Source organism: Rhinoraja longicauda, chromosome 35 (genome assembly GCF_053455715.1).
Source record: "Rhinoraja longicauda isolate Sanriku21f chromosome 35, sRhiLon1.1, whole genome shotgun sequence".
In the NCBI taxonomy this organism is placed as follows: Eukaryota; Metazoa; Chordata; class Chondrichthyes; order Rajiformes; family Arhynchobatidae; genus Rhinoraja; species Rhinoraja longicauda.
Window position 1 is genome coordinate 16736807 of NC_135987.1, and position 67089 is coordinate 16803895.

Here is a 67089-nt window from a genome sequence, read left to right on the forward strand (position 1 = left end):
CTGGACTTCAAAACCCATCACGAGTTTTAAAAAACCTCACTTTGAGTTAAAAAACACACCTCGATTAAAAATCCCACCAAGTTAAAATACATGCATCGAGTATTAAAAAAAACATACATCGGGTATAAAAAAACGAGTGAAAAGCCCGCCTCAAGTAAAAATGACACCTCGAATAAAAAACTCGCCGAGTTACAATATATACCTCGAGTAAAAAACACAAGGAAAAAAAACCGCCTCGACTAAAACACACATATCGAGTTAAAAAAAACGAGTAAAAAGCCCGCCTCGACTAAAAATCACATCTCCAATAAAAACACACACCTTGAGTAAAAAATTCTCACCGTTAAAAACCATACCTCGAGTAAAAAATCCTACAAGTAAAAAACTCACATCAACGGAAAAGCTACCTCGAGTAAAGAAAGAAAGACACATCGAGTAACCAACCACCTCGATTGAAAAATACTTGAATTTAAAAAAAAGTAAAATATAACTTCTACATTAAATCTCATCGTTGTTATTCAGAAATAAAATGTGCGCGTTTTAGAATGTTTATTGTTATGGGGCTTATATGTTGTCAATATATCTCACCTCAGTGATTTGTAAATTGAACATAATGATTTGATGACACAATGTCATGTATTCACGTAACATATTTTCTGTATGTATGTGTTTTATGTATACCATCTTTAAAAAAAAATTAATAAGCATATCTTACAGATTTGCACAGTATAGACGCCCAGCCTAATTCACGCTTGCTGACCAAGGTGCTGATCTTTAAGGGGTTATTAAGGGGTTGGACACGTTGGAGGCAGGAAGCATGTTCCCAATGTTGGGGAGTCCAGAACCAGGGGCCACAGTTTAAGAAAAAGGGGTAAGCCATTTAGAACGGAGATGAGGAAAAACTTGTTCAGTCAGAGAGTTGTAAATCTGTGGAATTCTCTGCCTCAGAAGGCAGTGGAGGCAAATTCTCTGAATGCATTCAAGAGAGAGCTAGATAGAGCTCTTAAGGATAGCGGAGTCAGTGGGTATGGGGAGAAGGCAGGAACGGGGTACTGATTGAGAATGATCAGCCATGATCACATTGAATGGTGGTGCTGGCTCGAAGGGCCGAATGGCCTACTCCTGCACCTATTGTCTATTGTCTAACCTTATCTCTTGAGCAACTCTTATCTCTTGAGCCCACACCCATCTAAACCTTTCCAATCTAAGAACATACCCCAAAAGCCTTTTGAAAGTTGTAATTCTACCCACCTCTACCACATCCTCTAGCATTTCATTCCATATACCCACCGCCTCCTATGTGGAAAAAATGGTCCCCCAGATCCCTTTTTTATCTTAACCAGTCCCCTCTAGTTGTTAAACTTCCTTCCCCTTGAAAAAAGCCCGCCCGATCAGATCATCACCTTTAGTGCACAGCTTCTGCCTCTCGTCAATGGCAGCTTGCACTTGAGTTGGCTGAGGTGCGGATGAGACAGTTGTCTTCCCTTTAATACCAACATTTAGAAGACATTTGGACAGGCGGATAGTTAGAAAAGCTTTGAAGGGTTTGGGCCAAATGAGACTCACTGAGAAAAGGCATCTTGGTCGTCCAGGTCGAATTGGGCTGAAAAGAGACTTTTCCATCTGTCACTGTTTACCAAGAAGGTCCAGCGAGGTATTTGGTTGTTGTTGTCACGGCACCGCACTCTGTGGAACAGGACTGCAACCCAGAATTCTACTGCCACAGGCTACCGAGGGACGGATCCTATGTAAGAGCCTATGAAAGGTACTCGAAGGTAGACACAAAATGCTGGAGTAACTCAGCGGGAGAGAAGGAATGGGTGACGTTTCGGGACAGTCTGAAGAAGGGTCTCGGCCCGAAACGTCATCCATTCCTTCTCTCCAGAGATGCTGCCTGTCCCGCTGAGTTACTCAGGCATTTTGTGTCTACCTTCCATTTAAACCAGCATCTGCAGTTCTTTCCACACACCGGAGAAATACTCTGTTGATATTTAAAGGTGAAACATTAGTGAAGTATTGCTACTATACAACATTGTTTCCACTCACCTAGACATTGAAAGTTAAGCAAGACATAACATTATAACTACAATTAGTCTGTAGGGCACTTTATCGATGTTACAAAAGTGTCGCCATAATTATATGTTGGAAAATACACCAGACTTAGAGATTGACAGGGTGTGAAGGGTCCTAATTCAAAATGTCGTCTGTCCATTCCCTCCACAAATGCTGCTGACGCAGTGTTCCACCAGCGCTTTGTGCAGAGTTGATTTGTGCTAGTTCAGGTGACAGAAGCTGTAATGGATTCTTTAAGCAATATAAGTGAACGATCTCCTGATGCAGAATCTTAGCCCAAAACATCGACTACCCGTTTGCCTCCAACAGATGCTGCCCGCTGAGTTCCCGCAACAACTTTTGCTTTGCTGCAGATTCCAGCATCTACAGTCTTTGAATTATCCTCTCAGAATTTCAGTCTTCCAGATATCCTTTTTGCTTGACGTCCTTTTCTTATTTCCATGCTTTGTTTTATCGTCGAACGAAACAATATTAAGCACATTATACATCAAGTTAAGCCTATTGCCATCTGTACCAATACGGAGAGGTACATACAATGAAAATCATATTTGCAAGTCTTGTTTTTTAAAAATAATCTTGAAGGGCAATGATAGTGATGAAAGCCGATTTGTATTTCTCATAATGGGCTGCTGAACAGTGCTTTGTGCATGTTCACCCTTCTGCTTCAGATTTTGCAATTGCTCTATTTTTTAAAAAGTTAACCCCTGCATGATTTAGTAAACCAGCATCTGCAGTTCCTTCCTTTGCTCAAAACGTGAACACAATGATGAAGAAACATCAATAGGAGCCGCAGATGCTGGTTTACGATTAAAAAATATATACAAATGCACACAGACATACATTGATACTCATTGTTCGACACACATTGCTGGAGTACCTCAATGGGACTGGCAGGATCTCTGGATGGAAGGAATGGATGACGTTTCAGGTCGAGACGTGGTCGGGTGTAAACCAGCACCTGCAGTTCCTTCTTTTCGCCAAAACATGAACAAAGTGATGAAGAAACATCAATAGGAACTACAGATGCTGGTTGAACCAACTCATTGAAACAACGAGTTTCAATGTACGCATGTGTGCATTGTCTGAACTTTGTGCCTTTTTATTTCATATTTATTTATTTTCATATTTCAGATACAGCGCGGAAACAGGCCTTTTCGGCCCACCAAGTCCGCACCGCCCAGTGATCCCCGCACACTAACACCATCCGACACACACTAGGGACAATTTTTACATCTTACCCAATCAATTAACCTACATACCAGTACGTCTTATCGTAAATCAGCATCTGCACTTCCTTCCTCTGGTCAAAACATGAACGAAATGATGAAGAAACATCAATAGGAACTGCAGATGATAGACACAAAAAAAGCTGGAGTAACTCAGCGGGCCAGGCAGCATCTCTGGAGAGAAGGAATGGGTGATGTTTCGGGTCGAGACCCTTCTTCAGACTCAGAGTTTCGGGTCGAGACCCTTCTTCAGACTCAGAGTTTCGGGTCGAGACCCTTCTTCAGACTCAGTTTCGGGTCGAGACCCATCTTCAGACTCAGAGTTTCGGGTCGAGACCCTTCTTCAGACAGAGTTTCGGGTCGAGACCCTTCTTCACAGTCTTAAGAAGGGTCTCGACACGAAACGTCACCCATTCCTTCTCGCCAGGGATGATACCTGTCCCGCTGAGTTGCTCCAACATTTTGCGTGTATATCTTCGATTTAAACCAGCATCTTCAGTTCCTTACTACACAAATAGGAACTACAGATGCGTTGGTTTGCGATTAAAACAAAAGATACAAAGTGCAGACAATGCACACTTCGAAACGCATTGTTACACTTAAGATGTACACTCAGTGTGAAGAAGGGTCACCCATTCCTTCTCTCCTGAGATGCTGCCTGACCTGCTGAGTTACTCCAGCATTTTGTGAATAAATACCTTCGATTTGTACCAGCATCTGCAGTTATTTTCTTACACTACTTGTTACACTTAGGGGTGAACGCGCAGGCGCATTTGTTTGGACTACGACTCCCAGCATAGCTGGAACGGGTGATGACCCAGGCGCAGTGGATGGCACTACAACTCCCAGCATGCCTGGGACGGGTAATGAGGCCGGCGCGGTGGACATGACTACAACTCCCAGCATGCCTGAGACGGGCGATGACGCACGCGCCGGTTGTGGACGGGATGCGCTGACGGCCGTTGGGTTTGCTCGCTCCGCCCGCGGGCACTTCAGCGCCGGGAGCAACGACGGCTCCCGCTCCCCCCCAAGGTAGGCCCGGCGGGCGCGACTGCGGCTGCCCGCTCCCACTCCTCCTCTCTCTGCTCCTCCCCACCGCCGGCGCTTACCTTCCTGCCGCGGCCGCCACCCGCGGCTACCAGGCCGATCCGCCAGGGTCCCGGGTTCCAATCCCAACCTGGGGGTGCTGTTTGTGTGGAGTTTGCATGTCCTCCTTCAGGCCGTAGGGTCCCGGGTTCAATCCCAACCTGGGGGTGCTGTTTGTGTGGAGTTTGCATGTCCTCCTTCAGGCCGATCCCTCAGGGTTCAATCCCAACACTCTTAACTAAAGCAAGTAACCCTGCCTTTCCAATTCCGTCCCTTCCCTCATGCTAATTTCCTAACTAGTCTCCCTGGTTAATTTTACTGATTGTTTCAGAAGGAACTGCAGATGCTGGTTCAAACTGAAGATGGACACATAAAGCTGGAGTAACTCAGCGAGACAGGCAGCACCTCTGGAGAGAAGGAATGGGTGACGTTTCGGTCAAGATCTCGACCTGAAACGTCTTTACTGATTGCCTGGTTGTCACCTTCCCCATAGCGAACAATGAACGATTCTACATTTCCTTGACCAGCATCTGTTTGTTTGTGTGTTTGTTTGTGTGTGTGTTTGTGTTTGTGTGTGTTTGTGTGTGTGTGTGTTTGTGTGTGTGTGTGTTTGTGTGTGTGTGTGTTTGTGTGTGTGTTTGTGTGTGTGTTTGTGTGTGTGTGTATGTTTGTGTGTGTGTTTGTTTGTGTGTGTGTGTGTGTTTGTGTGTGTGTTTGTTTGTGTGTGTGTGTTTGTGTGTGTGTTTGTGTGTGTGTGTGTGTTTGTGTGTGTGTGTGTGTTTGTTTGTGTGTGTTTGTTTGTGTGTGTTTGTGTTTGTTTGTGTGCGTGTGTGGTTTGTTGTTTGTGGTTTGCATATCCTCCTTCAGGCCTATCCGTCACTCTTCCGGCTTCAATCCCAACACTGTCCTCATTAATTTTACTGTTTGCATCCCTCGTTGCTACCTTCCCCTCAAACAACAATGAACTGTTCTACATTTCCTTGATCACCATCCCTTCCATATCTCTAGTTTCCCTTTCCCCTGACTCTCAGTCGGAAGAATAGACAATAGACAATAGGTGCAGGAGGAGGCCATTCGGCCCTTCGAGCCAGCACCGCCATTCAATGTGATCATGGCTGATCATTCTCAATCAGTAGTTGCGCGTCTGAAGCGTCTTGACCTGAAATGTCACCCATTCCTCCTCTCCAGAGATGCTGCCTATCCTGCTGAGTTTCTCCAGAATTTTGTGTGTTTTCCCGAACCAATCACCTCTTTCACACCCCCTTCCTGGTGCTGCTTCCACCCGCTCTTAACTCTACCTCATTCTGTTATTCTGTTATTGTACTTTGTATCAGTAAATAAATGGTGTGCAAAACAGCAGATACTTTTAAAAGGCAGACGATAGACACAAAAAGCTGGAGTAACTGAGCAGGTCAGAGAACATCTCTGGAAAAAATGAATATTTACCCGTTGAGTTACTCCAGCCTTTTCTGTCTATCTTCGGTTTAAACTCGCATCTGCAGTTCCTTCCTACACTTTTAAAAGGCATTTGAACAGCTTGATGGGCTAAACCAAATGCAGGGAAATCAAGTAACAGAAACATTTAGATCAGCCTATTGACAACTATTTGATAAACTATGCGTTTAGTATCAGGTTTAAGTTCAGATGTTCAAACACCCTTTTCCTGAGCCAAAGGTTGTTGTGGGGATGGAAGGTGCAGCTTGTTCAAAGATCTCTCTTGTGGTTGTTGCATAAAAGGCCCAACCTCCTGTATGTTTCAAAAAACTTGGGGCTTATCCTACAACAGGCACAAATGTAAATATCATCTTGGTAATGTAGTTTGACTTCTGATGATGGGCTGACCATGATCTGCAGTATTGGTGATGTACGACTACGCCACAAATCACAGCCTTCCAAAATGATCACACATTCCTGTTCTATTTTCTGTCCATTAATCCATGCTCAATGCACACCAGTGCATTACCCACAATCCCATGTACTCTTTTGCTGAGTAATCTCTTGCAGCACATTATCAAATACATCAAGTCAATGAGCTTCCCCTAATCTAATCAGCTGGCTAGAACTTCAAAAACATCTGACCAATCTGTCACATAAAGTAAATGTTGGAAGTACATAGCCTAGCCTTAAAAACTTAGTGATACTTGGTAATCTGAGTCATTGAAAGAAAAAGAAATGCCCATGCTTACTAATTATCTTCACAGCCACAGATTATCACATATTACATTACAGACGTTAAAATACTCTGATTTAAAAGTAAAAAGAAAATGCATCAACACTCAAATGTTAAAAGCAAAGCATATTTTAAGAGAAGGGAGGTGACAATAAAAAGAATGCCAATGATACGATGCAGATCGAGATAAATTAAATGACAGAAGATGGTATTGGTGCCATTTGAGCGAGTACAGGAAATGCGGTAAATGTTCATCAGATCAGGCAGTATCTGAAAGGGAACCTGTTAATGTTTCAGAACAAGACTTCTTCAGAGCTGGGAAGTGAGAAAACAGGTTTGTTTTTCATTTGCAGAGAAGGTGAAGAGTCTCCACCCGAAACGTCACCCATTCCTTCGCTCCAGAAATGCTGCCTGTCCCGCTGAGTTACTCCAGCATTTTATGTCTGCCAAGGTGAAAGAGGGATGGGTATCACTAATAGGGTGAGACCAAGTCGATTAATATGGCAGTTAAAAGTGTCTTTGTGTTAAATGTTGCCAACCCTAATGCCCAGCATGCTTACTGAAGAAAAGGGAAAAATTGAACCATCATCAGACATCAGTGACAGGGAAGGCTGGCCAATTGTCTACAGTCAGAAAGAAAGAGCAAGTAACTTAATTGGAGAATTGGACACTGAGTCCAGAAGACTGCAGTGTGCCCTGATGGAAGATTACGAGGCGTTCCTCAAGCTTACATTTGGCTTCATGGTTACAGGACACCACAAGGCTGCAGAGAGTAATGAGTATGAGCATGATTTAGAATTAAAGTGGCAGGCAAGAGGAAGCTCAGAGTCACTCCTGCAGACTGATGCAGGTGCTTCACAAGGCAATCAAACAATCTATGTTTGGTGTCTCTGATGCAGAGCGGGCCAAATTGCAAACACCAAAAACCCCGCTTTAGGTCTCTGGATGGGGGGGGGGGGTCATCACCAGTGCAAAAGGAATGGAAACAAAGGCCCTGGGGAAATGGAATGGAGTATTTACAGAAGGCAGAGCGGGAGGTGTTGTAATCAAACTTGCTGTTGGAGTCTGTAGGTTTGTACTGGATGTTTGTGATTTGCTTGTCCCGTGAAATAGAGACCAAGAGATCCAGAGTGGGAAAGGAAGAGTGAGAAATAGACAATGCTAAGGTTGGAACAAGGTGGAAATCTGCTGCAAAATGATGAAATTTGAGTTATTTTGAGTGCAGGAAGCAGCATCAATACAGATGTATCTAGATCAATATCTTTCTACAGATGCTGTCTGTCCTGTTAAGTGTTTCCAGTATATTTTGCTTAAATTTATAATTCCAGTTGAAGTTTATTTTTTAATTTACCAGGGGAATGTGAATGTTCATTAAAGGCAGCTGATCTACTTGGAAAGAATTTAAATAGAATGAGAACAGAAGAGAAAGAGAAAAAACACAATGCTGGTACTGTGAAACACAGAACACCAAAGCTGCTGTAAATCTGAAATAATTGGAAACATTGGATGCAGCCAACAGGTTAGTCTGCATCTGAGGAAAGACTTAACAATCTATTCTATCACAAAATGCTGGAGTAACTCAGCAGGTCAGGCAGCATCTAGGAGAGAGGGAATGGGTGGCGTTTCAGGTCGAGACCCTTCTTCAGACCCTTCTTCAGACTGTTCGAACAATCTATTCGAACGGCTCAGTTCTGTCTCAAAATGAAACTTGGGAATTCGAAGCAAGTACTGTAACTGTTTCTTGAGCTTATATTGGGCTTTACAGGAACAGAGCTGAAGGTGAAAGGATTGGTGCCACTTGAAATTAATTTGAAGATTATCAACTTAAACCTCTATGTTATGCTGACTGTCGCCTGAAGGTTAAAATAGTAAAATATAAATAATTTAAATTGTTTGTTCTATTGACATAAAAGCAGGGACAACTGAAAAATAACAATGGAAATTAAAAATTAAAATTAAAAATTGAAAAATATGTTAATTATGTTAAGCGGAGTAGCCTTCGTTTTTGTGATTATTCAGGGCAGAATACCTCACTTTCACCTGTGCCTGTTTCCTACCATGCTTTTACTCATAGCCAAACATGTTTCCATAAGTGAACTCAAGATCTTTCTCTTACTTTTCCTTGGAAATGAATATTCACTGCATAGGAGAAAACCAACAATACATATGGGTTATTTGAAGACCACAATTCCGTGGATCATGATTCTTGAGTTGAAGTTCCACTGCTATTCTCACTTGCAGCTTTGATCTTTGCCATTTACTGTTAGAAATGCAGTTTAACAAGAAAGGTTGAAGTAGAAACTGTATTGTGCAGTGTTTCAATTTATTTTGGTTCTATTTGTTATTTAAATTTCTTAGCATGGCTTCAAGTATTTTTGTAATTTCAGTGTTGAAGATTCTGACTGAGAATGGAGAAACCCCCTTTTAGGCAGGTTCAGACATGTGGGCCTTGGGATCTAAAGGAACGCCTTGGAGCAGGAGGCTTTGGACATGTCTATATGTACGAACATAAGGTACATTCTATATACAGTTAGCCTAACCTTTCTGGCATATTTTAGAGTTTTTACGATTTAATAAAACAAGCATGAGACAAAAACCTCTTTCTTTCAGTTTCTTTGACCAATTGTTAATATGCAATTTCAGGGAACTAATTTCTCCTCGGCCTTTATTGTTGTAGATTTTATTCCTTCTAAAGATGTTCGTCATGAGAAAATTTGAAATCTCCTATTTTTAACATTCCAGTTTGTGTTGCTTCCCCTTCTCCCCAGTATCTGTGACAGAAACCTTTTGTAATTTAGATCAGTAAAGTTGTGATCAAACTTGGGAAGCGATGATTCTTCCAATATATTTATGTCATGTACTTAGGCTGATTGGGCGGCTACCAGCAAGCTATTCTGAGCATTGCAAAGCTAGGATGATTTTAAATTGAAATTATTTCTGAGGGAGAAAAGTAAAGTGCCCAATGTATGGAACTGACAGAAAGACAGTTGACCCGTAAGCCCTGAGGGTTTTTTCTCGAGGGGAAGTGATTGCTCTACTGTAGCCATTTTCATGTGAGTTATGGATAACACCTGTTTTTTGCTTGATTCACATGACTTCAATTTTACCAGGGATCCTTAAAAATACAATTGACGGAGTGATGTCAAGGGGAGCGACTCTCCTCTTGGTTGTGAAATCCAATTTTTGGTTTTTGAAAAGTAGATTACATTTGAAAGCAATTAATGTTATTGAGAGTTGAATGAAGGAGTGTTAATTCGCTCAAAGGAGAGAGTTTTCCACTCTTTCAGGGAGAAATTGTAATTTTTTTTAGCTTTGGGGTGTAGATATATTTTAAACACATCTATCCTTTAAAGCAAGGATGTTGTTGTGTTTTAGGTTTTTGAAGGATCCCAACCTGAAGCTTCGCCTGTCCATGTCTTTCAGCAATGTCGCCTGTCCTGCTGAGTTGCTCCAGTCCCTTATATTTTTTGTAAACCAGCATCTGTAGTTCCTTGTGTCTATTGTACAGTGTGCGCCCAGCTATTTCTCAAAATCAAGAAGTGAGGGTTTCCACTGATAAACCTGATTTCATCTTCTCTGTTGTGGTACTTTGTAAATGTTAGATGAAAAGGATGTTATTCCTTTTATCTTGTATTTATTCAGTATTCATGGAATGGTTCTCATGTAGGGGGCCCTTGCCTCAACTTGTCTGCTGCCAAAACCAGTATGTGCATTGTCACCGTTAGACTGGGTCACGTCACAAGGTCCCCAATCACTTCATTACACTTAAACTCTGCTGTCTTTACCCTTACCGAGTCCCCCTCACCTGTCATTCATGCTTTTACTAACATACACTGACTTAACGTTTCCTTAATAAATCTAGTTTAAATTTTCATTCTCCTATTAATATCCTTGCATGTTGTTGGCCACTTATGTCTGTAAATTCTAAAGCTTTCTTGTGCTTAAGCTTCCCTAGGTAACTTTCTTTTTCAAAATTCAGCCTCATTTGCATGCCTCGCTCTCTTTTATCATTACCATCCTCATACCTCAGTTACTAGTACACATACCATAGTCATCAAAGTTTTAATAGGTTTGAAGTTCACACAATCAACCCAAGTTTGGGAGTTTTTAATTACCTAATTTAAGGCTTTATGCAAAAAGATGATGGTAAAAATCTGTTCTTTGCAATATAGTTGCAAATGCACATTGATTTCTGTTGTATTGGATTTGAATTGCAACAGTGAAGTGCATGCTATGCCAAATGCATTGTAGAAATTGACAGTTTATTTCTGATGGTTCAAGATAAAATGATTTTTTTTTCGTGAATTGACTGAATTTGGCAGCTATACTGCATCTTTAAGGTTTCATTACAAATAATCAACATTGCAGTGCATTTGACAGACTTTATAGTTTACAATTTAATCAGATGTTTATTTAACATCATTGGAATGATTTGCAAGCCAGTTTCAAATGAACCAAGTGTGACTGATGTTTGAGATTTGTGATCCGTCAATAATTTTGTCAACAACTTTAACTAATTACCTTTTAATTTACTATGTAATCAACTTCTAAATTCACGTCTCTGTCCCAGAGCACTGGGGAAAGGATTGCAGTTAAAGCCTGTCGTGTGGAGTTGAGTGCAAAAAACAAGGAGAGGTGGTGCCACGAGATTCAAATTATGAAAAAGTGAGTATATTTGGAGTTTCTTTAGAGATGTAGAGGACCTTGGCTAAAAAGACTTCACAAACCTTTTGCCAGCACAAATAATCCATTCTGTATCTAGCTATTTGTATACAGTACAGCACAAACCATTCACTAAAGATTTTTAGGAAAATCAATATATTTGTGATTGGCAGGTATAGGTTGTGAGGGAACACTATGCTCAATTTTTTGTTATCTGGGCATAAGGACAGTTTGCAAGCTGAAAATACCTGTACCTTTGGGGTATCAGGAAATTAGTTTGATTTTCCCATCTCCCAATCAAGTACACTGAGGTTGTGGCATCTTGTGTTGGTGGGATAAGGTTGTTCCAAACAATGTTCTGTGGAAGGTTCTGTGAAAGACTGTGAGTACTTCTGGGAGCCTTGGTGGCCATGGTCTGAATATTAATTTGTATGTATCATCATGGTGTAGCACAAGGGTGAGGCAGAATATTCCATCTGGGGTGGCGTAGTGGTAGAGCTGCTGCCTTACAGTGCCAGAGACCCGGGTTCAATCCTGACTATGGGTGCTATTTGTATGGCGTTTGTACATTCTCCCTGTGACCCTGTGGGTTTCCCCTGCTGCTTCACACTCCAAAGACGTACCGGTTTGTAGGTTAATTTGGCTTCGGTAATAATTGTAAATTGTCCCTAGTGTGTAGGATAGTGCTCGTGTACGGGGATCGCTGGTCAGCGAGGACTCAGTGGACCGATGTGCCTGTTTCCGTGCTATATCTCTAAACTATACTAAATTGAACTACATTTATTTTTGCTTGTTTCTACTGAAACGATACCAAATTGTTCCTCTCTTTGTGAATAATTGGCTGTTTCCTTTGCATTGTTAAATCTCAAGTATAAATTTCAGGCAATTGAATTTTCGAGAAATAAGAATTGCTTTGCAGTGGGGATTATTTTTTTGTTTCAGTTTGTCAATAAGGACTATAGTAGAATTACATTAAACAAACTTGTTAATTGTCTTGTCTCAGTTTTTCTATCTCCTACCATTCAGATGCATTTGACTTGTATTAGGGTTATCTGAAGATCACTTCTGTTTTGTCCCAAAAAAGGTTAAACAATGCAAATGTTGTTAAAGCTCGTGAAGTTCCTGAAGAAATGCAGGGTATTGCCTTTAATGATGTCCCTCTACTTGTGATGGAATTCTGTACAGGAGGTAACTTGCGGAAGGTAATTTTCAAGGTCACTCTAATTCCTTTTACTGAGTGAAATTTTGAGGTTAATAAGAATGTAATTTATTTCAATGTTTAACAGAATTTCATTATATACTAAACATTTGCGTGCATTTAGAGACAAGCAGAGTACTCTTCGTTTCTGTGATTAAGATCAAGAACACAACGTACGAAATAGAAGCAAGAGTAGGCTGCAGTGTCTCAATCTTGTTTCAGCATTAGATGGCATCAAGGCTAATTTGATTTTGGACTGAACCCCGCCATCCTGCCTTTTTTCTATAACCCTCTGCTCTCCTCCCAATCAAAAATCTATCCATCTATGTCTTTACAACATTCTGTGTTATAGCCTCCACAGTACTTTGGGATAAAAAAATTCAAAGTCCTCTGAAAGAAAAACATTCTTCGTCATGCTCATCTTTTTTGAGGCTCTTCTGTGAGGGTAAACATTTTCTTTGTCAAGCCCCTTCAATCGTGTGATTCATTAAAATCATCTCTAATTCTTCTAAACTCTAATCTTTCCTTCGAGTAAACCCATTTATCACAGAAATCAACTTGGTGAAACCCTGTTTGAAGTGCTTCCAATGTGTACAATGTGGGAGCAAATCTACAGGTCGTCCCCTAACATTTACTTGAGTTTCTTCTCTCCTTCCTTTTTGTACAAACTCTATTGTCCCTGTTTGTATATTTTGCTAATTTACTTGCTTTTTTAGTACTTTGGTGGTTTGGAAATCTTTCTCAATCGTCTGGCTGATTACTCATCATAGCAGGTTGTGAGCCATTTTTATCAACTTGATGTTATCCTTAACTTTCTGGGCCATGCATTGCTTGATCCTTTTCCTATAATATGAAATATGAATTCAAAATACCTCCTTAGGTTTCTCCCACTGCTTATTTACCATCTTCCCTTTTAATCCCTGTTACCTTTGATTTGAAAAATACCATTTCTCTTCATTTTGTTTGCATTGTTTATGTTCCCTAGATAGAAATTTAAGAATGAGAATATTAAGAACAGTCTTGTGTTCTCTTCTTTCTGGGAAGTTCTGTAGTGGCATTTCTTGTTAACCCTCTTGGATTTGCATATATTACTTGATATCTTAATGTCTGAAGCTGATTAATAAGTAATTTTACCCTTTCTAATTGAAAGATACCTGAACTATTTTCTAGTTCAGGTTTTGAAACTCGAGCTTCATTCAACTTTATTTACTATCGTAAACTCCACGCTAAATGATTGGATCAAATTATAATTACAATTGGTGCTGGATACATTTAAAACATAACTACAGTCAGTTAAATGAGCATTACAACTTCGGATCTTTGCCTGTTTCGTATCTTGAATATTCAATTTATTTTGAGAACCGTGGAAAAGATTTAATGTTAATTGTGAATGTTAGTTACTGCAGTGTTTTTGTGCATACATTTTCCATGTTCTATTAAGTAATTTGCTTGAACTAATAATATATTTATTTAAACTTAACATCTTTTGCTAGAAGTTTATAATACAATTGCCATTTATCTGTAGGAGAACATTTAAATATTTATTCAGGTGTATTTTTCCTAACTGGTTCTTTGCTAACATTGCATTTTGTGTTTCAAGGTACTGGGCAAGCCTGAAAACTGCTGTGGACTTAAAGAAAGCCAAGTATTAAGCTTATTACATGATGTTGGTAGGTATTTTTTAAATGTCTATTTATAATTTAATTAAATTTCTTACAAAAGATATTGAGGGTCTAGTCAGGTGGGCAGGAAAGTGGAAAATGAAATTTAACCCAGAGACATGCAACACAATGCACTTGGGGAGGTGCAACAAGGTAAGGGAATGCACCACACACAGAAGGGTAATGGGAATTGTGAAGGAGAAGAGGGAGCTTGAGGTGAATATCCATAGGTCCTTCAAGATAGGATGGATAGATGAGAAGACTGAACGACATATGGAATGCTTTTATTTATTAGCAGATGCAAAAAATACGCAGGAAGCAAGATTACGCTGGAATTGTACACGATGCTTGTTCAGCTGCAGCTTGCCTATTGTGAATCATTCTGGTCATTGCATCATAGGAAGGACATAATTTTACTGAGAGGGTTCGGATCTCATGTGAAATGAACTAAAGTTAGAAGCACTGAGGAAAGATCGCTTAGCCTGAGGTTGTTTTCTTTTGGAACCGATGAGCTAAATGGCCTCATAATTTCATGAATATTCTGTGATCTGGTCAATATAAAGACAAAAACACACATTCTCTATTTAAAACAAATCTGCTTTCACCCATTATTTTGCATTTAATTTTAACCAGGTTCTGGCATCCAATATTTACATAACCACAGAATTATCCATAGAGATCTGAAACCTGAAAATATTGTGTTGCAAGAAGATAATGGCAAGGTAAGAGAAATGTAAAAGTACTTGAACTCTGTGGTTTTCCTACCACAATTTAAGAAAAATGGGCAGACATACTTGTTTATTGCTTTATACCATCTGATATTGTAAATGGTTCCCTCGACTCATAATGTAACTCTTTTCCTTGGAAATCAGCATTCCCTTCACAAAAATGTATTTTTGTTCCTCTATTCCAAATAGTCCAAAAATGCATTTTTGTCCTGCTATTCTTGCAACTATTGCACCATCTTCAGTCTTTGCTTCTCTGCAATATGCTTGAATGTGCTATCATCTTCCAAATCTGAGCCCACTTCTCAAACCTCATCAAACATCATATTTCCATCATATTTAAACCTCAGCTTACACAATGTCGAATGAAAGACCGAGTGGCACGTTTTCCATTCTAGACAAGGTACTAGACCATTCTTCTACAGCATCTCTTTTGTACAATTTAGTTGAGCTGTCTTTACTCCGTTCCATTCTTGCTTGTCTATTCATATCCAGGGAATCACTGGCTGTGATTTCTTCTCGCATGCCTGATATTAGTTATCAACGTTCCAGAAATACATGAAGCTTGGTTCCCTTCCTGGTTCACTTCATGACTGAGTACCTGTTGGTGTGGGCTGAGTTGCAGCCTCTGTTGCTTTCATTGAAGCCTACCATAGCACATGTTAATGATGAACAGACAGAACTCTTCCAGACTTTACATACTGTACCAGTAACCTTGGATGTAAAAATAATCCATTACAACTATGTAATTCGTTTATGTTCAAACATTTATCAAGAACTGATGAGTTATGTTTTTTCCTGTGAATCAACAGTATACTATATCACTGAAACTATGTGATTCAATTTAACTGATCTCATATATTTCAATGATTTTTTTTCTTATTTTCAATATTTTGACTTTTATGGGGCTAATTTCATGAAAGGCTCTTCAGGTACACAAGATTGCCGTGGCAGTAGTACTGGCTTCATTCACCAAATTGCAATCCCATCAATGCTTCATCAAGTTTTATTTTCTTATAATTGAATGGCGGAGTAGACTTGATGGGCCAAATGGTCTAATTCTACTCCTATCATTTATGATCTTATAGTGAGGCGATGGTGGAAGAACGTCACATTTTATTGGTAAAAGGCACGGCAGCATGGACGACCCAGACAACAAAATTTAATTTTTATTGAAATTGTCCTGAAATATTTCATTGCAAAAGTATTTGGAAGAAGGAGTGAATAAATCTATCTTTTTTTACTGCAGTTGATACACAAAATAATTGACTTGGGCTATGCAAAAGATCTGGATCAAGGAAGTCTTTGCACATCTTTTGTTGGAACATTACAATACCTGGTAAGTTTTCTGTTGCATTGTTTATTGTGCATTGATTGAGCACATTGTAATTCATGGACATGTTTACTTGCATTGCAAATGTTATTCAGGCATGGTCATTGAAAGAATATTATGTCTGGAAATGGTTATAAATGTGGTTATAAATAATAGGTATATTTAAAATCAACCATTATGAAATCCTTTGCACTTTTATACCATAATTGCTTGTATAATGTTTTCATTTTATCATTACACTCTAGTGCAATTTTTCAGTCCTATAAGTTTCAGTAGATGATCAGTATACAGTATAAGGCCATTATCAATGTGAATATTTGAATTTAAACCAAAAAAAGTGAAAAACAGCATTTTGATATATGTTTGGTTTTAAATTATTTTGTTTTCTCTGTGGATCTAGCTTGCCTGACGACCACATTTGCCTTCCTGCTTAATGACACAAACCATTTAACCATAATTAGTATCTAATCACATCAGTTTACTAATGAGATTTGTGAAGGTGGATTGAACTTTGCAAAATGCATGTTTGACAAAAGCTACACATTTCTGTGCACTATAATAAATGTGTAGTTTTTGAATCAAACCCAGCAACCTTCAATGATGTATTGCATTTTGTTTTAGGTTGATTTTATCTAAAAATTGTTATTGCTATTTATAACAAAGTCTGCTCGAAAATTTAATAATTGTCAACCAACCAAGGTTTGTCAACAATATTATGTAGTTCCTAACTGTTCTCATACATGCTTTAGAAAGATGAGTATCAAACATTTTTGAGTTAAAGTGCATGTCAGTGAGCAATATTGGTTCAATTTCTCATTCTTTATTTTATTGAGAACCAAATAGACTCGTTCATTAGACAATATTATTGCCTTTTTTCTAGGCTCCAGAGCTATTTGATTCACAATCTTACACAGTCACTGTAGACTACTGGAGCTTTGGAACACTAGTATTTGAGTGCATCTCAGGATTTCGACCATTTTTACATAATATGCAGCCTTTCCAATCGTAAGTAGACCGTTTTTGCATTCCTATTTAATGCTTAAATCACATATACAGTTTACAAAGAGAGGATGTTAGAATGAGTGCATTGGGGATAGTTTTTTAGGAAAGGATTAAATGAAGAGAGGTGCTGGGGGAGGGGGGCAACAATTACAGGCATGGGAATGAATGGTTAAGATGAGTGGGTTATGCACCATAAGTTTAATTGATGTGGAATTACAATGCTGACAGAAGGATTCAGGGATAGAGGTTACAGAGATGAGGATTGTCATGATGGAATTTGAACAAAGTGAATATCAGATATTGAGGGATTGGTGGATTAGAAGCCTACAATAATTGGTAATCGTGGATTAATTAATGAATTGGACGCGGGAATAGCATTTTGAATGAGGTGTAAATAGCTGTCTGAATATTAGAAAAATCAAGTTGGAGCGTAACAAGCATTGGATGAGTCGAGGCATTGATGGAAATGTTACGGCGCTGGGCTAACTTGCAACAGTAACAAGGGTAGAAACTTGACCAGAAAAAAGTCATTCCATGGATTGAAGCTTTAGAGACACCAAAACAATCAAGGGTTTCCCGAGGGCAATGGGCCCAAGTATTGGTTTTCTTTCAGAATTGAATTAATGATGGGGAATTGAAATAGATTGGGTTCATTCCTGAGAAGAAGGAATCACCCACAATGTAATTTGCTTGGAATGGTACTTTGGTATTGGATTGTACAGTTAGGGACTCTAATGAATTTCTTCTCTATCATCTAAATCAGGTGGAATGAAAAAAAAATCCACTGTTGGATTATAATCAAGATCACAGAATTAAAATCAGATTTTGCAAACCATAATCTTTTTTTTTTTAGTCAGAAGATAATCCCAGGTGAAGTTTCAATTCCCATCTTAAACTACACAAAAAACCCACATTTCCCAGAGCAGCATCAAGATGTTCCTCAAACGATTCAAAACATTTCACACTCACTAGTCAGTTAAATATTAGCTACCCTATGTGGAAGGTTTTCTGTAGTATTGATATAACATTCTCTTTTCTGTACTTTAATTGTAAGGGAAGGGTAATGATATTCTTCACCTTTATCTTTGATTTTCTTTATCTTGATTGCAGCATCCCTTATAATATCATTGTTCCAGTTTTAAAATACTTATTTTGCCGCTCAGTATTTACAGGATGTAACTTTACAATAAAGGACTGATAGAATTATTTTCATAGCAGCAAGCACTGGCCAGATTATGGAATTGGTTGGAGCTTGTAATTGTAAAGGGTCTTGGTTAAAATTGTAAAGATTTGTGCACAAGTGGGCTCAACTAAATGATGAGCCTTGTACTGAAAAATAACTTTTTTTCGTTTAAAAGGAAAAAAAAAGTGCACTGTTTATCATTTTAATTAAATTCATGCTGAAATTATATCTAAACATGTGTTCAGTTCATTGTTGCTGAAGATCTGTGGAATATATCTTCTGGGATTACCATTTATTTATAGAAAATGGATTACAATATATTTTGAGATTTATTGCTGTGGAGAAATTAATCATGAAAATACACTTCCTTTTAGGCAAGACAGAGTTAGAGTTAAGGGCCAGTATGACATTATGGCTGTTGAAGAGATGAATGGTGAAGTAAGGTTCTCCACAAATTTGCCACAGCCCAATGGCCTTAGCACGTGAGTATTTTTATTTGTAGGAATTTTGCATCTTTAACAACTTAAATTTCACTGAAATTTGGTTGTCTCATGGCATTTTTTAAATCTCAAAAAACCTCAGTCTTGTAAAATGCAGGATTATGTAACCCAGGGTGGACAGTTGTAAAATGAGCGAAGAGGAATTCAGGTGACTTCATGCAATCATGGAATATCCAAACCTTTTATCCTCTCCAAACATTGGGTTATGACCTCTTTCCCCCTCCAAATATAATGCAAAGTGATACAGAAATAGATGCTGGAATGCCTATCTGACCAAGTGCCAGCAGTTTCTAGAGCTACAATGCACTGCAAATACTGGAATCTCAAGTCAAGTCAAGTCAAATTTATTTGTCACATACACATACTGTGCAGTGAAATGAAAGTGGCAATGCCTGCGGGTTGTGCACAAAAAAGAATTACAGTTACAGCATATAAATAAAGTTAATAAGTTACTATTAGTGTCGACAAAAATTTAGTCTCTGGGGTTATAAAAGTTGACAGTCCTGATGGCCTGTGGGAAGAAGCTCCGTCTCATCCTCTCCGTTTTCGCAGCGTGACAGCGGAGGCGTTTGCCTGATCGTAGCATCTGGAACAGTCCGTTACTGGGGTGGCAGGGGTCCCTCATGATCTTGCTTGCTCTGGATCTGCACCTCCTGATGTATAGGTCCTGCAGGGGGATGAGTGTAGTTCCCATGGTGCGTTCTGCCGAACGCACTACTCTCTGCAGGGCCATCCTGTCCTGGGCAGAGCTGTTCCCAAACCAGACTGTAATGTTGCCGGACAGGATGCTCTCTACAGCCCCAGAGTAGAAGCAATGAAGGATCCTCAGAGACACTCTGAATTTCCTCAATTGTCTAAGGTGGTAAAGGCGCTGCTTAGCCTTACCCACCAGTGCGGCAATGTGCGTTGCCCACGTCAGATCCTCTGTGATGCGGACTTCCAAGTATTTAAAACTGCTCACCCTATCCACAGTAGACCCATTTATCTCCAGTGGCGTGTACGTCCTTGGATGTTTAGCTCTTCTGAAGTCCACAATCAGCTCCTTTGTTTTAGTGACATTCAAGAGGAGGCTATTGTCCTGACACCAGAGTGCCAGATCAGCCACCTCCTCCCGGTAGGCCTTCTCATCGTTGTTGGAGATCCGGCCCACCACCACAGTGTCATCAGCAAACTTGATGATGGAGTTTGAGCTGAACCTGGCCCCACAGTCATGTGTGTACAGGGAGTACAGTAGGGGGCTAAGGACGCAGCCCTGGGGGGATCCTATGTTCAGGGTGAGGGAGCTAGATGTGTGTTCCCTCATCCTGACCACTTGGGGCCTGGCAGTGAGAAAGTCCAGGACCCAGGCACACAGAGGGGTGCTAAGCCCCAGTTCCAGCAGCTTCTCAACCAGTCTGCTGGGGACTATTGTGTTGAATGCTGAACTAAAGTCAATGAACAGCATCCTCACATAGCCCCCCTGGCTGTCCAGATGAGAGAGAGCGGTGTGTAGAACCTGGGAGACCGCATCATCCGTGGACCTGTTCGGACGGTATGCGAACTGTAGTGGGTCCATGTTGCGAGGAAGGAGCAAAACACACTGTTTTGGAGAAACTCAATGGGTCAGGCAACATCTGGTGAGGGAATGGACAGGCGATATTTCCGGCCTGTCCTTTCCCCATGACATCGCCTTCCATTCCCTCCACTGATGCTGCCTGAACCTCTGAGTTCCTCCAGCACTTTGTGTTTTGCGAACAATTTTTAGTTTTATGATATGTCCAATAGCTGGAATCTTACCCAGTATATGTGTGTTAGTCACCAGGCAATATGGAATCTTTTCTTTTCCAGAGTCTGGTCACATAATAACTGTAATATAATGACAATGTTAAATCTAAGTAAATTGTCACAAAGATTAAAAAACGGCTGATAACACTGAGGAGTCAGGCAGCATCTGTGAAAGGGAAACAGTTGATGTTTCAGCTGTGTGACTTTTCTTCAGACATAAATTGTGATACTGCAGAGTCATAGAGTGATACAGTGTTGAAACAGACCCTTTGGCCCAACTTGCCCATACCGGCCAACATGTCCCAGTCACCTGTTTGGTCTATATCCCTCCAAACTTGTCCTATCCATGTGTCCTGTCTAACTGTTTCTTAAACGTTGGGATAGTCCCAGCCTCAACTACCTCGCCTGGCAGCTTGTTCCATACACCCACCACCCTTCCCATGATGGGGAGTTCACTGTGACTATTTCATTTTTGAATGGTTTTGTTTTGTTTTGTAGCTTAATGGTAAAACCATTGGAGACATGGCTGCAAATGATGTTGGTTTGGGATCCAAAACAACGGGGTGGTACTGTAGATCCAAACACAAATCGACTAGCCTGCTTCTCGCTCCTGGAACAGATTTTAAGTCAGAAGGTTGGTGATACAGTAAATATTGGTTAGTGTAGTGTCAAATGACATTTTAAATTTAATGAAATCTCAGATAAAACACGTGTTTGAACGACAATATAATAAATTCAGAATTACAATCAAAGGGAATGTCAAGACAGAATGTCTGCAGAAGTACTATATTTTATTGTGAATGTCTTGCTACACATTTCCTCAAAGTATGAAGACTGCACAAAACATTTTATTTTATCAAATATATGATCATAGCACATGTCATTTAATGCATATGAATTTGAACACGTTCAGAACGATTTGGGGGTTAAAAGCATTTGAATTGTCTGTCATTTTTCTTTAGTTTTTTTTCATCTCTCATATTTCTTAATCAATTAATGTTAACCATAATTATTTCTGCTGGCCCAAGACATTTGTGTGGAATGAAGAATATTCAGGGAAACTGGCCAGGGTGTGTAGGGATCTGACCGCTGTTACCTAATCTCTTCCTTCAGCAATGGGGAGTCCACCCTGAAAACTTGATCGATCAATAATTATATTTTTTCAAGGAAATAGAATCATTCCTTTCATATTCTCAGAACATCCTAAATCACTTTGAAACCATTAAAGTACTGTGGTCAAAATGCAAAGTAAACTTCAGATGCTGGAAATCTGAAATAACGGAGAATGCTGGAGGGTACTCTGTAGATTAGGGTGTACCAGACAGAGAGAAAACAATGACATTTTTGGTCGATAGCCTTTCATCAGAATTCGGAAAAGTTAAGTAGAGAATAAATTATAGAGAGGTTTGAGAAGGAAATGCAGATGCTGGTTTAAACCGAAGATAGACACAAAAAGCTGGAGTAACTCAGCAGGACAGGCAGCATCCCTGGACAGAAGAAATGGGTGACATTTCGGGTCGAGACACTTCTTCAGACTATGGAGCAAACTGGTTGCCAGTTGAAAGATGAAGGCCAAGTCAAAGGATATTTTAAAGGCAGAGATAGATAGATTCTTGATTAGTACGGGTGTCAGGGGTTATGGGGAGAAGGCGGGAGAATGGGGTTCGGAGGGAGAGATAGATCAGCTATGATTGAATGACGGAGTAGACTTGGTGGGCCGAATGGCCTAATTCTACTATCGCGTATGAAATTATGAACTTAATCGCAGCTGAATTTGTTTTTGCATTGAACAACTTTTCCCTTAATTCCCTCACTTCTACCAAGTCAACATGCACAGATCATTCTTTCTGTCTGAACTGAGCCATTTCCTTTGTTCCTTTTTTCAGTACATTTGCAGTAATTCTATCCTGTTCCCACATAGAACTCAAATGTATAATCACTTCTGCTGATTTCCTACAGGCTTTCATTTGAAATCTTGGTGAAATAGTCTTGTGACTAATATTCATTACAAACTCATAGACCACTAATCTACTTGGTATTCATCTTTCCATTGTGCTTCTTGTAAGGATTCCTTCTTGTGTGGCCAGTTTCCCTGGTTCCATTGTATTCTTATCGTGACACTTCACACTAGTACTTCTGAGGTGTTTTCCTTTTGCCTTAAAAGGGGCTTTTGCTGTACCATAGTTAACCGGTTTTTAATAATTTCCTATATTTGTGCTTTCACTCCCTCTTCTCCCTGCCAGAGCAAGGGTAGGATTCTCCTGTCCTTGCCTTCCACGCTGCCAGACTCCAAATTCATGAAATCATCCTTCATAATTACCACCACTGTGTGATGGCACCACGAGACATCTCCTCTCGACTTCATCCCTCCTTTCAGCATTCTGGAAGAACTATTCCCTTCACAAATACCAGTTCAATCTTTCAACTCTGTCAAATCCCCTTCATCCATCAAGAGACGAAATATTTACTATTTACCTCCTGCAATGCTCTAGGACTTTAAAACCCCCTTCCAAGTGGAGCAGCAATTCACTTGTCCCTTTTCCATTTAGTGCCCCGGTTTTAGTGCCCTGATATGGTCTCCTCTATATTGCTTGGACTAAAGAAGTCTGAAGAAGGATCCCAACCCAATACCTTACCAGTCTTTGTTCTCTATAGATGCTGCCTGACATGCTGAGTTATTCCAGCACTTTGTGTATTTGCTGAATGCAGATTGAGTAACTACTTGGCAGAAACTCCTGGTACTCAAGTGACCTACTTCCAGTCTCCTGTGACTTTAATTTTCCATCCCACTCCCACTCTGATGACTATTCTTGGCCTGTTACCTGTTCCAATGATACCCACCGGAAGATTGACGAATGGCATGTCATCTAGGTATGTTACATTCCTCAGAATTTAACATTGAACTCAATAATTCTGATGAAAGTTCATTACATTACTTTGTAATGTTAACTTGCTTTATTTCCAGAGATGCTGGATGTTCTGAGTATTTCTAGCATTTTTATTTCAGAAGTACTTCAGAATCCAGTCATCGTCACATTAGAAACATTGCAGTTAACGTGTCCTGTCCATAGCAAGCTCCTTAGGTGAAATGTTTCACTGATGTATGTTCATTGAGCAAGCCATGAAGGTTAAGTTCCCCAGTCTTCTCTGAAATAGTTTTGTGGCATGTTCTATGTCCCTGGAGAACAGACTGGTTAATGCCTCATGAAAGACATCAACTCTGACGGTAGCAAAGGGCTAGATTTTCTATCATGAACCTATGATGTTTCTAACTCTTACAAATCCACTGCTGACATGATGATTGTCACTGAGCTTTTGAACATTTGCCCGTCGTTTCTGTGTTTTAAATCCAGCTCAAAATATTATTGGAAGTTTTTTGTAGAAAAAGAATGTAGTGCCTCAAATTTAGTAACACCTTGAAAACAATATTTGCTTTAGAGTGCCCTCTTGTGGTTAATTTCATACAATGCAAGTATGGCAAGAATTTCCGTAGACGATTTTCTAATTTTCACTTGGCAGGTTTTTACTTGCAGTTTAAATAGGAAGATCACAAAGTGACAAGTGCAGAGGCCTGAAGCTCTTGACGCAACAAAGGGGCAAGAAGCCAGTTATGGTTTCACTGGCGATCCATTTCACCTGTGGTAAAACAATTTAAAGTAGACTGGATACATTTCTGTTAAGAGAAGTGTATAGGGACTGTTAGAATTAATTTAAAAAAAATCTGAGAGTGTTGTTTCATCTCTCTCACAGTTTGTTCATATATTAAATATGACTTCTGCCCGGGTTCATTCCTTTTTGATTAAACCTGATGAGAGCCTGCATTCTCTTCAAATGCGAATCGAAGCTGAAACAGCAATTGCTGCTGCAAACCAGGAGTTACTTGTGGAAACTGGAATTTCTTTGGATCCTCGAAAGCCTGCCAATCAATGTGTGCCAGATGTAGTATGTATTCATCTATATTATCTTTATAAAAATATAGACTTTTTGCCCATGTGTTAATGAAGCTGTATATGACTTGATGATTATTGATGCTGTTAATCAAAAAGCTACAAATTAATTTATTGAATTTTTAGTTATTATATATTATCTTTGTGTACAGTTTATAGACCCATTAGGCTGCTGCAAGTAAAAAAAAATCATTGTTCCATTGTCAATGACAATTAAACACTCTCGGCTCTTGAAATATACTTTGCTAGTGAAAGAGTTTTTACAATGCCAATAAATACTGACACTCTATCATGCTGAAGTTTATCATCTTTGTAAAATTTTAAGGTTTACCCACCACCACCACCAAAATAACCAGGTTATCTATTGTAAAGGACAAAAGAATGATTTAAGGGCCATAATGGGCAGTAAATGTTGGTCTTGTCAAAAGTGCCTCCCATTGTGCTTCTTTTTAAGAAGTTGGCCAATTTGATTGAAGTGAACTAATGCCTCCAATGGAAGGGGAAAATGGATAACTTTCATTCAAACATCCTTAAAGATAGTACCGGATCCAATAATTTCAAGTATTCTCCATTTATTATACTTTCACTACCTCCAAAAATATCAAACACTGTGCCTTTTAACTTGAGTGGTCAAAAGAAACAATGACAAAAAGTACCTTGACTCCACATTCCAATAACATTAGGAGTTCTATCAATAAAACTGTTTCAATATGTTTTTCTCATTTTGCAGAGAGGCTGGGATAGGTACATGGTGTACCTCTTTGATAAAAGTAGCACCATCTATGAAGGACCCTTTGTTGCCAGAAAATTACCAGAACATGTTAATTATGTTGGTAAGAGCTGTTATATATCAAATACAGTTTGTAAATTTAAAATGAAAAACTTTAATCAAACCAATCTATTATCAATCTATTAAATCCTCATGACAGATGGCAGGAATCATGGCTTTTAATATAAAAATGCATCGCTCTACAAATTTTCTGACTGGCCTTGATTCTTTGTTGCATGTTTCAGAATGAATTATAGCCCTATTTTTCTTCACACTGTTGCAATATTTACATGGACGTTGTAATATTGACATTGCTTTTGTAATATTTGCATGTTGTAATTGCAACATGGAAATTCCAAGGTAGACACAAGATGTTGGAGTAACTCAGCGGGTCAGGCCGCATCTCTGGAGAGAAGGAATGGGTGACATTTCGGTGTGGGTCACCGTGTGGGACCCGAAAACGTCACCCACTCCTTCTCTCCAGAGATGCTGCCTGACCCGCTGAGTTACTCCAGCATCTTGTGTCTACCTTCGATTTAAACCAGCATCTGCAGTTTTCTTCCCGACACATGGAAATTCTAATGCGGCCTGAGGGTGTAGTACAACTGTGCAGTGGTTCAGCACGTTATTGTTGCACATATTGGGAGTTAAAAAATATAAGGCACCCTAGACTAACCGGAAGATTCAGTAATTCAGTAAAATAGAACCTTTATTATAAACATAATTGACCCACAAAATCTGTTTTCTTTGAGTCCTATGGAGGCGATCATGGATGAGAGAATAAGGATGAGAGAATTTAATGTTTGTTAGCTGTTTACGTGCTTGGTACGTGTTAGTGCTCAATTGAATTCAAAATACTGAGAATTTTCTGTTTATTTTTCGATTTGTTTTAGCGATAAAATAAAAGTTGGCAAGCCATACAAAAAGATAGCCGTAGGGGAAGTGGGGAAATAGGTTCCAGAGTAAGAAAGGATATCAAAGCAAAAGAGAGGAAAAGGCTGGGGTGAGAGTTATTGTTGCGTGCTGTGCCAAAATATGATACATTAATGAAGTAGTAATTAGTTTAAGACTTTTACAGTATTAGGAAGTTCATTCCAGTTGGCCAGCTTTCTGGCAGTGCCACAACATCACTAAGTCCTAAGGCAGCTTTGTATGTAGAGTCAAGAGGAGTGTTTTATTGTCATATGTACTTAAACAGAACAATAAAATTCTTATTTGAGCATTATGATAGCAATAACATTTATGTAATGTTTTTAACCTCACAACATGTCCAAAGACGGTTAACGTGAGCATGATTAGACAGAATCTTATAGTGGACTTCATAATGTGAAAGTATAAATTGATGAGCTCTGATAGGTTTTGACTTAAAGAGGAAAGAGCAACAAAGAAGCTGAGAGATTGAAAGTGACAATTCAGTAACATCGATATTGCATAGAAGAGACACAGGAAAGTAAGAAGTCACAGAGATACGTGAAGCATCTATCTGAAGAAGGGACAGGGGCATGGCCACAGAGCTAGTTGAATATTATGTTGATAATTTTCAAAATCAAGGCATTATTGGACATTAATTATTGAGCTGACAGGACTGAAGAAAATCCCAACCCAAAACGTCAGATATCCATGTTCTCCAGAAATGCTGCTGACGTGCTGAGTTACTCCAACACTTTGTCTTATTTTGTAAACCAGCATCTGCAGTTCCTTGTTTCAGTATTTTTCCATGGTTCCATCATTTGAAGTATTTCCAGTTACTGTTGTACATCATGATTTAACCATATTATTATGCATGTTGTTTTTCAAAGTTCTAATTATATTCCCACGATGTGCCATTTTCAACTTCTTTTTCCTGTTAGAAACACGTGTTCCAACAAAACCTTCTTTAAGGACATAAAAAAGGAGAGAGGTTAAAGTGAACATGAGGCTGAGGATTAAAGAAAATGTAAAAAATACAAACACATTGTTTACATCAGTCTTCACAGAAGGGGATACTTGGACCTTCCAATTAATACTAAAAAAAATACAGGGAAGGAATTAAGTAGCATCACTGTGATTAGAGATTGAGTATTAGGCAAACTTAAAGAAACTAAGGCTGCATTAGAATCCTGGTCTGTATCCTAGAATCCTAAAAAAGAAATGGCTACAGATATAGTAGATCTTCCACAAACCCTTTAATTCTGGAGAGGTACTGTGATTTTATTTTTTCTTTTGTAAGTGGGAGGTTAAATGTGTGTGATTGTGCAAGCTGGTTAACTTAATATTCATTATTACAAATAGATATCAATTATTAAGGAGGCATCAACAGAATATTTTGTAAAGTAATAATCTGAGTCAGCATGGCTTCATGAAGGGGAAATATTGACAAACCTATAAGAGTTTTTTGACGAAGTATCAGCCGGTGGGGAGAGGGCAACCGGTCGATGTGATGTAGTTGGATTTTCAAAAAGGCATCTAACAAGCTGCCACATAAATGGTTACTTTACAAGAACAAGTGTTGTTGGATCTAATATATGGATAGATGATTGGCTGTCCAACAGGTAACAGCGAGTCAAGATAAGAGGATCATTTTCAGTTTGGCGACCTTTAAGCGGTTCATTACCACAGGGATCAGTACTGGGATGACGGCTGTTTAAATTAGATATTGGGAATTTCGAGATAGGAAGCAAATATACTGTAGCCGAACTAGCAGATAATATAAATGTAGAGGAAAGGCAAGTTGTGATGTGAGATTTTACAGAGAGCTGTTGAAGGGTTGAGTGAATGAAAAGATATCAAGGAAGACTAACAAAAAAGGTTATAATGTAAATGGGGCAAGACTAAAGAAAGCTGCAGCATTAAAGGATTATGAGGTCCTTGTACATGAAGCACCTACTAATAGCATATAGTGGTAGCAGTTAATCTGGAAGGCCAATGGGATCAATGATGATTTTATTTCAAAGGAACTGGAGTATAAAAGCAGGGGAAGTATTACGGCAATTGTACAAGACGCTGTTGAGACATTTAAAACACTGAGCACTTTTCCACTTTAATGCTAGAGACTCAGCAGTTCCTTCTAAATCCCCAAATGCACGAGCATATTAGTATACCACACTGATCGCACAATCCTTATCCTTCTATTGGGTGAATATCGATGCTAAGTACTTGTATAGTAATTGAAGGAAAGCAATGTAGTTACAAGGAGAACGTGCAAACTCCCGACAGACTGCACTAAAGGTCAGGATTGAATTGAGAAAGCAATGTTATTGCTATACTACCCTTCCAGTTGGCTCTGTACTCTTTGGGGTTTAGAACTAAAAGTGATCTTAATAAAACATACAAAGTTTAATCCGTACATTAGTTCTATCCTACACACTAGGGAGAATTTACAGAAGCCAATTAACCTACAAACCACATCTTTTGGAATGTGTGAGGAAACCAGAGCAGCTGGAGAAAAGTTAGATGAGTTGAGTTAGATATAGCTCTTAGCTCTTCAGGCTAACGGAATCAAGGGACATGGGGAGAAAGCAGGAACGGGATAGATTTTGCATGATTAGCCATGATCGTATTGAATGGCGGTGCTGGCTCGAAGGGCTGAATTTCCTACTCCTGCACCTATTTTCTATGTTTCTAAAACCCACGCAGTCATAAGGAGAGCGTACAAACTCCATGCAGACAGCACCCGTAGTCAGGATCGAACCAGGATCTATAGCATTGTAAGGCAGTAGCTCAACCACTGTGCCGCCCCTCATGTTCTGTGTATATAAGTAGATTTGCAAGTGTATAAAAATGAAATTAATTTAGTCTAGTCTGAAGATTTAAAAGTGATTTCTATGGGTTACAGTGGATGTAACCATCTGGACAAGCCAATCAAGAAATATAATATAATGGTGGGGTTATACAAACAACTTGCATTTTATTGTTCAAATTAGAAACATCATCAAAGTATGAATAATGTTTGTAAAGACATGCAACAAGGTTGATCTTGAGTAAATTGAGAATGTTTCAATTGAAGAACTCAAATTTAGTTAGACGTGTATTTAAAACAAATATTCAGAAAAATATTTTATTCAGAATCTGAATTGTGAGATGATATAAAAATGTTCAAATGCAGTTAAATTGTTTGAAAAAGGTGCGAGTGAGTGGTGAGCTTCATTTTTGTAAATTTCATAATCTTCAAATTGATCAGATATATTAAGACTGAAATCACGTTAGGTAAATTAAGCAGAATAAAACTAGATTTTAATGGTTTGTAGATTTTGGTGTCAATTAAAATTCAGAAATGCTGCATTTTAACTTAATTGTAATGTTTTCTTATAGTACGAGATGCTAAGATAATGTTACCTAATGTACAGCTGAGGAAGGTGTGGGGAGAGGCTGTGAATTATGTCTGTGGATTGAAGGAGGACTACAGCAGATTGTTCCAGGGCCAGAGAGCTGCAATGTAAGTCATTTCTGCACCCTATATAGAGCTGATGTAATACACCACCAATAAATAATTATATGAAGAAAGACTTAAATTTATGTTTGCTTCTCGATGTACTCACTCACAAATTATAAGGTCAAGGATTAAGATCTCAAGGAAGATCCAAAAAGAAGGATGAATTAGAAGAGGTGCAAGACATTTCAGGAAGAAAAATTCAAAGACTTAAAAATAATAGAAAAGGAAAATTAATATATTTTTTAAAGTAGAATTTCCTAAAACAATTTACAATGTGGAAGAATGAGACTGTGTTGATTTATGTTCAATTTTGAGCATCTTTTAAAAAATGTTCCTGTCTTTCCCGTCCCTGTAGAATACTAATTTTGCATTCTCTGGGGAGCTCCAATCTTTCCGAGTGAAACAAAAATGATAATCAAATTATGTTGAGAGCAAAGCAAAATTTAAAAATCTGTTCATTTATTTGAAATATTTCCTACAAAATCATCTAATTCTTTTTTCAATTAAATAATATTCTACCCCAATGCTGTGCCTTGGAGTAAATTATTTTTTCAGTCAGTAAGCTTGCTTGAGATGCTAACATGATTGTTGTGGCCAACTTCCTGTCTTTACTGCAGCACGCAAATAATGCTATTTCCTGATGGGCACATTTCCAATTTCCATTCGGGTTTGTGTGGATTTGGCTGCAATTTGGTTATATATGAGATGGACAATATCTACTGGCAAAAAATAGCATAATAATCTTAATATTTGGCCACATTTGGGGAGCATAAATATTGTATGATTAGTAAATGCAACTTCCAAGTTTAGTTTCAGGTTTGTTTCCAGCGACGCAAATATTTTGCTTTGTTTCTGGAGTAATTAATTGCTTTCACTGTTGGCTATAAGGCTATTAAATATATGTTGACGACTATTAAATTACTTGGCTGACAAGAATATTTTGCTTTTAGAAATAAAGGTCATTAATTTTAGTTTATCATTGCCACTTGTACTGAGGTACAGTGGAAAGCTTTTTTGTGCGCTATCCAGCGGATGGAGCTTTTCCCACATTAGGGGCAATTTAAAGTGGCCAATTAATCTACCAACCCATTGGACATTGGGTTGTGGGAGGAAACTGAAGCTCCCAGAGGAAACCCACATGATCATGGGGAGAATATTACAAACAGCACACAGAGACAGCACCTGAAGATTGAACCTAGATTTCTCGTGCTTTGAAGCAGTAGCAATATTAGCTGCACCACCACATCACCCACGTGTTTATATTTTAATTGTAGCTTAGCTTAGTTTAGAGATACAGCACGGAAACAGGCCCTTCAGCCCACTGTCGGCGCCGACCAGCGATCCCCGCACATTGGATTTCTTTCAGTCCACTGTGCGCCCGTTAAGATGACTGATTTATATCTTACTGGCCAGTCACTTCCCTGTCATTTTTTTTTGTTGTGTTACTGAATGCTTTTTCAATAGAAACCTGTTCATTGTTAAAGATTTTGTTTTTAGATGTTTCTTGGAATCTTATTTTTTGATTGTGATTTATTTCCAGGTTGAGTCTGCTTCGTTATAACAATAACCTTACAAAAATGAAAACAACCATGTTTTCTAATTCTCAGCAGTTGAAGGCTAGGTTGGATTTCTTTCAGTCCAGCATTAAGCTTGATCTGGAAAAGTACAGCGAGCAAATGGCATATGGAATATGTAAGTGTTCACTTTATTAAATTCTTTCTGAATGTGTTGTGATCTTGTGTTTATTGATGGACCTATTGTTAATTACATTGGCAGTAAGTGATCTAATGTCCTTTCTTTTCATGTTATTCTGCGGCAATGTTATACGCTGCAATTAGTTGTGCAACTGGCCTGACTAGTCCTTGTTTGATTGATGGGACTGCTGGTAGAAACAGGAAATTCATGAATTTGTACAGCTCTCAGTCTCGTTTGAAACACCTGCTTGCTGTTTGTGAGTATAATGATTGGTCTGAAGGAATGACGTGACTGGAAAATAACTCATTTGTCATCGATCCCTGGTGAGCATCTTTCTATCACAAGCAAAAGCATTGTGACAACAAGATGACAAAGTGGAGCATTTGTTTCCTGATGTACAATTGGAATCATTTAATCAAATAGAATTTAAATTGCAGCAGCAGAGCTTCATGTCTTTTTTCCATGAATCTCTCTCTTGAACCTACTTCCATTAAAATTGCTGACGACTGCATTTCCCTTCTGAGACCCAAATTGACTTCCATTGTAATTGCTTTTCCTCCTCTTTGTCAATCATTATCTTAAAAAAAAACACCTTTTACACCTCTTCCTTTGCAAACAGTGAACCTGCCTCCATTCATGTCCAAAATCCTTGAAACTAAAGGCACCTCAGAAATCCAAGCTTATTTTGATTAAGACTTTGTTTGGATGTGCCCAATTGGATAACAACAATCTACAGGACCAAAGCCCTAATCAAAGTACAAAACTTGTGTGAATTGAACCATAGTTTAACCCTTCTCACTGTTCATGATACTTTTGAAGATTTTGACCATTGGAGAACGTAAGACAGATAAAACCTTTACAAGAAGATTTCAAAGCATTTCCACGTGAGATCTATGCAATCACTATTGGGCATCAAATGGCATGGGAGGGTGATCAGGCAGCCTGATCAGCAATGAGGCCATGATCCTGAGGGCTCAGTTCCACTGGATAGACCATGTGATCGAGACAGACAGTTTCCATATGTCACATCAGCTCCTTTACATAGGCCTTTCACATGACCACCGGAAGGAGAGATGTTCAAGAAACTAATACAAGGATTGTATCAAACACAGCCTCAAAAACAGTGACCTTCCTCAAACTCGTGTCCCTGGATTGATGGTCCAAAATTCCGACCTGTTTATAAAAACACAAAACTGGACCTAATATCTAATAAAATAAATCAAACATACTCTGTCTTTTATGTATAACAGGAATTTTTTGGACTAGTTCATTGATAAATATATGGTAATGTGGTAACTCTTTTTTAGTTCATATACTTACAGCGCACATAACAGTGGTCAATAATAACATCGCTTTTCCAATACTAGTTTCTACTACCAGCTTTTGACTAATCCCATCAGCATCATTATTTCTATCTGGCTGAGAGATACACCGTTTGAATACCTGTAATTTATTCCCCTTTTGGAGGAATACTGTTAAATTAAAATGCTCTGTTTGGAACTCTGTGGGGGTTGTCAGAGCACAGGGTGGTGTTTAACATGCTCAGGAAGATGTGGAGCTCAAAACACATCTCAATATGCATCTTTAACTCAAATGTGAAGCAGGTGATGCTGTATGGATCAGAGACATGGAAAACAACAAAACACACAATAAACAGACTGCAAACATTCATTAACATCTGCCTCAAGAGAATACTAAACATCTGGTGGAGAGACAAAGTAAACAATGTGGACCTCTGGAAAAAGAACAAGCCAGGATCCCATTGACTTACAAATTTGAAAGAGAAAATGGAGTTGGATTGGACACAACCTCAAAAAACCTGCCACAAAAATCACCCGGCAAGCCCTGAAATGGAACCCCCAAAGAAAAAGGAAAAGAGGTCGCTCCAGGAAAAGCTGGGGAAGAGGTGTCCAGGCAGAAATGTCTGGGAGTGGCTCAACTGGGGAGATCTCGAAAGAACTGCCAACAACCGAGTGAAGTGGAGGACATTTGTCAATGGCCTATGCTTGCTAGAGGAGCAAAGGGCTTAAGAAGGAGTTATTTTTTGAGCCAATCCCTGAAATATTGCTTCAAATTTATACTGCAATAAATTTATCACTATTCTTGTACTTAAACAAACTCCACATCAAAGATCAAGCACAGTAGAAATAATCAAAGGACCCAATAGGTTGAGAATTTGTCAAAACCTTCATAAACTAAAGTAAATCTGATGATTTCAGCTAATCTAACTTTATTTTTTACACAGTAAGCCTGGATTATCACCGACTCTTAAATGCCAAAAATGTTGAATAAAGATAAATGGCGTTAAAAGACAGAAACTTTATTTGTTACAATGTTATGTTTTAACTTTACTGTGTTGAAAAAAGATGGAGTGCTTGCAGATGTTCATACTAGACAAAAGATTTGTATTTTCTAGAACCTTTCTTGGCTATTTCTCACAAAAAATTACAGCTATGTATTAATGAAGAAAATTGCAATCATATTGTAAGAAACATGGAAAAACAGATTGATGCACAGCAAACCCCCACAAAGGTTATTGTAATAGTTGCCAACTAAGTTGTTTTTGTAGGGTTGATTGAAAATGCATATTGATCAAAGCATTGGACAGAATTAGAGTCATAGAGTCATAGAGTGATACAGTGTGGAAACAGGCCCTTCGGCCCAACTCGCCCACACCGGCCAACAATGTCCCAGCTACCCTAGTCCCACTTGCCTGCGCTTGGTCCATAACCCTCCAAACCTGCCCTATCCATGTACCTGTGAGGAATTAAGGTAAAATACGAAGTGTCTGATTAAGCCAAGGCCAAAGATGGTAGCATTATGGGTAAGGGTTCATTAGAAACAATTATCACTGCTTGCTTTGCTATTGTATGATATATCTCTGCTCGTTAGCTAGAGGTTGTGAAACCATGGACGGTTGAGAAGTGATTAACATCCTAATCACAGATTGTTCCAGCAGATACAATAGGATGTACGGGGTTGGTCATAACTGGGACTGGGAAGGGCCTACTTGTGACTGGATGAACATGTTGCCATGCCCCTTAATTGTGCCCCCTCCATTCTGTTATTTGGAAACTATATCGACACTGTCTTGGTATGTCAACCTGTCCCTTTTAAAATCCACCATCCCTCCCTGCCTGAAGTCCGCCACAATCATCCCACTGCCGAAAAAGTCTGTCATCAGCGGCCTCAACGACTACCGTCCGGTAGCACTCACACCGGTCATCACAAAGTGCTTCGAGAGACTGGTCCTGCAGCACATCAAAGCCAGCCTCCCACCCACCTTCGACCCACACCAGTTTGCCTACAGAGCAAATAGGTCTACAGGGGATGCCATCGACACTGCTCTTCACACTGCACTGACCCACCTTGAACACCAGGGGAGCTATGTGAGGATGCTCTTCCTCGACTTCAGCTCTGCCTTTAACACGGTCATCCCGAGCAGACTGGTCACCAAACTTTCCGACCTTGGATTTTCCCAAACCATCTGCCAATGGATCAAGGACTTCCTGACCAACCGCCCCCAGACCGTCAAAATAGGCCCTCACCTCTCCTCCACCATTGCACGGTAGCGCAGCGGTAGAGTTGCTGCTTTACAGCGAATGCAGCGCCGGAGACTCAGGTTCGATCCTGACTACGGGTGCTGCACTGTAAGGAGTTTGTACGTTCTCCCCGTGACCTGCGTGGGTTTTCTCCGAGATCTTCGGTTTCCTCCCACACTCCAAAGACGTACAGGTATGTAGGTTAATTGGCTGGGTAAATGTAAAAATTGTCCCTAGTGGGTGTAGGATGGTGTTAATGTACGGGGATCGCTGGGCGGCACGGACTTGGTGGGCCGAAAAAGGCCTGTTTCCGGCTGTATATATATGATATGATATGATATGATACACTGAGCACCGGCTCACCACAGGGCTGTGTGTTGAGCCCCATCCTTTACTCCCTCTACACTCACGACTGCGCCCCCACCCATCCCACCAACACCATCATCAAGTTCGCGGATGACACGACTGTGGTTGGACTCATCTCAGGAGGAGATGAGACAGCCTATAGGGATGAAATCCAAAGGCTGGCAGCATGGTGTTCAGTGAACAATCTGGTCCTGAACTCCTCCAAAACAAAGGAACTTATAATTGACTTTAGAAAAACCAGTGTAGAATACGACCCACTCTACATCAATGGGGTCTGTGTGGAAAGGGTACCCGCTTTCAGGTTCCTGGGTACGCACATCGCAGAGGATCTTACCTGGTCTACCAACACCATCACCACAGTAAAGAAGGCACAGCAGAGACTCCACTTCCTGAGGATCCTCAGGAAAACCAACCTGCAGGAGAAGCTCATGTTGTCCTTCTATCGCTGCTCCATCGAGAGTGTGCTGGCATACTGTATAACCACATGGTACGCCAGCTGCTCAGAAAAGGACAGGAAGGCCCTTCAGAGGGTCATCACGACGGCCCAGAAGATCATCGGCTGCTCACTGCCCTCCCTGGAGCACCTGTTCAGCCTACGCTGCCTCAGTAGAGCAGGCAAAATAATAAAAGATCCATCCCACCCCGGCCACCGTCTGTTTGTTCATCTGCCCTCTGGTCGACGTTTCAGGTCGATCAAATCCCGAACAAACAGACTTAAGAACAGTTTTTACCCCAGGGCCATACGAGAACTGAACACTACCTTTGCACTAGGCAACACCGTTAAAAAATCTTGTACTTAATATAATTGTATTTATGTATTTATTTGTTTTTGCATTTATTGCATATATGTTTGTACGCACCGTCAGGATTGGCTATTTTTTAATTTCGTTGTACTCGTTGCAATGACAATAAATGAATATTATTATTATTATTATTATTATTATGTGTGAGTATGTTCGTCCCAGCCTGTTCCGGAGACCATGTGCTCCATAGGAGCAGACTTGGAGGAATCATTGCAGCGCTTCCTGAAAGGTTTCAATTGAAGAACAAGTGTTTGGATCAATTATTATTGAACGAGATTGACATAAAGAACCGGAATCGTCACCTGTCCAACTGTTTCTTAAACGATGGGATAGTCTCAGCCTCAACTACCTCCTCTGGCAGCTTGTTCCATGCACCCACCACCCTCTGTGTGAAAAAGTTACACCTCGGATTCCTATTAAATTGTTTCTCCTTCACCTTGAACCTATGTCCTCTGGTCCTCGATTCCCCTACTCTGGGTAAACGACTCTGTGCATCTACCCGATCTATTCCTAGAAACATCGAAAATATTGTGTGGTTTTTTTTAAATGCCAACCAGAAAGGTTAGATGGCTCCTTGTGAAAAACACCACCTGAGAGAAGGGAATCAACAACAGGGCAGCTTCCTCTTGGCACTGAACTGGTGCTCAAGTTTAAACTGGAATTTGAACTTGCAATGTTCTGATTTACATGGGGGAGCAGCTCACTCTCATCTGAGTCAGATCATTGCAAGTTCAAATTCCAGTTAAAAATTGACTTTGGTAAATACTAAAATAGAATAACAAAATTGGCCAAACAAGTTGGTCAGTAGATTGAAAAAAATATGAATACAATTGTAGGTTTCAATATGAAAAGAGGACAGAGAAACTGAAAGAGTTTCCACAGCAAAGTGGAGAGTGTGAATTGAAGAGCAATACTTTTTGGAGAAAGAGAAATAGTGACTAAACGCACATCTGTGTTGGATCTTGGGCTGGAGAGGGTGCAGAAACACTGGATCATTTTCTATTCCTAACTTTCTATTCCTAAACTTGTGACATCTTTATTTTATCTGATGTTTACTTAAGATTTACTTTATTGTTCCCAAGCTATGACAACAGTACAAGATTTAGTTCTATCACTGGGCGATTACCTATGAGGGTCCTGATATTCCAGGTCCCAAACTTCATATTTTATTTCATATTTCATATTTCAGATACAGCTCGGAAACAGGCCTTTTCGGCCCACCAAGTCCGCGCCGCCCAGCGATCCCTGCACACTAACACTATTAACACCATCCTACACACACTAGGGACAATTTTTACATTTACCCAGTCAATTAACCTACATACCTGTACGTCTTTGGAGTGTGGGAGGAAACCGAAGATCTCGGAGAAAACCCACGCAGGTCACGGGGAGAACGTACAAACTCCTTACAGTACAGCACCTGTAGTCAGGATCGAACCTGAGTCTCCGGCGCTGCATTCGCTGTAAAGCAGCAACTCTACCGCTGCGCTACCGTGCCGCCCTGTATTGTTGAATGAAATTTGCCAATGTGTGATTTATTTTAATATCGGGTAGATGTTGCCCACGTTATCACATCGTCTTCAGGCTCAATCTACATTTATTTATTCTAGTTCTTACAATATGATTTCCATTTGTTTATATTTTCAGGAGATGGTTGTGAAATTTAAGGTACAGTATGTTATTTATTGCTAAGTTACTTCTAAATTTTGATTGAAATTGTATATTTCTATTCTTAGCTTCTGAGAAGATGTTAAAAGCATGGAAGGAAATGGAAGAGAAGGCAGAGGCTTGTAAACAGGTAAATAAATTGAAGGTTTTAATGGTGTTTGACAGTGAAATTGTATTTTAGTTCTACTAAATAAATGTTAGTACCATACAGGTAATATTTGACACAGCTAAGAAATAGTCATTGATGATACAAGAAACTGCAGGTGCTGGAATCTTGAGCAACACAAAAAGTGCTGAAGGAACTCAGCAGGTCAGGCAGCATCTGTGGAGGGAATGGAGTGATGTTTCTGTTGGGGATTCTTCTTCAGACTGATTCGTCAGGTTAGGAGGTGTCCTGACCTGAAACATTGCCTGACAATTCCCACCAGGGATTCTGAGTTCCTTCAGCATTTGGTTTTTTTTTCTCAACAGTCTTTGGTATGCTGAGATGCTTGGGTTTGTCACCAAGAAAGATCTGAATAATTGTGTACTGAGAAAGTTAATTTTATTCTACTACAGCTAATAATTATGGTATATGACCTTGTACAGCACAATAAATTCCCCATGTCTTGTCAAGTTCTCATTAGATCCGGGATTCAAAATAGTAATATTTGTCTTTATGTTTTCCTCTGGATGCATATTGTTAGGACCAAAGAACGGTCTCGACCCGAAACGTCACCCATTCTTTCTCTCCAGAGATGCTGCCTGTTCCACTGAGTTGCTCCAGCATTTTGTGTCCACCTTCGATGCACCTTTGCATCTGCAGTTCTTTCCGACACATTCATTCGATTTTAAGTTGTAAATTACTTTACAATTCTTCAATGTAACAAGGTAACAGCCCCAGAGACCAGGCTGAAATCCCATCTTGGGTGCTGTCTTTGTGGAGTTTGCATGTTCTTCCCGTCACCATATAGATTTCCCCCTAGTTGCTTTGGTTTCTTGTCACATAGAAACATAGAAAATAGTTGCAGGAGTCGGCCATTCAGCCCTTCCAGCCAGCACTGCCACTCAATATGATCATGGCTGATCACCTAAAATCAGTACCCTGTCCCTGCTTTTTCCCCATATCCCTTGATTACTAGCCAAATCTAACTCTCTCTTGAAAACATCCAGTGAATTACCTCCACTGCCTTCTGTGGCAGAGAATTCCACAGATTCACAACACTCTGGGTGAAAAGGTTTTCCTCATCTCAGTCCTAAGTGGCCTAACCCTTAGTCTTAAACTGTTACCCCTGATTCTGGACTCCCCCAACCAACATCGCGAACATTTTTTCTTCATCTAGCCTGCCCAATCCTCTAAGAATCTTTTGTTTCTATAAGATCCCCTCTCATCCTTCTAAATTCCAGCGAACACAAGCCCAGTCGATCCATTTTTTCATCATACATCAGTCCCTCCATCCCGGGAATTAACCTGGTGAACCTACGCTGCACTCCCTCAATAGCAATAATGTTCTTCCTGAAATTAGGAGACCAAAATTGCACTCCAGGTGCGGTCCCACCAGGGCCCTGTACAACTGCAGTAGGACCTCCTTGCTCCTAAACTCAAATCCTCTGCAATGAAGGCCAATATGCCATTAGCACTGATGTGCCGGTTGGTAGGTTAATTGGCCACTGTAAATTACCCCTATTGTGTTGGTGTAAGCTGTGAGGTGTTATCAACACCCTCTCTGCAAAAATCGTCCAAATTCACAGGCAGGAAAAGCAAATCAGCATCGATAGCTTCTCCCAAGGCAGCATCCCCAGCATTGAAGCTTTAATTATAGGCTCATTTAGGACAGGCTGTCTGACACAGAACATAGAACAGTACAACACACGAGGAGGTCCTTCAGCCCATCGTGTCTGCACTGATGTTAATCGTACTAATCCTGTACACGGTTCATATCCCTCTTTTCCCTACTTGTTCATGTGTCTAAAAGTCTCTTGATCGTTGCTATCCTATCTGCTTCTACCACCTCTCCTGGCAGCGTGTTTCAAGCACCTGTAAAAAAAAGGTCTTGCAATGCATGTCTGTTTTAAACTTTCCCTCTTTTACCTTAAACCTTGGCTCCCTAGTGGGGAAGAACACTACCTCTCCTATCTATGTTTCTCGTGATTTTTTATGCTTCTATCAAATTGCCCCTCATCCTTCAACACAGGAGAAAACAATCCAAGTATGTCCAAATTCTTTAAGCTAATGCATGAACTCTTCTGCACCCTCTCCAAAGCCTCCACATCCTTTTTCACGTGCCTATGGCTGGTATCTGAAGCAAACTATTTACTCTAAATTCAGTTGCAGGAAGAGATTATCAAGTGGGCAGAGGAAACAATTCACAGATGTGATGTGCTCATTGACTCGAGGAATGCCATGGCCCATGACTGCTCAAAAACAGAGAGAGAGCATTCAGGATGGCATTTGAAGGCCTCAACTCCATTTGCCAAAGTGCACAGAAGCTCAGTAGAAAATCAAAAATCTAGAAATCTAAAATACAAACAGAAAATGCTGGAAAAAACTACACAGATCAGGCCACATCTACAAGAAAAGCAAATTCTCAAGTTGATGACCCTTCGTCAGACCTGAGAAGGAGAGAAAAGCTTGTTACGATGCAGAGTGGGGAAGGATGATGTTCCTAATGGAGTAAAACTGGGATGACAGCGGCGATCTGCTGTAAAGATTAATGAGTGGATGGGAGCAGTTGGAGAGTGAGAACATAGACAAAAGAATGTATGAGTTGTGAAAAGCAGAGCAGGAAGGCATGCCCTGGCTTTGTTCTATCGGTGACATCTCTACCCCCATCTCCACCCCATGAAGCTTAGTGAGCGACATTGACTCTGCTTTGCTCTACAAAGATGCTCCTAATGTGCGGAGCACTTCCACTATTCTCTGCATTTTAGCTAAGTAGTAAAAGGTTGGAAGGAATTCACTAGTCAAGCACCTCCCCAATACAGATGGATTCTACTGTGATTTCATCAGGCAACTTGGAACCAGCAGAAATGGAATACAAGAAGTCATTCTCAACCTTAATGGACTACTTAAGAGGTGTATTCATGTATCAGTGCACTCTTCTGGAATCCTCTCATTACCCATCAGTTATTCTGTGTTTACATAGCTGTGCAGTGAATAATCCAATTATTTAATTATTATTGTTTCTTCATACCTGACAGTTGCAGTAATAACATCTATAGTTGGCTTCATTTAAGGAAACTTTGTTTTGACATTTTAAGGCTGCTGAAATTGGTCATTTGGAAGAACAAATTGTAAGTCTGCACAGTGAGATAGTGGAACTTCAGAGGAGCCCATATGCGAGACGACAGGGAGACGTCATGGAAAACCTGTAAGAAAAATAATTTACACTTGGTGTAATAGATTTCTTCATAATTGACAGCTGTATCTTCCCCCCAAAAATGTATTAAGTAGTGGGAGACAAGGAATGCAGCATTTTAACATGCGGCCAACAATCTTCAATCTGCAGATTTTTTTTTTTTAACTGGACTGGGTTTAATGGCAAACCGTGACTCCAATGTTCATTAAAGCATAAAAATGGAGTCTCTTACTGTACAATTTTTTTGCATTGTAAATATCACTATTTTCCTTGTGTTGCAGACATAAAACTGTATAAGGCAAAGGATCTGTGTTCAAATAGAACAATTATGAGCGTGGGAAGGATAATCCAATATAAAGTGATGAAAGGACAATGGACAATAGACAATAGGTGCAGGAATAGGCCATTCGGCCCTTCGAGCCAGCACCGCCATTCAATGTGATCATGGCTGATCATTCACAATCAGTACCCCGTTCCTGCCTTCTCCCCATACCCCCTGACTCCGCTATCCTTAAGAGCTCTATCTAGCTCTCTCTTGAATGCATTCAGAGAATTGGCCTCCACTGCCTTCTGAGGCAGAGAATTCCACAGATTCACAACTCTCTGACTGAAAAAGTTTTTCCCCATCTCCGTTCTAAATGGCCTACCCCTTACTCTTAAACTGTGGCCCCTGGTTCTGGACTCCCCCCACATTGGATACATGTTTCCTGCCTCTAACGTGTCCAATCCCTTAATGATCTTATATGTTTCAATAAGATCCCCTCTCATCCTTCTAAATTCCAGTGTATACAAGCCTAGTCGCTCCAGTCTTTCAACATCTGACAGACACAAAGGATGTGTACTTGCCATCCCCAACACATGAATGTTTCCACCAGTTCACCAGGCTTTGGCAAGGACGTATCCTGTCATGGTTACTCATTCTCTTTTATGTCACAACAAAGACTTCTAAACTATGAAGGAGACTGCTTGGGTGCACGAGTGACCATAGTTAATCCAATTTTCTGTTTGATTGCAGTTGTTCGATCATGATCAGAATGAGAATTTTGTTGTTTTCCATTTTTTGGGGCTCTGGATCTAAGACCAATTTTTGTACAACAATAATTACAGACGTTTTCTCTAAATAAAATATGGGGTGATATTAATGTGGAATATAATTGGGAGTGGTTTTTCATTGTTTTGTACACTTACCTTTTTGCCTCTCTGATAGAGAAAACATTGATTTCTCAAATCTATTTTTTCATATTCTGCATCAGTGGAATTGTTCTGCAGATTCAAAGCTATTATTTATATTGGACTTCTATCACCAAATATTTTGTCACTTATGAGCTTTCCTCATGACCTTTTTGACGTTGTTACTCAATCATTGTGAAGAAGGTGTAATTACATTGAGTACCACAGAATCATGAGGCACTTGCTGTTTCTGAGTAGGAAAAATATCCAATTCCGTTTAGAACAAGTGAATCTGTCATTGTCCAGTTGTGTTAATAAATGCAGGACTTGCATTTGAGAATAGAGATATGGGAAGTACTTTACTGTTGAGCAAGCAAGACTGTAAGATATATTTCTAAACTTGAAGGAAAGTGTATTGTGCAGCTGAACACAAAGCAGTAATTTAGTTCTGAGCTTTCACAGGGACAAATGCTTTAACACTGCGCTAGGATTGAATAAGTCCCAGAAAAAATCTATAACTATGCTTTCAGCAGAATAGACCAATCATCCACACGTTTAGATTAATTTATGAAAGGAATTATTTATGGCAAGTATTGGTCTTCAACAGACATAACAATTCATTAGATTGATTTTCAAGCATGTTAGTGTAATAAATCATTTTACTAATCATAATTTTCCTTTCTAGTGAACAGAAATCTATTGATTTATACAGAAAGCTCAAGGGAAAACCAAAAGGTATTGTGCTTATTTTTAACTCTGCAGTTGGCATTTTAGCTTCTATCTTTATGAACATAGTGTGAAAGAGCGTGAAATGAGTCTTAAGTTTTTTATCAGGTTATCGTTGTCTATCCGTAAACAACAAGAACCAGTTCATGATTTTAAAACTAATTTTGAGTTCTTTGCAAAAAGCAGATTATTATTATTTTTAAAAAATTAGTAATGTCCTATCTTTTATGAATTTTGTGGACATTTTGTAAAGGCCTGAATTAATGTGCAAGAGCTGTATTGCAAAGAAAAACAGTATGTAAGGTTGAGGAGCTGCACTAATGCAGAATAGGTAATGAGAATGAGAGGCATAGAGTTATGCAGCATTGAAGCAGGGCCTCGGCTCAACTCGTCCATGCTGACCATGATGCCCCATCTAAGCTAGTCCCATCTTCCTGCATTTGGCCCATATACCTATCCATGTCTCGAGTGTCTCTTAATTGTGTTATAGAACTTAAAAATAAAATTTTGAAACATCTTCACATTTCCACATGCCAAGCCAACTAATAGAATGGTTTTAGTTGACATGGTTTCTTGGTATCTAATTTTAGATTAATGAATTTCTGAGTAATTGGTTGGAATTTTGTAGGTAGTGATTGCTGTTGATGTGTAGATCTAAGATAAAATTCAGAATTACACTTTGATATCACACAGATTCCAGCTTCTTTATACAATACTCAATACTGCACTGAGTAGCTCCTTCAGTGACAGACTCCTTCACCCCAAGTGCGTGAAGGAGAGATATAGGAGGTCCTTCCTTCCCGTTGTTGTCAGTGCACAACCAGCACTGCTCCCAGCAGACGAGTCAACAGTAACAGCTAAAAGAATACAATTTATCCTTGTCTTTACTTTTATTTATAATGAATGATTTCTTGCTATCCACTTTGCTGCTGTAACACTGTAAATTTCCTCGGTATGGGACGAATGAAGGAATATATTATATTATTGTAATTTTCGGAAAGATTGATCAAAGTCATGTGAAAAAATAATCAATGAGGAGAAAGAAAATTGAGTGGGAGGAGCATTGGGATTTCAAATACTCTGAAGTACTGGCATATCCTTTCTGTAAGTGAATGCTGAGAAATCCACCCATTTCAGTTGCTATTGATATGCAGAGTGAAGCTGGCAGAATAATGGGATATCGTTTGGTTTGGCTGCCACATTAATATTTTCCAACTGATTCTTAATGTTTCCAGCTTGAGCGTAATGATGCTTAAAAAAGCTGGGAGGGAGTAGAAGATTGGAGTGTATCTTGTCCAGTCAAGCAGTTGATAAGATCACTTCAATAAATAATTTTTGAGTCTGCTTGCATTCTACACATGTCCAATCATCTGGTTCATGAATGCAAATGCAGACATCACTATAACAATGCCCAGGCTTGCACGCCTCTGGTGGCATCTTATTCTTCAGCACTGTGCCTCATTGATCACTAACTTTTCATTTAAAAGACTTGGTGCATCCAATCAATAACATCGATGTCAGTGGGACTAGTGTATCTTTGGCCTGTTAGCAAGCTTGTTAAGAGGCAATTTACTTTTCTTTTAGTGTTTGCAAAGCAAATAATCTTCGGTATTTGTCGTGTGGAAAGCCCATGATTGGACTGTTAATAGATGGCAACAATCTAATTTCTATCAGTAGATATGCTCCAGTGCATCTGACCTTTTGGGGTATTTCAGTGCAAGCTCCAATGGAAAGTGGTGGAAATTGAATTATTTCACAAATAATTGATCTGCCGGTTGCTTCTGTTGCTGTTGCAAGTTCTTCAATGTTCTCCTGGAAAATACCTTTTCCAAATGAAGCGGTGAAAAATTAGCGGGGAAAAAAGCACCCAAAAAACCCTACAAATGTTGGAAATGAGAAATAAAAACAGCAAAATGTTATAAATACTCAGCAGGTCAAGCAGCATTTGAGGAGAGAGATACAGACCGTCAAAAATGACCATTTATCATTTAAAGAATATATTTTGATTTAAGACTCGCATCAATATGGAGACAGTACAGAGATGGTGAAGATCATTGTGCAAACAGTTCAGAATCAAGATCGTGTGCTTAAGGAGCTATACACCCATCTCAGGTATGAACACTCAAATTTTGATTGGGATTTTTAAGTAGTTTTAAAAAGTTAAAATATCTTTATATCATGTATAATAAAGCACATTTAAAATGTATTTTAGAAAGGGAAACAAGCAAGATTTGGTACTCACTGTTCATTGAATAGTACCTTGCTATTCATAGAGTCATAGAGCTCTATTCATGGAGTCATAGCACTTCAGTCCATGCTAACCAAGATACTACACTGGTTCAGTCCCATTTTCCTGTATGTGGCCCTTAGCCCTCTAAACCCTTCATATTAATATCTGTTCAAATGTATTTTAAAAGTCCACTTCTATAGGTTCCACTGGAAGTTCAATCCAGATACGGACTGCCCTTCTGAGTGAGAACGTTGCCCTTGAGGTCCCTCGTAAATCCCTCCCCTCTCACCTTAAGCCCATGCCCTCTACTTTTAGAATCCTCTACCCTGGGAAAAAGATTGAGAGTGTTGACTTTATTCGCTGTGTCCCCATGCGCATCCTTTTAATCTGGTTCAGTTAGACCATCTTTCTGAAGGGTTCAACGCAATTCATTACCTTTGGGTAAGGAAGTACGAAAATCAACCAAGCATCATGGTCTGATTTCGAACATTGATACCTGAAGGTTGCATTCATATTGCATTTGTGTAAGTAAAAGCGTGGCTCTGATAATTATGCCCCTCCTAATCAACATTACCATTCAATGTTGTCTTGCATGTAAACAATAAATGATTAATGGTAATAGGTATTTGAAAGTATATTTATGCAGCTAAAAGATTTGGTTATATTGTTCACTACCTTACATTAATGTTGTAGGTTGATGGATCAACTTTATCGGCCATTTTAACTTTACTTTCTTGATTAATTAACATTTGTAAATATTTTTTCAAAAGTCACTACTTTGTGAAGTTGAGACTTGAAATGTCTGGGACTAAATGTCCCACATTTCCATCATTCTTTGGCTAAAGCTGATTCATGATACAAATGCTGCCCAGGTTATGGAAGGTGTGACTTATAGAAATTCGACTTTATGCAAATTCTCCCATAGAACTCTAAATACAAACAATGCCTCTGTGAAAACAAACCTGTCTTTTGTACTTGATCATGGATATTTGTCTTTAAAGTTTAATATAACATTGAATAATTTATGTTGAAAGCATCAATGCGGGCAAACATCTAAGTGTTTAAACTGTGGCTTAATCAAAAAGAAATGTCTTGTTGGAATTTTATTTCCTCTGTTGGTGCTTTGGCTCTTTCATGACTGTATTTGTGGTAACTGGATGAAACCAAGTGAACCTCTATTATTTCTGTCACCTATTTATTTTCCCTTACTGAAAAATTATTTGTTTCCTACTTATGGATAGTTTAGCTTAGAGATATGGGATGGAAACATGCCCTTCGACCACCAAGTCCACACTGACCATTGATCACTCATTTGCACTATTTCTGTTATACCACTTTCCCATCCACTCCGTACACAACTTGTCCAGTGTACAGAAGCCAATTAATCTACAAACCGGCACATCTTTAGGATGTGGGAGGAGACCGAAGCACCCAGAAGAAACCCATGCGGTCACAGGGAGAACGTGCAAACTCCACACTGACAGCACCCGAAAGGAATTAGTTTACTGACAGTTCTCAGGAACGGAACCCTTGTGTAACACGGGGACTGCCTGTATTTAACTCCAAAGACGAAAATGTCCTACCATGTACTGTGCATGGTTTTTCACGCGAGTGCGAAAAGGGCATTAATAAATATTGAAATGTAAAATCTTGAAATGAATATTGTTATATCAGACGTACAAATCTCTTGCTGTTATTGTCATCCAAATCTGTTACTTGCTGCATGTTAATGTCATCTTTATAAGCAATATAATATATTAGCAAGCTGTCTTGATATCTTTATCCCAATGTGTCTTCCTTTCTAAATCACAGTAAGCTGTTGTCCTGTAAGCAGAAGATCATTGATCTTTTCCCAAAGATTGAACAAGCGCTTGACAACATTAGAGAAAATGAAAAAATGTTGTTGAGATCGCAAGAGAAGAGACAGAAAGAAATATGGTATTTGTTAAAAATTGCATGTGTAAGTACTACTTTTTCCCCCAAATTAACAATGCTGTAAGGTTTAAATAAAAACTCTTAACAATTCGTATGCCAATTCCAGTAATCAGTCTTGCTTTTACGAGAGGAGACTTGATTGAAACATTATAAGATCTGGAAGAATCTTGACAGGGTTAACGTTTTGAGGATGTTTTCTTTTCTGGGAGACTCTAGAACATAGAGTTAATGTTTAAAAATAAGAGGTGTCCATTTAAAGCCAACATGGGCGGCACGGTAGCGCAGCGGTAGAGTTGCTGCTTTACAGCGAATGCAGCGCCGGAGACTCAGGTTCGATCCTGACTACGGGTGCTGCACTGTAAGGATTTGTACGTTCCCCCCGTGACCTGCGTGGGTTTTCTCCGAGATCTTCGGTTTCCTCCCACACTCCAAAGACGTACAGGTATGTAGGTTAATTGGCTGGGTAAAATGTAAAAATTGTCCCTAGTGGGTGTAGGATAGTGTTAATGTACGGGGATCGCTGGGCGGCACGGACTTGGTGGGCCGAAAAGGCCTGTTTCCGGCTGTATATATATGATATGATATGAGGCGCAATTTTTTTTTCTTCTCTCCTTCAGGAGCTTTGAAACTTCCAGTGTCGGGAGGAGAGCCTTTTAGTATTTTTGAAGGAGAGAAGAGAAAGATCTTTGCCAACTAAAGGAGTGAAAGGTCACTGTAGAGAAGGCAGGAATGTAGAGTAGAGGTTATATCAGAAAATATATTATCTGTTACGTGGTGAAATTGTTAAATAAGGAGCTAAGTACACTGCTACTGCTAATCTATTTTAAATAATTACTTTATCTCTTGTGTCATGTTAAAAATCCTCTTGAATTATAAGAGAACTAACAATTGATATGTGTGAGTATAATTGGAGTCTTTTTTTAACTATTTAAAATATTTTTAAAATCGTGCTTATGATTTTTATGTAAATCTTGTCTTATCTACTGAAAAAATAACAGATTATGAAAATTGTTTCCATTGATAAGATCCATTTCCAAGTCTGAGCTGAACAATTCACTGTGTGCTAAACAGTTGAAACATGATCTGTTTGTTTAGCACGTTTGGTCCAGAGGCTTTTCTTTTTGCAATGGGGCATTGAATGAGCATGAGATGTTGAAACCTGAAATTCCAGCAAACTCTCTCGTCCTCACTGAATAGAGATTTTTTTTAAATCATCCTGTTTTCTTGATTTAAAATTGGAAAAAACTCATTGATTAAATATTTAATGACCCTTTGGAATTTCATTTCTTTCAGAGCACGGCTCGAGGGCCTGAAGGTGCCAGTCCCGAGTCGTCAGGTTCACCCCATGGTTTAGGGTGGGCACAACAGGCCCAAACTTTAACACCACAAAATACTTTGCCGAATCCGTTGTCTTCTATTTCTTTGTTGAAGAACAGGTAGGAACTATTTGGATGTTGCCCAATCTTGTTAAATATTTACAGTTAAAATTTTTATTAAAAATTATATTTGATTGTGCAAAATCAGCTAATATATACAAACAAAATGAAATAAATGTGGAAAGTATATTTCTGGCAATACAGCTATGTTTTAATGTATACAATGTTAGCTCCATGCATGGTCAGAACTCAGGTTTTGGTTCAGCTACTGATTTGCCCTGTTAGACATATTTTAAATTGTGTTAACTCAAATGGATGAAATGAAAAATGTGATTATGCTTCTGGCACACACAGATGTCATGTATTGGGAACAGATATATTAAGTATGAAAGCAGTGCTGAGTTCAAGGAAAGCTTTGCAAGCAGAAAATAAGCTTTTGCCTGGGTATGGATTTATAAGCAAAAGTAGCAGGGCATTGGCAGCATACATACAGAATTGGCCTAGGGAGAAAAAAGCAGAAGGTTGTGATAAACAGCTCTTTTTTTAAGACCGTGAAATGTACAGCAAAATTTCTTTAGCTTTAACATCACATCACAACTATTTTAATTGACTTGTACAGCATGGAACCATGCCCTTTGGCCTATCAAGCCCAGCCATCGATCTCCCATTCACGCTGGTTCCATGTTATCCCACTTTCTCAGCCACTCGTTACAAAGTAAGGGCAATTTACAGAGGCCAATTAATCTACAAACCCGCACGTCTTTGGGATGTGAGAGGAAACCAGAGAAACCACCTGGAGAAAATCCACAAGATCACAGGGAGAACGTGCAAACTCCACACAAACAGCTCCTGAGGCAGCAGATCTATCAACTGCATCAATGTGCCATTTTGGATGTAGATTAAAGACATGGATCTCTAGATGAAGGATACTTTCAGTCAATATGGATCTTGGTGACAAAAGATACTGTAGAAGTTGGAATTTGGAGCAAGAAACCATGAATCTTGGTGGAGTGGCAAAGAACGACGAAGTAGTAAAAGACTTAATAAGCTGATAAGATGAGCTGGAACATTGTAGTTGAAATTAATTGGGGCAAACTGATGTAATACGTGTTAGAAAAAGTATATAATCAATTGTATCAATCTAAAAGGGTATAGGAACTTTGTATATTTGTGCACAATTTCTTTCAAAATGGCAGTATAGGTTAACAAAACTGTTGAACCCCAGAATTCCATATATTTTAATGTAATTAAGAGGCATAAACCAAGAAATAACACCCGTATTGAATGCAAACCCTACTTAACTGCAGCTTTGTAAATGGTTTAATGTAAATACCCCACTTCAGTAGAAATCCTGTCCATTGCAAAGTTGGACCAAACACTTTGTGGAGCAGTTCATTTCATTATAAGTGAGGTATAGTGGTCATTCATTCATATAATAATTTCATCGATAATCATAGTTGATGTCTACTTCTACTTTATAAATAGAAATAAGAAAAGTAATATACGTCCTCCAACCATTTTAACTTCCAGTCAAAGATTAAATACTACAGATGGTTGCCAAGGATATGTATAGGTTCCCATGGGAACATTAATGTGTCATTATGTGGATTTGCCTGACGTTCAAGGACACTGCCTGCTTCACTCTTCATTGCTGGGGTTCATCATATTTGTTGCAACAGAGAGGCATGTGAAATGTGATTTTTGTAGAATAACGAGCCCATGCCTTGCTTGCATTTTGGGGGGGGGGGGGGGGGGGTGGGGTGTGTGGATGAGTCAGGTATGTGCGTCCATACATATTGAAGGCATGGCACCCACTCCTGTATCTTCCCGGTCTCCATGGCAGACAATAGGTGCAGGAGTAGGCCATTCAATGTGATCATGGCTGATCATTCTCAATCAGCATCCCGTTCCTGCCTTCTCCCCATACCCCCTGAGTCCGCTATCCTTAAGAGCTCTATCTAGCTCTCTCTTGAATGCATTCAGAGAATTCGCCTCCACTGCCTTCTGAGGCAGAGAATTCCACAGATTTACAACTCTCTGACTGAAAAGGTTTTTCCTCATGTCCGTTCTAAATAGCCTACCCCTTATTCTTAAACTGTGGCTCCTGGTTCTGGACTCCACCAACATTGGGAACATATTTCCTGCCTCTAACGTGTCCAACCCCTTAATAACGATAAGATCCCCTCTCATCCTTCTAAATTCCAGTGTATACAAGCCTAGTCGCTCTAGTCTTTCAACATATGACAGTCCCGCCATTCCGGCAATTAACCTAGTAAACCTACGTTGCACGCCCTCAATAGCAAAAATATCCTTCCTCAAATTTGGAGACCAAAACCTCACACAGTACTCCAGGTGCGGTCTCACTAGGGCCCTGTACAACTGCAGAAGGACCTCTTTGCTCCGATATTCAACTCCTCTTGTTATGAAGGCCAACATTCCATTGCCTTTCTTCACTGCCTGCTGTACCTGCATGGTTCCTTTCAGTGACTGATGCACTAGGACACCCAGATCTCGTTGTACGTCCCATTTTCGTAACTTGACACCATTCAGATAATAATCTGCCTTCCTATTCTTGCCACCAAAGTGGATAACCTCACACTTATCCACATTAAACTGCATCTGCCATGCATCCGCCCACTCACACAACCTGTTCAAGTCACCCTGCAACCTCATAGCATCTTCCTCACAGTTCACACAACCACCCAGCTTTGTATCATCTGTAAATTTGCTAATGGTACTTTTAATCCCTTCATCCAAGTCATTAATGTATATTATAAATAGCTGGGGTCCCAGCACCGAGCCTTGCGGTACCCCACTAGTCACTGCCTGCCATTCAGAAAGGGACCCATTTATCCCCACTCTTTGCTTTCTGTCTGTCAACCAATTTTCTATCCATGTCAGTACCCTACCCCCAATACCATGTGCTCTAATTTTGCCCACTAATCTCCTATGTGGGACCTTGTCGAAGGCTTTCTGAAAGTCGAGGTGCACCACATCCACCGGCTCTCCCCTGTCAATTTTCCTAGTTACATCCTCAAAAAATTCCAGAAGATTAGTCCTGTGATTACCTTGGGGCAAGGACTCTTTTGAGACTCAATCTCATGGTTTCTGCCGACAGACACAACAACTGCAACCTCTGGAGGCAGTTGGCAATGGGAACAATGCAGTTCACTTGTCAACACAGCTATCAGTCAAAAACACCCTAATAATATTTTTATAAGGTAAATTTTCCCAATTTACTTTTTCTTGGCATCTCTTCATTGGGCATTGAGGCAAAACAGAGCCTCAGAAAATAGCAATGGTGATATCTATTTTCTTGATGTCAAGATTGCAAAAGCAAGAGAGTAGCGTTATATCCTCCATTTGGAGTAGTATTTCTAATTTCAGACATGAAGCTTGTGAAGGATGACGAAAGAAGGATGTGAAAACCGTTGGTATAGTCATGAGATATTTTTTAAGATGAGTGTGGAAGTGAAGAATTGCTAATGTGATAAGGCAAGAAGTTGGATAAAGTTGCTTAAAAGTATGAAAAGAAAAAGATGGAGGAAACAGTTTCGAAATGGAGGAAACAGTTTCGAATGGCTGGAAGATGACACTAGGGGTCACATATTTTGGGTGACTAGAAGAAGAACCAGGGATGATATGAAGAAAAAAAGTGAATTTTGCAATGTGGGTAGGATAAGGTGTTCACTGTCTGTTGAGATAGTTGAAGCCTGTTTATTAATAGCCTTTTGGATAAAACACTGGGGAAGCTTAGGGAAAGGAACTACAGATAACATTGTTATTATGGATCATATGGGGGAGGGGGGGGGGGAGGGAAATGGTGTCCATTATTGCAGATTTCTGCCATGACCAAGTAAGGGGTGAGGGTAAGTATGTACAATATTGGAGAAACATCCAATGACCATGTACTAAACAAGGCACATAATATACAGGAAAGATACAAAAACTTACATGATACTTTAAATATTGTAAATAAATTTTTTAAAGTTAACATACTGCAAAACTCGATCCTTTATTGCTGATACGAGGAGACGCCTCGGTTCTAACAGACTTTGTCCACTACAACAGAAATCGGTTAAAAAGAAGTCTGTAATAACTGGATTACTGTTCTGAGGACCTGACATAGACTTGATGGGCTGTTGTGTTCTATTCCCATTTTCTTCATTCATCTATCCTGCCTTTCAGTGAATCATCCATGACTGTAATTGAAGAAAACCAGAGTTTCTGCAGCCAGTTGCACAGTCTGATGCAGGAAACTCTATCAGACCAGAAATACAGCATATCGGTAAGAATGATTCAGTATTTTAATTGTGATGTTTTCAGCTATTTAGCGCATCTTGTCGTTTTTAGAAGAAGCTGACCTATTCTGTTAAGACTCATGAGATTCCTTGTAACAATGTAGCCGTTATATTTTGTTTCCCCAAAACACATCCTGAAGAATCTGAGGGTTTGCTTTTTTTACCCAATGAATGGCTGATATCTGGAACATACAGCCAGAGGAAGTGATGGAATCAGATGCAATTACTATGTTTAGAGGCACTTAAAATAATCAAGCTACTGAAGGATATGGCGTACGTGCCTTCATTGGCCTGAGCATTGAGTATAAGAGTCAAGAACTCATGATGTACCTTTATAGGACTTCGGTTTGGTACATTTGGAATATTAGGTACAATTCTGTTTTAGATTTAGATTTAAAGATACAGCGCAGAAACAGGCCCTTCAGCGCACCGGGTCTGCGCCGCCCAGCGATCCCCTCACATTAACACTATCCTACACCCACTAGGGACAATTTTTACATTTGCCCAACGAATTAACCTACAAACCTGTACGTCTTTGTAATTCTGGTCAACCCATTACAGCAAGGATGGGGAAATGTGCAGGGCAAGTTATTTACACAGATGGTGGAGAGTACCTGGAGGTCGAGGCAGATACGATAGCAGCATTTAGGAAACTTCTAGATAGGCATATGGGTATCCATGGAATGGAGAGATATGGATTATATGCAGGCAGATAAATTTTGGTCTTGACCTCATGTTCAGCACTGACTATATGGGCCGAAAGGCCTGATCCTGTGCCATACTGTTCTATAGTTTATGTTCTAATGCAGACAAATGGGGTTAGTGCAGATGGGCAGAAAGATCAGCATGGTCATGGTAGGCTAAGGTGGCCCATTTCTATGCTGCGATTTTCTGATTCTTTGATTTTTGCATAGAATGGCCCGTTGACATAATTAGCAAGATAGTCAGGCTCATCACCTGACCTGACCTTACCGATTGACCTTTATGGCAAGATTTCCTGTTGTGTTATTCCGAAAGTAACTGCTACAACATGTCATGGTGGTAATATCTCTGTAAACGGAGTAGAAAAACTCTTGCCATTGAGCAGCTTTTGAAGAATAGGTCTTGGCTATTACAGATCTTAACATTTTAATGTAGCATATTACATTTCACCTATAATATTAATATTTAACATTTCAGTATTAAATGACTCGAGTGACAGTGTTTTATGTTGTAAACATTTTCAATCAATTGACGTAATGCATTTTGAAATTCATGACATTGCTGTGTGTAAACTGTTAAATGCAGAACATCTAGCCAGGCCTGTAATTTGTTTTTGTCCGCACACAGGAGCGGTCCAATACCTTGTACTATCTTGAACTCTGCCTTATGTTACTTAGTTAACATGAAGGTTTATCAATATCATTGTAACCAAGCCTGGGCATTCACACTGTAAGAGAAGAAAGCCTGCCTTGTTTGATGGATGGAGTGGATGAAAAATTGATTTTCTTCATAGTACACAGTAGTCAGCATTCATTAACTTTTGTTTTTCAGTCTCTTGATTGGAGTTGGCTTGAAGAAATGGTATCAGACAGACCCTGAAATTCATATTTTGGTGTGGCAGTTGATTCCTTGAGCCCTGAGCACTGAAGGATCATGTGTCGGTGTGGATTTGCAGTGGTGAATGCTATGAAGAAAAGTCATATTTCTGGAGCTTGGAAACTCAATCTCTCTGTCTCTCAGAAGTCTCTTGGCATTTTACTTGCACTGTTGCAGTTCAGCTAACACATGAATGCACTAAGCTGCCAATATGCTGCTTTATCACTTTGTCATCTACTGTTAGCTTTCACACCACAGTTGCTGCAGTAACAGTTTATAAAGTTCTTCTAGATATTTTGCTGAGGCTTGCAAAAAGTAATAAAAACAATAAAGGATGGAAAAGCACATAAATCCCTGACAACAATCAGAAGGAAAAATATATAGATTTGCAAATGTTTTTGTGTATTCTACTGAAGAGTCTACACTGATATGTTTTAATCAGTTGTTGATGGACCTGTTCTATGCATCCAGGATTTATAGCTTCTGTCCTTTAATTTCGTTTTATTTCACATATTTACATGTATTTATTCAGTGTCCAGTGGTATAATTTTTTTTCCGTTTCCTTCCCCATTCTGTACAGAGTCAAATAACAGTCTGAGTTGTGTTATGTAACTTGTGGAATCAACCAGAAAAGGCCCACTTTTCCACGAGATGACTCTAGGAATGTTACGAAGGAGCAATTTCGTCCTATAGCCTAATGTAGCACCTTAGGTTACAAAGATGATGCAGATCTCGGAACCGCAAGAGTTATTTAGTTAACTAATCCCCGTAGGTGGCACTATGGCTTCCCACAGCTCTTAACGTGGTCTGATGTTTTGACCATGCACAGTGACGTTGGTTATAGGTAAAGTTTATAAGGTGGCCGGGGACATGACTAAAGGCCTTTAATGCAAATTTCCAAATGATTTATTAAAAAATACATATATATCAAATGAGTTTCCAAGGCTATGATTTTATCAAATAAAATGGTTTCTTACCATTTCAATTTCATCTTTTAAAAAGGAATAAACATACTAAAAATTCCCTGCTTAGAAGCTGCATACTTTTAAGGAGAGCAATTGGCAATTACCAACTGAAACTTAACAACTGAAACATAAATGTGGAGATGTGTAGCTACCTGAATAGTTTGACGATTCTTTTTTTAAATTTCCATATATTTTGTGCTGCATTCAAAGCTTGTTTTTTCCTTGCTATGTTATTTTTTTAACTTAGTTTTCTCTGTATTTTGAAGGATTTTGGTATCATGATTTTAACTTGCAATCAACTTTGCAAATTATTTTGTTCAAAATTGTAACCATCAAACTTAAATTTCCTTTTATTTTTTTAAATGCTCTGACCTATCTTGAAGGTTTTGCCATGTCCTTTTTCCGCGCCTCAATGATTTTTGGTTAAAAGAGTAGTTAATCCAAAGAATTGGTCATCATTGTGGTAAAGCTAGTTGTTGAGCTGACATCGCAAGCAAAATAAAATTGCAGAACCATTCTCTCCCTCTCTGTGCATCAGCACTCGAAGCAAGATTGGCTTTTGCCTCAGTGTGCAACCTTGTTAACATTTTGTGCAATCCCTATTGGATGTAATGTTATTTTTTATTTCATGAATGCGAAACAAATACCAGAATGTTCGTTTTTAAAATATCAGAATATTTGTTTTTGTATTCTGTTTCGTCAGCCATTAAGCTAAAACTTATTACTTCCGCATCATAATGTGAAATTAAACGTGGCTGTGTAACAAACATATACTTTTATTTTAATTGATTAATATAAGTTGAGACTTTTTGCAACTTTCAAATAGACAAAGATGAAAGAATAATTATTCACAAGGTGGCTCAATATGAACCATCAAATGTCCACCTGAATATTGTTATTTATTACTTTTGTAAAACAGGAAACGATAAGTATAGAATGCACATTTGTTTATATAAAATTACCCAATGGATTATAAAAAATAATGCTGCCTGTGCAGTTGAACTATGATGGCCTGATATGGATGGTCCATTTTTCATTCCCTGAGGGTTATGTTGTTGATTTTGTAATTGTTTGTTAGCTGAATACCCTTTCTTATTTTTGCAGTCTTGTCAGTTGTGACTGAACCTTGTGATGTGAAAAGTTTTATAATTCTTTCTCATTTGTTTTTATCTTTGTTTTTTCTGGGGCACATTTATACTTAAATTTGTTATGAGTGGGAGATTGTGAATTAATGCTGGTGTCACTTTGGGGTTTAGGATGATCTGTGCACCCACATACACAGAGGTTTAAAAGGGAAAAAAAATATTTCCAATGAATGTATAAACCAAACGATTGCTAAGAAGTTCAAATGTTTCATGCTTTTGCAGCTGTACGCAATTGAGAATTGACTTCCACCTGAGTGATGTGATAATGACAATTATTAGGTTATTTCTTTTACCTTTGTATACTTAATCTGTTATATGCATTCCATTGAGTGCTCCTTTTGGAGGATTACTGGAGAAAATTAGACCAAATTTGTCTCAGATCAATATTGTTGGGGGATATTGACTGGGTTTAGATTGTGACACCTTTACATTGAATATTGTATTCGCATTTCTCACACTCAGACGCCTCTCCTCACTACACAACACTGACCACCATCAATACTGCCCTTCCCGAGTCTACGAGCTCAGGACCCTGACCCCAGGCTCCAGCCTTATCTTGTTCTATCCCTTCAGCTCTGATCTTTCTGACAGACGATGAGCTGCCCTGCAGGCCACTTATCTAGCTTGCTGACCGAATCGTCAATCGCACTTTGCGATAGAGAAATGTTCTTTCATAGATCTTGAGCTTTGTTTGCAGCTGAAGTTTGCAGTAACCAGCAATCAAAATGGTCATAAGTGCGCCACTGTTGGAACCTAATTGGCACCCGAACATTCCTCGGTCAATGTGTATTAACTGGAATTGCAAAACAATAATTAGAACAAGTTGCGTATATTTTAATGCCTTAATGCTTGTCTTAAGTCTTTTCTATGATGCACCGAATCAGTTAATGGAAATTTCACTCTTCATCTTCACACCCTGTCCTTTATTGTACCACGGATTCTGCTGTCAACTATGCATCTCTTGTCTGTGTTTTTAAAAGGTAGTATGGCAGCTTTGATTGCACTTTGCACTTTTAAGATGTCTTGTTTTAATCTTGTTTTAATTTTGAAATTTGTTCAAATTATCGAAAACGCTGATATTCAATGCAATATGTTATGCAATGGAGTGTAAGGCCACTTGTGCTTTAAATACACAATATCTTTTTTCTCTTGAATTTGTGAATAGAGGGTTGTGCACATTGTTCAGTCTCACATGGTTAGATTTTGCATTAAATTAAACGCAAAGCATTTCGCAAATGCATACATTCCATTGATAAATGTTTTTTTAACAAAATGGTGTTTCATATACTGATTTTGTTAGGATGTATCAGCCATAAGAAATCAATTGTATTATACTTGCTTTTCCGGATTTTTCGCTATTATACACCATGTCCCATGGTAAATTGGTTATTCATGTTATGTTTTGGTCCTCCAATTTTATTTGTATTTTTGCACTTCTTAAGTACCAAAGGAAATTAAAGCTACACATGTCCTCATTCCTCCACTACAAATTATCATTTCATCATAACCTCTTCAACCCAACCCCCCCCCCCCCCCCCCCCCCCCTGAAACTACATCTGTCTATTCCCTGCACAAATGCTGTCCAACACACTGAATCCTTCCGGCTCTTTGTTTTTTGCTGTAGCTTTCCACGTGATTTACCACAGCATTCTCCTCTTGACACACCGATCAGGGCGAGACTCCTTGCCTAACACCAGCCATAACCGGGCTCCATTCTCTCAAGAATTATATCTACAGAAAGCACTTCCAAGGCCTCTTCCTCCTCATAAAAGATTACCACCCCTTTTTGTCCCCCAATAGTCTATTCTTGACATTCCTCACCTCTATCCTCCCTGACAGAAATATGGTACAAAAGTAAGTGTTGTTTCCCCTTATAGGCTGAAGATTCTCCGCTGCACCTCACCGCCACCTCGCTTGACCTTTTCAGGATTTTTAAATGTTCCTACTAGATTCTTGATTACTAGCCATCTCCATAAGACCTACCTGTGGACGAAAAAGACTTTGGGATCTTAGTTTCCCTTTGGCTTAAAATGTGTTCCTGGCCATGTATCATATCATATCATCATATCATATATATATACAGCCGGAAACAGGCCTTTTCGGCCCACCAAGTCCGTGCCGCCCAGCGATCCCCGTACACTAACACTATCCTACACCCACTAGGGACAATTTTTACATTTACCCAGCCAATTAACCTACATACCTGTACGTCTTTGGAGTGTGGGAGGAAACCGAAGATCTCGTAGAAAACCCATGCAGGTCACGGGGAGAACGTACAAACTCCTTACAGTGCAGCACCCGTAGTCAGGATCGAACCTGGGTCTCCGGCGCTGCATTCGCTGTAAAGCAGCAACTCTACCGCTGCGCTACCGTGCTGCCCATTGTATGTTGCCATTGCATGGACTTTCCATTTCCACTTCCATATTATGTGTCTCCACCTTTGCCTAAGCTCATCAGTAACTGAAGACCTCATCCATGCCTTTGTTACATTTAAAGTTAATTATTCCTACAGGGCCTTCATCTTTCTATTTCCATAAATACAAGGTTACCCACAACCTTTCTTTCATTATTTCCAGTTCACATCAAATCCAAATCCAATCACCCATCACTATTGTACTTGCTCTCATGTAAACATCAAGTTTTAGAATTCTTGGTGTGATGTCCAAATCGCTTGATGTCCTTGTCTCTCTTCTATTAATATCCATCCTTTCAACTCGCCACAATATCTGTACACTTGGAATTCTAGTCTTCTTTACTTCCTATTTTATCAGATCCTCAATTGGCAATAATCAAAGCTCTAAACGGGAATTCACACAAAATCTTTCTGTCTCTCTCCCCTTCTTTCCTCTTTGAAGGTACCCCTTAAAACCCATGTTTTCAATGTTACTGTCTTTAAGTGGTTTAGACAATAGACAATAGGTGCAGGAGTAGGCCATTTGGCCCTTCAAGCCAGCACCACCATTCAATGTGATCATGGCTGATCATTCTCAATCAATACCCTGTTCCTGCCTTCTCCCCATACCCCCTGACTCCGCTATCCTTAAGAGCTCTATCTAGCTCTCTCTTGAATGCATTCAGAGAATTGGCTTCCACTGCCTTCTGAGGTAGAGAATTCCACAGATTTACAACTCTCCTCATTACAAGATTTCCTCATCTCCGTTCTAAATGGCCTACCCCTTATTCTTAAACTGTGGCCCCTGGTTCTGGACTCCCCCAACATTGGGAACATGTTTCCTGCCTCTAACGTGTCCAACCCCTTAATAATCTTGTATGTTTCGATAAGATCCCGTCTCATCCTTCTAAATTCCAGTGTATACAAGCCTAGTCGCTCCAGTCTTTCAACATATGACAGTCCCTCCATTCCGGGAATTAACCTAGTAAACCTACGCTGCACGCCCTCAATAGCAAGAATAATTTGTTTAAAATTTTATTTGCTAACATTTCCATCAAACATCTAGGGATGGTTTACTATTTTAGGGTGCAACATATGTACAGATATTGTCATCAATGTAGGTCTGTGTGTTCACTCCTGACCACTTTGTCAACCAAGTTCATTGCTGTGGAATTCTTTTGTTAAACTGACAATAGGAAAACTAATTCCCAAAAATGTAAATAAAATTTGAAAAACAAAACTGCATTCTCTAACTATGGATTTTTTTTTACTCTCTCTTTCCCTTCCCTCCATCTCTGCAATTTACTGCATCCTGTTCAGACAATTCCTTATTATCTGTTGATCGTCTGTAAACTGATTGTAGAATTAAAGTGACACGTTCATCTTTTGACCCAATGAGTCAGCTACAGGGAGGTGCTGCTGAAAGTTCGTGACCATCAAAATTGAAGCCCTGTTGGTAAGTGACTAAAAATAACCATACACAAGATTAGAGTCAAAAGTAAGGAAACTTGCAAGAGATATGGAGAGGTTAAAAAAACTGGGAAAATATACTAGGAGGTGAGACTTAAGAAAATTTGATGCCCAATCTTTGAATCATCTATTGTCTTCACCTCTCCATCAACGTCTTGTCCTGAATCTGGAGGTATGCATTTTCAGACTTCTTGGCTGATGGCAGAGGGAGGAAGAGGGTGTGACTGGGGTGAGACTAGTCCTTGATGATGCTGGTGGCCTTGCTGAAGCAGCGTGAAGTATAGATGGAGTCAATGGAAGGGAGGTTGGTTTGCATCATGGTTTGGGCTATGTCCACAACTCTCTGCAAGTTCTTGCGGTATTGGATGAAACTGCTCCCAAACCATGCTATGGTGCATCCCGATAAAATTCTACGATGCATCTGTAGACGTTGTCTGGGTTATTGGGGGCGTGCCAAACTTCTAACCTTCTAAGGAAATAGAGGTGTGCTTTCTTGGCCATTACCTCAATGTGGTTGGTCCAGCACAAATTGCTGGTGATATTTATTCCACAAAACTTGAAGCTTTAGACCATCTCTACTTCGGAGCCATCAAGATATATCAGGGTTTATTCACAAAATGCTGGAGTAACTCAGCAGGTCAGGCAGTATCTCGGGAGAGAAGGAATGGGTGACGTTTCGGGTTGAGACCCTTCTTCAGACTGATGTCGGGGGTGGGACAAAGGAAGGATATAGGTGGAGATAGGAAGATAGAGGGAGATCTGGGAAGGAGGAGGGGAAGGGAGGGACAGAGGAGCTATCTGAAGTTGGAGAAGTCGACGTTCATACCACCGGGCTGCAAACTGCCAGGCGAAATATGAGGTGCTGCTCCTCCAATTTCCAGCGGGCCTCACTATGGCACTGGAGGAGGCCCATGACAGAGAGGTCAGACTGGGAATGGGAGGGGGAGTTAAAGTGCTGGGCCACCGGGAGATCAGTTGCGTTAATGCGGACCGAGCGCAGGTGTTCAGCGAAGCGATCGCCGAGCCTGCGCTTGGTTTCGCCGATATAAATAACTTGACATCTAGAGCAACGGATGCAATAGATGAGGTTGGAGGAGGTGCAGGTGAACCTCTGTCTCACCTGGAAAGACTGTTTGGGTCCTTTGATGGAGTTGAGGGGGGAGGTAAAGGGACAGGTGTTGCATCTCGTGCGGTTGCAAGGGAAAGTGCCCGGGGTTGGGGGGTTTGGGTAGGAAGGGACGAGTGGACCAGGGAGTTACGGAGGGAACGGTCTCTGCGGAACGCAGAGAGGGGAGGGGATGGGAAGATATGGCCAGTGGTGGGGTCCCGTTGTAGGTGACGGAAATGTTGGTGGATGATATGTTGGATCCGCTGGCTGGTGGGGTGGAAGGTGAGAACGAGGGGGATCCTGTCCTTGTTGCGAGTGGGGGGAGGGGGAGCAAGAGCGGAGCTGCGGGATGTAGAAGAGACCCTAGTGAGAGCCTCATCTATAATGGAGGAGGGGAAGCCCCGTTTTCTGAAGAACGAGGACATCTCGGAAGCCCTAGTCTGAAAACCTCATCCCGAGCGCAGATGCGGCGTAGACGGAGGAATTGGAGTAGGGATAGACTTTTTGCAGGGGACCGGGTGGGAAGAAGTGTAGTCCAGATAGCTGTGCGAGTCGGTGGGCTTGTAGTAAATGTCCGTCACTAGTCTGTCTCCTGTGATGGAGATGGTGAGGTCCAGAAATGGGAGGGAGATGTCAGAGATAGTCCAGGTATATTTAAGGGCAGGATGGAAATTGGAGGTGAAGTGTATGAAGTCACATATCAGGGTGTGTGTACAGCTTCACTTCCTGAAGTGCATCACTATCTCCTTTGTCTTGCTGATATTGAGGAAGAGGTTGTTGTCTTGGCACAAAGTTACAAGGTTCTCAATCTCATTTCTGTAATCTCGTCATTATTTGATATCTTGCCCACTACGGTGATGATCTCTGTGAACTTGTAGATTGAGTTGGATTGATATTCGGCTGCACAGTTGTGAGTGTATACAGAGTATACAGAGCTGAGACGCACCAGTGATGAGAAGCATCGTAGAGGATACCTATCTTCACTGATTGTGGTGTGTTGGTCAGCAGACCAATAGTCGATAAATAGGAGTGTGACTTAGAATTAAAGGGTGCTCTTTTAGAAAGGAGGGGAGGAGGAACTTTTTTAGTCAGAGGGTAGTTAATCTATGGAACTCATTGCCACAGAGGGCTGTGGCAGCCAAGTCAGTGGATATTTTTAAGGCAGAGATAGACAAATTCTTGAGTAGAATGGGTGTCAAGGGATATGGGGAGAAGGCAGGAAAATGGGATTAGGAGGCAGAGATCAGCCATGATTAAATGGCGGAGTAGACTCGATGGGCCGGATGGCCTAATTCTACTATAACGTGAGCATGAACATAGGTGTCCTTCTTATCCAGGTGTTCAGGGATGAGTGTAGGACAAAGGAGATGATGTCAGACAGATTAAGAAAGTTGATCACAGAATGAAAGAAATGTTACCATGTTACCAAGAAAAGTTACCATGAGAAAACAATACACTTAGAACAGAATATACATGTATGGCTTAAGTTAATAATATGGCAATCATACTTTGAAAAGTAATTTAATGTCTTTTAAAATTAATGACCTTTGCTGAGAAAACATAGCAGACAGATCTGAAGAAGTCAACTGACAATTATTTACCTTTTGTAAGGGATGAAGAAAATGGTTGAAGACAAAAATTAGAATTTATTTTTGTTACCAAATTTAAAATGTTATGAATATCACTGTTACTTGAATTAGCATTAGACAACTACAGGAGGAAGTACTTTATTTACCATGGTCACTTTTGTCCATTACTTTCCTTCAACTTTGAATCCAAATTCTATCTCAAAGTATTCATTTCTGGTAGGTTATTCATCAATAGAGCTCTGAGGATATTAATTTTGTCCACATTTGGCATATCATCAAAATGGATGTGAGAAATTTGATCAAAAGTGTTAATTCTGTTTCTCCTACAGATGCCACCTGACTTGTATTTCCTGCATTTTTTAAATTTCATTCCAAAACTCAAAGACATCTCAAATTTAGTTCTTGTCAGTTTTATCAGTGATAACTAAATACACATAGAAGCAACACTATACTAGATGTATTATTATCATAATCAGATAATGTTGCCATCCTAAATTCATTAATTAATTTGTCTTGCTGCTATTTGTTCTCAAAGCAGGTTTAGCAAAATATAAAAAATTAATGCATATTAGGATTGTGAATTTTTGATAGAAAATTCAATGATTAAATTCTTGTGGAAATCCTTTTGAAATGAGTTCTGAGTCAACTGTTAAAGATATTCCATCCGACATAGTACGTACAAACATTCACCAGTCTCTTGTTACCACATTAAAGTAACGATCTGCTGGAATCCTGGGTGATTAGGGTGGAAGGTAATCGGAAGCCTGAGCTCACAATCTGTCACTGCCCATTGAACGTAATGCTGATGGCTGCAAATAATCAAATGCTGTTGTGACAATTGTAATTATTGATGAGTAAAGTTTCTATATTTGTACGCACATAATGTTCATCAAAGGTTTATTAATTGGCCCGCACGTTTCAAAATTGTTAGGTTTTTACTATTTTTTGGTCAACTCAACAACTTTAAAAATACTTTTAAAATACTAATTTCAATTAGTCCATTCTAATCAGATGAACCCTTTACCTACTGAAGGTTCCTGCAGCAGATTTATTTTTGTCGCTTTAGATTACATTATCTACTCGCCTCTTCCTTCAAAACATTTCATGTTTCTGCTCTAACCATTCATTGAAGATGACAGTTCCAAAGTCTTAAGGGAGAGAAGGCATTTCACCTTGTCTCTATTAGAAATGTCCAAACCCCACTCCCTGCCTCCCTATTTTGGGGTCTCTTTTGGCCTTAGCATTAGCTATTATGTTTTCTACAGGCACTCCCTGAAGTGCTGAGTCTTTCCAGCATTTTCTGCTTATTATTTTTCCAACATTTGTAGATTTTCTTTTCTACCACTTCATTTAAAAATGCGATCCTTGGCTCTGATTCCACAAGAGTATACATTCTCGCCACATTCCCCCTGTCAAGAACCCTCAGGCGCTTATTTTTCAATCAAACCCCTCTAACTCTTCGAAAGTCAAACAGACACATGCCGAGCCAGTCCAACCTTTCCTCGTAAATTGACAATTAAGCAGCTCCTTTAGGCAGAGGAACATAAAGATTCAGGATCCTCGGAGAAGATTTACCTCTCCATTGACTTTATTGGACACCCTAGTTATAGAATCATACAAACATGAAGCAGACACTTTGGTCCATTCACACCAGAGGAGATGCCACTTTTGAGGTAGCCCCATTTGCCTGCATTTGGCCCATATGCTTTTAATTATTTTTATCTATGTTCCTATCCAAACGTCTTTTAAAAGCTGTTATTGTACCTGCCTCAAATACCTCCTTTGGCAGCTTGTTCCATGTACCCAACACCAGCAGTTCTAGATTTCTCCATGACGATAAATATCTGCATAGCATCTACCCTCTCAGAATATATATGTTATAGTTAAAAAAACTCATCTAATGAAGGTAGGATCAACCTCCCATATTTCCTTGGTTACCAAAACTTTCGTCCTTGTGATAAATTTTCTGAAATTTCCCCCGTATTATCTCCTTACTTTTTAAATAAGCAGACAAATATTTCACAGAGTAGCAGGTGTAGTTCTATGGGCAACATCATCGGAGCCAGAAGCCAATCATCATTGGTGAAACTGGAAGTTAATTTAAACCTGGACAAGCAATCAAGCAACATAAAGGCAACAGAGAGGTTGAGACAGGTGGCGGAGAGCCATTTCGTGGCTCAAAATACTTTTTGGCAGCTCATCCATCTTGTTCGGTTTTCATGCTACGGCTTATTGCTCTGCTCTTTCCAGTTTGTTCCTGTAACCTGATACCAATGATAGGGATTAAATAGCAAGGGTGACTGAACTTCACTGAAATAGGGGACAGATGAGTTTACCTAAAATAGCCAGAACATTGAACACATTACAAGTGGTGCCTTTCTTACTGAATCGTGTTGTTGGTGAGGAAGAGAGTTGTTTTACCCAGAATCTGTGTCCTTGCAGGGTTCTGGGCTGGACATGGGTTGGAAGAATTGCACCTCCCAGTTACAGTTGCATCAACCTGATAAAACTGGTTAATGAACATCAATGGGATAACATTTCTTATCGAGGAGTCACACCTTTGTGCAAAGGAAAGTAGTTGTGATTGTTGGAGGTCAATTTCACTGTAATCTACAATTCCTACACTTTAATTTACTCATGATTGTGCCTGTGTAGAGTAAGATTTCTTGTGGAACCATTTGCAAAACAGGGAATTTCACTGTACCTAGATACATCTGGCAAAATAAAGTACAATTGAATCATCCCAACTACAGAAGATTGCAGCGAGTTTCTCCCGGTCGTGTTATAAGCCTGACCATCTGCTGCTTCCTTCCAGGTTAGAAATTGGGCTTTTTGTTGGTGATTGCAAGAACCATCATTCAGGATGAAAAAAATCTCACTTGCTTGCCATTGCATTCAGCAGTTAAGATATCGTTCCTGTCCCCACCATAGATGGTGTGTATACCATTTACAAATTGGCCATCCCAGAGGCATATCCCACATTCGTGATGTCCATCACTACCAATGACAAAAATAACAGGTTTAGATAGATACAACATTGCAACAGGTCTTTAGTCCCACTGACTCAATGCTGATCATTGATCACTTCAAACTAGTTCTATGTTATCCCTATTTCTCATTCACTCCCGACACACTAGGGGCAATTTACACTAGTTCTATGTTATCCCATTTTCTCATCTACCCCCTACACACTAGGGACAAATTAACTGACAAACGCACAGATCTGGGATGTGGGGAGAAACTGGAGCACCTAGCAGAAGCCCACACAGTCTTATATAGCACATGCAAAATTCACAAGGCCAACTCCCGCTCTCCCCACCATTGAAAGCAACTACATGAGGCTCTGTCTCAAGAAGGCAGCATCTGGGTAGGCAGAGCAGGAGGTACAAAAGTCTGAACTAGAACACAAGTTTCAGAAATAGCTGCTTTACAGCAAATGTGTGTGAAGGAACTGCAGATGCTGGTTTAAGCCAAAGATAGACACAAAATGCTGGAGTAACTCAGCGGGACAAGCAGCATCTCTGGAGAGAAGGAACGGGTGATGGTTCGGGTCGAGTCGGGTGAAAGACTGTTGAAGACTTTCCAGCAAACAGCAGGTTCATGAACCGACCTGCATAAGTCTAATCCTACCTTGGCAAAGGAATAGAGGTACTAGGAACATCTTGCCCTTTGAATTGTTTTTCAGTTGCATTTTGCATTAATATCTTGTTTTATTGCAGTCACTTTATGCTGTCTTGTTGAATTGATATGCAATTTATCTATAATTTATGTTTTTTGTGTATTGTCAAGTCTCTGATGCTGTCTCAAGATTTTAGTTTTGAGATATGAACATGATAGTCTAGTTTTGAGATGCAGCATGGAAACAGGCCCTCCGGCCTATTGAGTCCACCCCGGACTTCGATTACCTGTTCACATACTAGTTCTATCTACACAAGCCCACACACAGGAGCCAATTAACCTGTAAACCCGCACATCTTTGAGA

General features: G+C 39.7%; 1 protein-coding gene across 6 annotated transcripts; it reads left to right on the top strand.

Moving 5' to 3' along the window:
* Positions 1–4238: 4238 nt before the first annotated feature.
* Positions 4239–60288, top strand: chuk (component of inhibitor of nuclear factor kappa B kinase complex). Of its 6 annotated transcripts, XR_013549394.1 has the most exons (23): positions 4239–4331; positions 8943–9068; positions 11126–11220; positions 12302–12419; positions 14016–14085; positions 14710–14798; positions 16051–16140; positions 17015–17139; positions 18694–18801; positions 21082–21217; positions 24334–24525; positions 25261–25363; positions 29590–29713; positions 31251–31402; positions 37853–37914; positions 41025–41134; positions 42978–43027; positions 45031–45130; positions 47061–47208; positions 48477–48619; positions 52748–52847; positions 54394–57528; positions 60261–60288. XR_013549394.1 is itself a non-coding variant. In XM_078428588.1 (22 exons), exons 2-22 carry the CDS (start codon positions 8964–8966, stop codon positions 54439–54441), a joined length of 2268 nt encoding a protein of 755 aa, XP_078284714.1. In that variant the 5' UTR covers positions 4239–4331; positions 8943–8963; the 3' UTR covers positions 54442–58074. The 6 variants fall into 6 exon arrangements, 5 of the variants coding, with proteins under 5 accessions (XP_078284714.1, XP_078284718.1, XP_078284717.1 ...); XM_078428588.1 differs by lacking the exon at positions 60261–60288 and having other exon boundaries at positions 54394–58074; XM_078428592.1 differs by lacking the exon at positions 60261–60288 and having other exon boundaries at positions 24397–24525; positions 54394–58074.
* Positions 60289–67089: the final 6801 nt, after the last annotated feature.

Coding starts and splice junctions, on each gene's coding strand:
- chuk (XM_078428588.1), top strand. CDS start 8,964: ATGGAGAAACCCCCTTTTAGGCAGGTTCAGACATGTGGGCCTTGGGAT. Junction 41,135..42,977: donor GGAGACGTCATGGAAAACCT/GTAAGAAAAATA, acceptor TTTCCTTTCTAG/TGAACAGAAATCTATTGATT. Junction 45,131..47,060: donor GAGCTATACACCCATCTCAG/GTATGAACACTC, acceptor TCTAAATCACAG/TAAGCTGTTGTCCTGTAAGC.